At 40.7% G+C, this 72,089-nt stretch overlaps 2 protein-coding genes, 1 long non-coding RNA gene and 1 pseudogene across 4 annotated transcripts; 2 read left to right on the forward strand and 2 right to left on the reverse strand.

Annotated features, from left to right (window-relative positions):
* Positions 1 to 12,389: 12,389 nt before the first annotated feature.
* Positions 12,390 to 13,646, reverse strand: LOC122053933. Its single transcript, XR_006132454.1, has 3 exons — positions 13,170 to 13,646; positions 12,958 to 13,038; positions 12,390 to 12,572 (listed from the first exon to the last, which is right to left on the reverse strand). It is a non-coding gene; the product is annotated as an uncharacterized LOC122053933 (long non-coding RNA).
* An 11,966-nt stretch (positions 13,647 to 25,612) lies between these two features.
* LOC122050557 lies at positions 25,613 to 26,701 on the forward strand (annotated as a pseudogene).
* Positions 26,702 to 28,906: 2,205 nt separating this feature from the next.
* Positions 28,907 to 33,129, forward strand: LOC122052231 (6-phosphogluconate dehydrogenase, decarboxylating 2-like). 2 transcript variants are annotated; one of them, XM_042613666.1, is made up of 2 exons: positions 28,907 to 29,028; positions 31,397 to 33,129. In XM_042613666.1, exon 2 carries the CDS (start codon positions 31,404 to 31,406, stop codon positions 32,856 to 32,858), a length of 1,455 nt encoding a protein of 484 aa, XP_042469600.1. In that variant the 5' UTR covers positions 28,907 to 29,028; positions 31,397 to 31,403; the 3' UTR covers positions 32,859 to 33,129. The 2 variants fall into 2 exon arrangements, with proteins under 2 accessions (XP_042469600.1, XP_042469601.1); XM_042613667.1 differs by lacking the exon at positions 28,907 to 29,028 and adding an exon at positions 29,612 to 29,634.
* Positions 33,130 to 33,955: 826 nt separating this feature from the next.
* Positions 33,956 to 40,142, reverse strand: LOC122052232 (TOM1-like protein 1). The gene is made up of 4 exons (XM_042613668.1): positions 39,978 to 40,142; positions 37,840 to 38,380; positions 34,709 to 34,954; positions 33,956 to 34,605 (listed from the first exon to the last, which is right to left on the reverse strand). The coding sequence occupies exons 2-4, from the start codon at positions 38,356 to 38,358 to the stop codon at positions 34,228 to 34,230; spliced, it is 1,143 nt and encodes a 380-aa protein (XP_042469602.1). The 5' UTR covers positions 38,359 to 38,380; positions 39,978 to 40,142; the 3' UTR covers positions 33,956 to 34,227.
* Positions 40,143 to 72,089: the final 31,947 nt, after the last annotated feature.

The following is a 72,089-nucleotide window of genomic DNA, read 5'->3' on the forward strand; positions in this document are numbered from 1 at the left end:
GATCAATCCATCTGGACGGATCGGTGGAGCACGATCGGTCGAGTCTGCCGATGAGACACAACGGCTAGATTTCTTCTTTCTTCTTCTTCGCAGGTTCATATAAATCAAGGGCCTCTACAGTAGAGTAAAACACTTCTTCTTGCTCCTTCTTGTTCCTTGCGATCAGAGCTTTGCTGAGCTCTCTATTACTGAAGCTTCGTGTGAGCTTCCCTCGGCTGGGTCTCAAACTGAACAGTTGCTGCTGTGGTTGGCATCCGTGAAGTTGTTACTTCATCAACAGTCGACGAGAAGGCAAGCAAACTAGTGTTTTACATTCATATTGTTCTTGACTTCTTGCTGTATTTCTTGTACTCTGATCTTGCTGTTGCAAGAGAGATTGTGGCGAGGTTTCTCCACCCAGAAGGAGTTTTTATTAGCCGATTTTTCGGGATCTCATCCACCGACGGATTGATAGGATTTGTCCACCTTACGGACACGCCGAGGAGTAGGAGTATCATCTCCGAACCTCGTTATATCGTCGCGTTTGAAGTTTGATCTTCTCCATTTTCGTTTCTATCTTTTATTTCCGCTGCGCTAACTCAAATTGTAGGAAGAAACGAGAATTTGGGGTCGGCTATTCACACCCCCCCTCTAGCCGCGTCCGAAGGTCCTAACAAGTGGTATCAGAGCGAGGTCGCTCTTCGTCAGATTAACACCCGGGGGAGCACGAGCTAGAGAATGGATCAACTTGGAGAAGACGTCACGATTCCACCCTTCTACGATCGCGACGACTTCGCGTATTGGAAGGTAAGAATGAAGTATTTTCTTATGACTAACCTAGTAAATTGGAATTGTGTACAAGTAGGTTTTATTCCTCCGGTGGATAAAGAAGGAGAACCTCTCGAGAAGAAGAAGTGGATGAAGGAACAAATCCACCAATCCATAATCAACGACGAGGTAACGAAAATCTTTGAATTTTCATTACCTAATGATATCTTGTGTAAGATAGGTAGATACAACAATGCCAAGGAGTTGTGGAACAACTTGGCTAAGTTCCATGAGGAGAGCTCCAATTCAAGTCATGAAAAGGAGTCAAGTGAGCCAAGTAGCTCACATCATGGAGATATGGAATTAAAAGTTGAGGGCTACTCAACATCTAAGGAAGAAGAGGAGGAGAGTTCTTCTTCAAGATTGGAGCAAGAAGAAGAAGCCTCTACCTCCGGAAGGGATGAAGGAGAGAGCTTATATCCATCCTCAACCCTATGTAACTCAAGCAACTTAATCTTAAGTAAATTACATATAATGTGCTTTGAGTGTAGGGATTATGGGCATTACAAGAGTAAATGTCCAAAGAGGATTAGGAAGACTCCACCGGCGCCAAAGGTCAAGGAAGCCGGAGTACCGATACGCAAGGGCAAGGAGCACGTGGTGTGCTTCCAATGCAAGCAAAGGGGACATTATAGGAGTCAATGTCCAAGGGGGAGGCAACCTCACAAGGACAAGAGACCAAGCACATCTATGGGGGGAGCTAAGGCAAACCCTAAGGTATCCTTTAAGGCACATTCTTGCAATTCTAATAAGACACATGCTAGTAGTTTTATTACAATTGTCAATAATAAGCATGATAACCATAGAAACCGATACACGTGTTTAGGTGCCAAACATGTTAGCCTAGATAAGGACAATGCTAGAAATGTCAACCCTAGAGTTAACTCATCTAAGGTTAAGGAAAACCTAGATAGGAATCCCAAAACAACTAGACATATGCCTAGAAATACCTCAAAGAAAAATGGAAAATTAAAGCTTGAGGTATTAATGAAGGAAAATCAAGTCTTGAGGTCAAGACTTGACACTTTAGAAAAGGCTCTTAAGAATTTGGAGAAGTCGACTCTAGGGTTTAAGGGTCAAAAATCAAAGCCCAAGGACATGAGAGGTTTAGGTCACAAACCTAAGTCTCAAGTGGTCAAGCCCGCTTATCATAATGTTCCATTCGATTATGGAATAAGACCTAGGGCTAAGAAGACCATCACCAAGGTCACAAGGGGAGTCACCCCTAGAGTTGATCTTGATGAGTCCCAAATGACCAAGGCTTTAAAGCCTAGGAGGGTCATTAGGAGGGTTGCTAGGGAAGTCATCCCTAGTGAATATTTAGTGAACCCAATGAGCTCAAATAGGTATTGGGTTCCTAGGAGCGTGATTCCTTCACGCTAGATGGTTTAGGGTGTGCCAACCTTAATTGGATAGGTAGTTAACCTACTCATGGCAAAAGGTGGCATTTTAGGAATTTTCAAGGTGTAATCAAGCCTTGAAAATGAAGTTAAAAATTATTCCTAAGGTGATTAGGATGTGCCAACCACATTTGAGGAGTTTTCTAGGGTCAATCTAATTGGCACATAGAGATCTAAAAATCTTTAGTATATGATTTTAGGTCTATTACACTTAGGAATATAGAATTTATGGCAAAATGATCAAAATTATCAAAAATGGCAACTAAGGCTAGAATTAGGTATTTTTTATACTTTTATATGTTATTTGCCATACATTGTTTTCCATATGCCATGTCATGACATCATATTTATTTTATTATCATTTGAAATGTCATGATAATGCTTAGGTTAGTTATATGTCATGCCTTATTTAAGTTTCATACTTGATGACATGACATCATGACATTGGCATATGTTTCCACTTATGATATTATTTTATGCCATGTCATCATCTCTTGCATTTATGATCAATTAATTTGATTTAAGGATAGAAACACAATTTGATATGGAGATCAAATTGTTGTTTAGAAAATGCATGAGAACTTAGCTTAAGATGACCTAAACCCATATCTCACATCAAAATTGACTTGGATGTGTTTGATACACCTTAGATGTGTGTGAGATATTAGGATTATGAGTTAGAATCAAGGTGCATAGTTCTTGTACCTAGATGAGCCTAATTCGAATTTGAGGATCATAGGGAAAACTTGTGTACACGTCATGTACATTTAGCCCTAAGATTGTGGTCCTAAATTGAATGGTTTAAGATCATTTCAAAATTGATTTGAAAAACCTTGATGAAGCTTTTCTAGTGATAGCATTCATCATTAAGCAAGTTGATACAAAGATGGATTAACCTTGAGCTATTTCAAAGTCTTTCGAACTTTGTATCAAGATTAAAAAATGGGAGTTATTTTCATAGAAAACTATTTTTCCATGATAATATATGTTATGAGGAATGTATCCTCAAAATTTTACAATTGTTGGAATTTTCTGTAATTTTTTAGGGATTTCTGAATTTCGGGAGAAAAAATCAGAAATCTTATCAGAGAGCCGTGGACCGATCAGAGGAGATCCTGATCGGTCCAGGGAAGTCTGGATCGGTCACTGGACCGATCCAGGGCAGTGTGGATCGGTCTGGTAATCGATCCAGTGGAGTCTGATCGGTCTGGTGACCGATCAGAGCGTGCCAAAATGCTGATTTTCGATTGTTGTTTGAAATTTCAGCTGTGGAAGTTGATGTTTTAGATTTCTAAAGGGTTGAAACTCTCCAAGACATTGTTGGTGCAATGGTCAAGGAGGAGTTGACCTTTAGGGGGAGTTTTACCTATTGGTCAAGGGGGAGTTGACTTTTAGGGGGAGTTTTTACTCGTCAAGATTTTTTAGGATGAGTGATATGGGATTATCACTAAGTTGATTGTTGACTTTAGTATCAAGGGGGAAATTAAGGGTTTCAATGAAAGGTATAGGACTTTCATTAGGAAAAAACTCTTGACCTTGATTCACTCTTTTTGATGTGTGTCAAAAAGGGGGAGAATGTCCAGAGAATGTTCAAGGAAGAACATTGGAGTTTGGGGAGAATGTTCAGAGAATGTTCAAGGAAGAACATTGGAGAACTATTGGAAAACCTAAGTTAGGTTATCGGGTTAACCTAACTTGATTATGGTTTTTGTCAAACATCAAAAAGGGGGAGATTGTTGGTGCAACCTTAGGTCAAGGTTGACCTGGGTGACCCGACTCGAGTTGACCTGACTCGAGGTATATTTTGATGTTTGACAAGAATAGAGAAGTTATATTTTGATGTTTGACAAGAATAGGAACTTGGGGGATTGTGGGTGCAACCTTTGGTCAAGGTTGACCTGGTTGACCCGACTTGAGTTGACCTGATTCGGGAAAAGTCCAAGTATGGAGACTTGGCACGGAAAAGTTCAAGTATGGAGACTTGGCATGGAAAAGTCCAAGCAGGGAGCTTGGCACGGGAAAAGTCCAAGTATGGAGACTTGGCACGGAAAAGTCCAAGCAGGGAGCTTGGCACGGGAAAAGTCCAAGTATGGAGACTTGGCACAGAAAAGTCCAAGCAAGGAGCTTGGCACGGGAAAAGTTCAAGCAGGGAGCTTGGCACGGGGGAAAAGTCCAAGTATGGAAGCTTGGCATGGGAAGTCAGAGAGGGCTCGGTAGCTCGTTCTCCGGACTACGTCAGAGAGGGCTCGGTAGCTCGTTCTCTGGACCGGATGAAGTCGGAGAGGGCTCGGTAGCTCGTTCTCTGGACCGGACGTGGAAGTCGGAGAGGGCTCGGTAGCTCGTTCTCCGGACTAGGTCAGAGAGGGCTCGGTAGCTCGTTCTCTGGACCAGACGTGGAAGTCGAAGAGGGCTCGGTAGCTCATTCTCCGGACTAGATCAGAGAGGGCTCGGTAGCTCGTTCTCTAGATCAGGAAGGCTTTAGGGTTTAATGATGGGAAATTGGATCGGTCTGCTGACCGATCCAGTGATACACTGGGTCATTTGATCGATCTGGTGATCGATTAGTAACTAAACAGATTGGGAGACGGAATGGCCTGATCGGTCCACAGACCGATCAAGGCTCTGGCAACCAACTCTCTGTGAGAGTTGGGATCGGTCTGGGGACCGATCAGCCTAGGGCCTGATCGATCCACAGACCGATCAAGGATCGCAACTAACTCTCTGTGAGAGTTGGGATCGGTCTGGGGACCGATCAGCCTAGGGCCTGATCGGTCCCCTGATGGACCGATCAGGGTGGAGCCTGATCGGTCCAGGTCTAGCCGTTGAGACACAACGGCTAGATTTCTTCTTTCTTCTTCTTCGCAGGTTCATATAAATCAAGGGTCTCTACAGTAGAGTAAAACACTTCTTCTTGCTCCTTCTTGTTCCTTGCGATCAGAGCTTTGCTGAGCTCTCTATTACTGAAGCTTCGTGTGAGCTTCCCTCGGCTGGGTCTCAAACTGAACAGTTGCTGCTATGGTTGGCATCCGTGAAGTTGTTACTTCATCAACAGTCGACGAGAAGGTTGTTAGGATCGATGATCGCGGCTAGAGAGGGGGGTGTGAATAGCCGACCCCAAATCATTCGTTTCTTTCTACAAATCAGATTAGCGCAGCGGAAAATAAACAACAGAAACGAGAACGAGAAGATCAAACCTTAGACGCAGCGATGTAACGAGGTTCGGAGATGAAACTCCTACTCCTCGGCGTGTCCGTATGGTGGACGAAGCCTATCAATCCGTCGGTGGATGAGTCCCCGGAGAACCGGCTAATAAGAACACTCCTTCTGGGTGGAGAAACCTCGCCACAATAACTTGCAACAACAAGATAGAAATACAGCAAGAAATACAAACAATATGAATGTAAAACACCTTGCTTGCCTTCGACTGGTTCCCGTTGACGCAGCAACTGATCAGCAAACCAGCCTAGGGAAGCTCACACGAAGCTTCACGAAGTAGAGAGCTCATCAAGCACAGCAAGAAGCAGGGGCAAGAAGGAAGAAGAGTTCCGTAGAAACCCTTGAACTCCTTTTATATTCTATATTCAACATGACCTGCGAAGAAGACACGGAAGAAACTAGCGTTGCTACTGCAGCTGGACTGATTGATCGATCGGTCAAGCCGATCGGTCCTGAAACTCTGGACCGATCGGGCATGCTCACGATCGGTCGGCTCATCTGATCGGTCACGGGACCGATCGAACTCGATCGGTCCGGGACCGATCCCTCTTTTCTCCCGAGCTTCTTGCCTTCGATCGTTGTTTCTGATCGGTGCGACCGATCGATAACCTCGATGAGCTCTTGTTTATTCTTGATCGGTCACCGCCGATCCGGATACCAATGTATCAGGATCGATCCATCGATCGATCCGAGCTTTTTGCCCAAACCAAGTCCCAAGCCTCCCACACCAACATCCGGTCAACCTTGACTGTTGGTACATCATGCTTAGCATCCGGTCCACTCCCTTGACTTGCTAAGACTCCCCACAGTGTCGGTCAATCCTTTGACCCACTTGGACTTTCTCTTCTCGTGTCAGGTCACTCCCTTGACCTTCTTGACCTCCGCAACACCGGATGTTCGATCGGCCTTGATCCATCTGGATTTTTCCCTGCCCGGCTTCACTCACGGGACTTTCACCTAGCTTCACTCACTAGGATTTTCACGGCTTCACCAGGATTTCCAATCTGGCTTCACTCACCAAGACTTTCCATGCTTCACCACGGACTTTCCACTGCTGGCTTCACTCACGGGACTTTCACCTAGCTTCACTCACTAGGATTTTCACAACCGGCTGACTTCACTCACGGGACTTTCATCCGCACTGGCTTCACTCACGGGACTTTCCCACCGCCTCGCTTCACTCACGGGACTTATCCGCTGCCTGCTTCACTCACGGGACTTTCCACATCCGGTCCAGAGCGAGCTACAGCCCTCTCGACCACGGTTTGGAGAACGAGCTCAGAGCCCTCTCCGACTTCCCATGTGCCAAGCTTCCATACTTGGACTTCTCGTGCCAAGTCTCCATACTTGGACTTTTCCCACGCCAAGCCCTGCTTGGACTTTTCACCACGCCAAACTCCCGCTTGGACTTTTCCCATGCCAAGCTTCCTGCTTGGACTTTTCCCGTGCCAAGCTCCTGCTTGGACTTTTCAGTCAGTCGACTCACCTCGGGTCAACCAGTCAACCTTGACCACGGGTTGCACCCACAATCTCCCAAGCTTATATCCTTGAAACATCAAGATACAACTTTTCTGTTCACGTCAAACATTGTCAAACATAACTCGTCAAACATCAAAACACAACTCGAGTCAAGTCGACTCAAGTCGGTCAACCAGTCAACCTTGACCTAAGGTTGCACCAACAATCTCCCCTTGATGTTTGACAAAACTCATAATCAAACTTAGGGTTTTCTAATGTTCTTCCTTGAACATTCTCCCCAAACCTACACTCTCCCCTTTTGACACACATCAAAAGAGTGAATCAAGGTCAAGAGTTTCTTCTAATGAAAGTCCCATACCTTTCATTGAAACCTTTAATTTCCCCTTAACACTAGGGTCGACAATTAACTTAGTGATAATCCCATATCACTTAAGTCTTTTAGAGTAAAACTCCCCTAAAAGTCAACTCCCCTTGACTAATAGGTAAAACTCCCCTAAGGTCAACTCCCTCGACCATTGCACCAACAATGTCTTGAGAGTTTCAAACACCAACTTCATTCTGAAATTTCAGAAATTTCGACAATGATCGGCACGACCTAATCGGTCACGGACCGATCAGGTCTTCCTGGATCGATCACGTGACCGATCCACAGCTACTGGACCGATCGGACTCCCGATCGGTCCACAACCTCGATATCGGTTTAATTTCCTTCGAAATTGAAACCCTAAAATTCGGAAAATTTCAGAAATTATAAAACTTTGAGGATACATTCCTCGTAACATATACTATCAAGGAAAAATAGTTTTCTATGAAAATATCTTCCATTTTTCAATCTTGATACAAAGTTCAAAAGTCTTTGAAATAGCTCAAAGTTAACTTATCTTTGTATCACTTTGCTCAATAATGAGAGCTATTACTAGAAAAGCTTCATCAAGGTTTTTCAAATTAATTTTGAAATGATTTTAAACCCTTTAATTTGGGACCACAATCTTAGGGCTAAATGTACATGACTTGTACACAAGCTTTCCCTATGATCCCCAATTAGAATTAGGCTCATCTAGGTACAAGAACTATGCACCTTGATCCTAACTCATGATCCTAATATCTCACACACATCTAAGGTGTATCAAACACATCCAAGTCAATTTTGATGTGAGATATGGGTTTAGGTCATCTTAGGCTAAGTTCTCATGCATTTTCTAAACAACAATTTGATCTCTATATCAAATTGTGTTCTTGTCCTTAAATCAAATTAATTGATCATACATGCAAGAGATGATGACATAGCTTATAATGATATCATAAGTAAAAACATGTGCCAATGTCATGATGTCATGGCATAAAGTATGAAACTTAAATAGAGCATGACATTTAAACTAACCTAAGCATTATCATGACATTTTAAATGATCATAAAATAAATATGATGTCATGACATGGCATATGGCAAGCAATATATGGCAAATAACATGTAAAGGTATAGAAAATACCTAACTCTAGCCTTAGTTGCCATTTTTGATGATTTTGATCATTTTGCCATAGGTTCTATATTCCTAAGTGTAATAGACCTAAAATCATATATCAAGGATTTTTAGATCACTATGTGCCAACTAGATTGACTCTAGAAAACTCCTCAAATTTGATTGGCACATTCTAATCACCTTAGGAATAATTCTTAATTTCATTTTCAAAGCTTGATTATACCTTGAAAAATCCTAAAGTGCCACCTTTTGCCATGATTAGGTTAACTACCTATTCAAGCAAGGTTAGCACACCCTAACTCATCTAGCGTGATGAAATCACGCTCCTAGGAACCCAATACCTATTGGAGCTCATTGGATTCACTAAGTATTCACTAGGGATGACTTCCCTAGCAACCCTTCTAATGACCCTCCTAGGCTTTAAAGCCTTGGTCATTTGGGACTCATCAAGATCCACTCTAGGGGTGACTCCCCTTGTGACCTTGGTGATGGTCTTCCTTGCCCGAGATTTTGTTCCATAATCGAATGGAACATTATGATAAGTGGGTTTGACCACTTGGGACCTAGGTTTGTGACCCAAACCTTTCTTGTCCTTGGACATTGGTTTTTGACCCCTAGACCCTAGAGTCAAATCCTCAAGAGCCTTTTCTAGAGAGTCAAGTCTTGACCTCAAGACTTGATTTTCTTTCTCTAATACCTCAATTTTTAATTTGTCATTGTTCTTTGAGGTACTCCTAGGCATATGTCTAGTTGATTTGGGATTTCTACCTAGATTTTCCTTAGCCTTAGATGGGTTAATTCTAGGATTGGCTTTCCTAGTGTTATCCTTATCTAGGCTCACATGTTTGGCACCTAAGCATGTGTATCGATTTCTATAATTAACATGCTTATCATTCTTGACAATAGCAATAAGGCTACTAGCATGCATCCTACTAGAATTGCAAGAATGTGCCTTAGAGATTACCTTAGGGTTTGCACTAGCTCCCCCTATACATGTGCTCGATCTCTTGTCCTTGTGAGATTGCCTCCCCTTCGGACATTGGCTCCGATAATGTCCCCTTCGCTTGCATTGGAAGCACACCACGTGCTCCTTGCTCTTGCGTATCGGGACTCCGGCTTCCTTGATCTTTGGCGTCGGTGGAGTCTTCCTAACCCTCTTTGGACACTTACTCTTGTAATGTCCATATTCCCTACACTCAAAGCACATTATGTGTAATTTATTTGAAATTGAAATGCTTGAGTTACCTAGGGTTGAGGATGGATGAAGACTTTCTTCTTCATCCCTTCCGGAGGTAAAAGCTTCTTCCTCTTGCTCCATTCTTGAAGAAGAACTCTCATCCTCTTCTTCCTTAGATGTTGAGTAGCCCTCAACTTCTAATTCCTCTTCTCCATGATGTGAGCTACTTGGCTCACTTGACTCCTCTTCATGACTTGAAGTGGAGCTTCCCTCATTGAACTTGGCCAAGTTGTTCCACAACTCCTTGGCATTGTTATATCCACCTACCTTACACAAAATGTTATTAGGTAATGAAAATTCAAGAATTTTCGTTACCTCATCGTTGATTATGGATTGGTGGATTTGCTCCTTCGTCCACTTTTTCTTTTCTAGGGTTTCTCCGTCTTTATCCACCGGATGAGTAAACCCTACCTGCACACAACTCCAATGAACTAGGTTAGTCATAAGAAAGTACTTCATTCTTACCTTCCAAAACGCGAAGTCGTCGCGATCGTAGAAAGGTGGAATCGTGACATCTTCTCCAAATAGATCCATTCTCTAGCTCGTGCTCCCCCGGGTGTTGATCCAACGAAGAGCGACCTCGCTCTGATACCACTTGTTAGGATCGATGATCGCGGCTAGAGAGGGGGGTGTGAATAGCCGACCCCAAATCGTTTGTTTCTTTCTACAAATCAGGTTAGCGCAGCGGAAAATAAACAACAGAAACGAGAACGAGAAGATCAAACCTTAGACGCAGCGATGTAACGAGGTTCGGAGATGAAACTCCTACTCCTCGGCGTGTCCGTAAGGTGGACGAAGCCTATCAATCCGTCGGTGGATGAGTCCCCGGAGAACCGGCTGATAAGAACACTCCTTCTGGGTGGAGAAACCTCGCCACAATAACTTGCAACAACAAGATAGAAATACAGCAAGAAATACAAACAATATGAATGTAAAACACCTTGCTTGCCTTCGACTGGTTCCCGTTGATGAAGCAGCAACTGACCAGCCGGGGAAGCTCACACGAAGCTTCACGAAGCGGAGAGCTCAGAAAGCTCAAGCACAGCAAGGAGCAGGGCAAGAAGGAAGAAGAGTTCCACCGTAGAAACCCTTGAACTCCTTTTTTAACCTGCGAAGAAGACACAGAAGAAACTAGCCGTTGCTACGGCGGCTGAACTGAACCGATCGGTGAGCATGATCGGTCGAGCTCTGGACCGATCGGCATGCTCCGATCGGTCCTCATCTGATCGGTCACGGGGACCGATCGAACTTTCGATCGGTCCGGGACCGATCCCTTCCTTTCTCCCGAGTTTCTTGCCTTAATTGTTGTTTCTGATCGGTGCGGACCGTCGAGATAACTCGATGAGCTCTTGTTTGATTCTTGATGGTCACGGGCCGATCCGGATACCAATGTATCCCGGATCGATCCAGCGATCGATCCGGGGCTTTTTGCCCAAACCAAGTCCCAAGCCTCCCACACCAACATCCGGTCAACCTTGACTGTTGGTACATCATGCTAGCATCCGGTCACTCCCTTGACTGCTAAGACTCCCCAGTGTCCGGTCAATCCTTTGACCCACTTGGACTTTCTCTTCGTGCCTAGTATCCGGCCACCCTCGACCTTCTTGACCTCAACACCGGATGTCCGATCATCCTTGATCCATCTGGATTTTCCTGCGGCTTCACTCACGGGACTTTCACCTAGCTTCACTCACTAGGATTTTCACCGGCTTCACTCACCGTGATTTCCAGCTTCACTCACCAAGACTTTCCAACCGCCTGGCTTCACTCACGGGACTTTCCCCCGGCTTTACTCACCGGGACTTTCACCTAGCTTCACTCACTAGGGTTTTCACAACCGCCTGGCTTCACTCACGGATTTCCCACCGCCCGGCTTCACTCACGGGACTTTCACCGCCTAGCTTCACTCACGGGACTTATCCACTGCCTGGCTTCACTCACCAGGACTTTCCACATCCGGTCCAGAGAACGAGCTACCGAGCCCTCTCTGACCACAGTTCGGAGAACGAGCTACCGAGCCCTCTCCGACTTCCCATGTGCCAAGCTTCCATACTTGGACTTCTCCGTGCCAAGTCTCCATACTTGGACTTTTCCCATGCCAAGCTCCCTGCTTGGACTTTTCACCATGCCAAACTCCCTGCTTAGACTTTTCCCATGCCAAGCTTCCTGCTTGGACTTTTCCTGTGCCAAGCTCCCTGCTTGGACTTTTTCGAGTCAGGTCAACTCACCTCGGGTCAACCAGGTCAACCTTGACCACGAGTTGCACCCACAATCTCCCAAGCTTGTATCCTTGTAAAACATCAAGATACAACTTTTCTGTTCACGTCAAACATTGTTAAACATAACTCGTCAAACATCAAAACACAACTCGAGTCAAGTCAACTCGAGTCTGGTCAACCAGGTCAACCTTGACCTAAGGTTGCACCAACAAAGGTAAGCAAACTAGTGTTTTACATTCATATTGTTCTTGACTTCTTGCTGTATTTCTTGTACTCTGATCTTGCTGTTGCAAGAGAGATTGTGGCGAGGTTTCTCCACCCAGAAGGAGTTTTTATTAGCCGGTTTTCCGGGGTCTCATCCACCGACGGATTGATAGGATTCGTCCACCTTACGGACACGCCGAGGAGTAGGAGTATCATCTCCGAACCTCGTTATATCATCGCGTTTGAGGTTTGATCTTCTCCATTTTCGTTTCTATCTTTTATTTCCGCTGCGCTAACTCAAATTGTAGGAAGAAACGAGAATTTGGGGTCGGCTATTCACACCCCCCCTCTCTAGTCGCATCCGAAGGTCCTAACAAATAAGAGTGGAGTCAAGGTAAACAGTCCTTATCCAAAATAATTCATGCACTAAGGTCAAAGTACTAAAAGAGACAAAGCAAGAAGTACTCGCCTTTATTTGTCGATCGCGCTAGGTTGTCTCCACTTCGGAACACTTGGCTCATAGCAGTGTCCTGCAACAAATCATATGATTACAACCAAATCCCCTCATATCTCCACTAGCTACCTAAATCCAATCCAAACCGAAAAACCCTAATTGAACCAATTCATTATACCATCTACAACACCCCATGAATCAACCCTACATAATTCATCCAATTGTCCACTCACGACTAATCGTGTAACAGAACTAATCAACTCACATGGATAACGAATTAATCAAGTAAATCTCCATATAAGTCCTCCATAAATCTACAAATCTACCCACTAATCCATGCATTATCACAAACCTCCATTTACATTAACTTGTATAATCAAATTAGTAACCTAAATCAACTTGTACAATCCAACATTACTAATGAAATATAACGTAGAAATGTAATCACCTCTAAAACTCACCTAAATCCGGATGTATCACTGTTGATCCACCACCGAAGAAGTTGTTGCTGAGGATTCATTACCAAAGCTACATTGCAATCGCTGCCCCAAAACAAACCGAAGTAGCAAGAAGAACAAACATCCTTAGCTATACTTGAAATCACCAAAACTTCTATCCCGGAGCTTGATTCATCAAGAGGAATCGATCTAAACCAAAATTGTAATTGTCTTACCCAATCTCAGTGTCCACAGCGCCCTCTCCAGTTGGAACCCGTAGGGATGGTGACGAGGAATCGAAGCTAGGGTTCAGGCTTTCCCCCTCTTGGACGAAGGTCAACCCACGAGTGGAGGCGATGAGGTCGAATACTGTTGCGACTATGGTGGCCGCGTGAGGAGAAGCCGACGGTGTCCAGGGATGCTCGTGCGAGGGAAGGAAGCCGATCGCCGGCTGCTGCGGTGCTCGCGCGTGAGGAAGGGAGGTCGCCGGTTGCAATGATCGCTGGCTATCTGGCTCGAGTGAGGGAGCGATCGCCGGCGCTGGAGGGCTCGCGTGTGGAGAAGAAGATCGCCCGTTGTCGTTCGGGTGAGGGAGAAAGAGGAAGGGGACGGTGGCGCGATCTCACGCTGAGGATAGGCGGCTATCTCGTGCTGAGGTGCTTGCGGAAGAGGGAGTTCGGCGCGAGATTGGTGAGGGGAGAAGGGATCGGGAATTAGGGGTTGAGGGATTTAGGTTTAATATTTATAACTTAGGTTTTGATTAATTCAACTATAGGTTAATCAAATTAATCAACTCCTTCTTTTGGGTATTCCTAACAGGCTTTTATCGTGCTCATTAATGCATCCCCTCTAAATACGTCCTACGAGCTCCAATTAATTCCAGAAAAATTTCTAAAAATTCTAAAAAATTTCATTAAGGCTATTAGCCTATTAAACCTTATTATTTAATTATTATCTGGTTCGGTATTTTACAACTAAAGAAGAAGAGAAGAGGAGAGGGAGAACCTCTAGGGTCGGTCACAACCAAGGAAGAAAAGAGAGGAAGAAATAGAATAGAGTTATTACCCATGAAGGTACCTCTACCCTCTCTTTTATAATCCTTGGCCTTGGCAAATAAGGAAATTTAAATAAAAACTTCCTTAATTCTTTTGCCATGAAAAGGAAAATTTAATTAATTTAAAAATCAATTTCCTTTTCTTAAACAACATGGTCGACCACCTATTAGCTCCAATCAAGGAAAGTTTAATTCACACAAGAATTAAAACTTCCTAATTTATTTTCAAAAATTTATTAAAAAAAATTTCTCTAATAATTTTTCCCTTCATGGTGGGTTATAAAAGGAAATTTTATAAATTAAAATCTTTCTTTTAAACATGTGGATGATTCCCAAAAAGAAAAGTTTTCTCTAAAATTAAAATCTCCTTTCAATCTACAAATAAGGAAAGATATCAAATCTTCTCTTAATCTTTTGTAGAAACTTATAAAAGAAAATATTTAATTTTAAAACTCTCTTTTAAATCATGAACATGGTTACAAAAAAGGAAAGTTTTATCAAAATTAAAATCTTCCTTTCAATCTACAAATAAGGAAAGATATTAAATATTTTCTTAATCTTTTGTAGAAAGCTATAAAAGGAAAGATTTAAATTTTAAACTCTCTTTTAAAACCATGATATCCACATAAGAAATAATTTTAAATAAAAATCCCTTTTTATTTTCTAGTGGTCGGCCACCTAAAATTGGCTCCACCATTAGCTTTGGCCGACCCTAGCTTGGGCTCCAAGCTAGCTTGGCCGGCCACCTTAAGGTGGGTAGAAAGGTGGGTATAGGTGGGTATAATTCTCTATATACAAGAGGCTACGATAGGGACCGAGAGGAGGAATTGGTTTTGGTCTCCCGATGAAATTAAGCTTCCAGTGTTTGCCCCGAACACCCAACTTAATTTCATCAATAATAATTCATACCACTAAAGAATTATTATTGAACTACCGCACCAATCTCAAATTACATTTTAGGCTCCTTCTTATTATGAGTGTGTTAGTCTCCCTGTGTTTAAGATGTTGGATGCCCACTAATTAATTGAGTTACTAACTACTCATTTTAATTAATATCTCAGTTCAAGAGTAGTACCACTCAACCTTATTGTCATGTCGGACTAAGTCCACCTACAGGGTTTAACATGGAAATCCTTATGAGCTCCTCTTTGGGACATTATCAACCTAGATTACTATGACATAATTTCCTTCTATAATCAACAACACACATTATAAGTAATATCATTTCCCAACTTATCGGGCCTATTGATTTATCGAGCTAAATTCCACCCTTTGATAAGTTAAAGAAATGAATACTAAATATATGTGCTTGTTATCATATTAGAATTAAGAGCACACACTTCCATAATAACTAAGGTGTTATTCTTTTATCAAGTCAGTACAAAAAGAACTTATCTTAAATGGTCCTGTTCAGTACACTCAAAGTGTACTAGTGTAATTTATCAGTCAAGATAAACTAACACCTAATTACACTACGACTATTCCAAATTGCTCCTTTCCATCTTAGTCATAAGCAACTGTTTAAATTTATAAAGAACTCATAACATGATCTTCTGTAAGTGACACTATTCACCATGTTATCTATAATATAAATTAATTGAACAACTATACTTAGCAAATAAATGTAGACATTTGACCAATGTGATTCTTTTATTTATAAATAAATTTTTACAAAAGCTAGGCTTTTAGTATACATTCCAACAATAACTTCCCTTATAACCTTCTTTGTGACTTTATTAGGCCTTTTTGGAGCCTTAGTCACCTTTACTAGATCAACTTTAGGGATGACCTTGCTTGCGACCTTCTTTGTGACTTTGTTAGACTTCTTAGAAGTCTTAGTCACATTGGTCTTGTCAAAAGTACTCTTAGGGATTCCTTCCCTAGTATCATTGACTTGACCTCTACACCTAGGGTTGGTCCCATAGCTATATGGAACCCTATGAAAGGAAGTCACATCCTTCTTGGCTTTAGGTTTATGTCCCAACCCCCTATAGCCATTGGATGGCTCTTGTCTAGCTTTTCCTAGGTTATGCTCATTTTGACCCCTAAGCATATTTTCCATTCTTGCTAGGGTCCTTTCTAAATTATCAAGTCTTGACCTTAAGACTTGATTGCCCACTCTTAAATCCATAGATTTGATTTTTTTCTTGATTCCTATGAGCATTTCTATATTTAGGCATATATCTATAATCCTTAGAATTATTGCCTAAGTTGCTATCTACCTTCCTAAACTTAGGTATGGTAGATCTATCATGAGAAGGAATATATCTATCCTTAGTGCCATCACGCTTCCTACTTTCATGATAATTAGCATTAAAATGATAAGAATTATTTCTATCATGCTTTTTATCATGTGTCAAAGAAATAGATTCATTAAATGATACCTTGGTTTTTACCTTGGAAGCTCCCCCTAGATTTATGCTTCCTCCTTTGACTTTAGTTGTTTTCTTTCCTTTTGGACATTGGCTTCGATAATGCCCATTTTGGTTGCACAAGAAACACACAATGTGTTCCTTGCTCTTCTTTGTTGTGGGGATTGTCTCCTTAGGCTTCTCCTTGCCCTTAAGTACTACTTGGCTCTTCTTCTTGGCCAACTTGGGACACTTGCTCTTGTAGTGCCCATACTCCCTACACTCAAAACAAATGATATGGTTTTTATTTTTTACAATTAAAGTTTCTATACTTTTGCTTGTAGGGATGATGCTTGATTCTCCATTTGATGTAGCTTGAATTGTGGAGGTTGCATCATCATCTTCTTCTTCTCCTTTTGAGGATGTGGGTGCTTCCACCTTTTCAATGCTTAAGGATGTGGATGCTTCCACCTCTTCCTCTCTTGAAGGTGTGGATGATCTCTTCTCATTTTCCTTCTCCTCCTCTTTCTTTTCCTCTTCGAATGTTGCCCTCGTGTCAACATCGGATTGTCCCTTCTCTTCTTGGACCAATGAACCCTTCTCCTTAGGCTCATCTACTCCTTGGAATTGTGATGGATCTTCATGATAGACAATGATCTTTTTCCAAAGATCACATGCACTTGTGCATTCACCTACACTCACAATGATATTAGAAGGTAATAAATTTTAACAAGATTTTTGTTACCTCCTTATCCGCCTTCGCTTGCTCCCGTTATTCCTCGGTCTATTGTCGAGGTCGGAGGCACTTCCCCTTTTTGTCCTTTGGAGGCTCAAATGGATCTTCCAAAGCAACCCATTGGTTACAATCCATTTGAAACCATGTCTCCAACCGCGTCCTCCAATAATTAAAGTCTTCTTTGTTGGGGTAATTTCCCTAGGTCAAGGTTGACCAATTTGACTAAGCTTGAGTTGAGTTAAGCTCGAGTCAAGATTTGAGTTTTGATATTTGATAATATAAGGAGATTGCTGGAGCAATCGTCTAGTTATGGAGATAGTCAAAGGATTGACCAGGTTGATGAGAATACAAGTCAAGTAGGTCAAGGTTGACAAGAGACTTGACTGGGAAAGTCCTAACTGGATGTTAGGTATTTGGAAAGTCCTGGTGAGGAGCTAGGCAAGAGAAAGTCCTGGTGAGGAGCCAGGTAACGGGAAAGTCCTAGTGAGGAGCTAGGCAAGGGAAAGTCTTGGTGAGAAGCCAGGCAACGGGAAAGTCCTAGTGAGGAGCTAGGCAGGAGAAAGTCCTGGTGAGGAGCCAGACAATTGGAAAGTCCTGGTGTGGAGCCAGGCAAGTGGAAAGTCCTGGTGAGGAGCCAGGCAATTGGAAAGTCCAAGTGTGATCTTGGCAAAGGAAAAAATCCTGGCGAGGAGCCAGGCAATTGGAAAGTCCAAGTGTGATCTTGACAAAGGGTGTAAGTCCAAGCATGCGGTCTTGGCAAGGTAAGTCCTGGTATGACTTGGCAAGGAAGATCCGACAACTACGATGAGGCCGAAGGAAGCTCCTAAAGGTAAGGTGTGAAGGATGGGGAGATATCCGAGGGGCGCAAGGCTGATGGAGGAAGCTAGAAGGCTAGTTAGAGGTTGGTCGGGTGTGGCCAAATGGTAGGCATGGAGACCCAACCGGTCACGGTTGACTGGAAGTTGAGTTTGGGACTTTGGACTTGAGTTTGAGTCAAGTCCAGGCTGGCCAATCGATCGAGCGATCGATTGAACCAGGGTCCAATCGATCAACTGATCGATTAGAGTGTGCTGTGATTTTGGGAAGGCCCAATAGATCGGTCAATTGATTGGGATGTGGAATCGCGAGCACAGAGGCTTTCCCAATCGATCGGGCGATCGATTGGGAGCTGTCAATCGATCGGTCGATCGATTGGGCAGCAGAAGCTCTCACGCGGATGCGAGAGCACAGAAAGGTTCTGAATTGATCGGGTGATCGATTCAGGAAGTCCCAATCGATCGATTGATCGATTGGGAAGTGACCGTTGTGCAGGATGCAGGTGATGGACGGTTGTGATGGAGCGGTGCTGACATGACAATCGATTGGGGATGAATTTCGATTGGGAGCACTGTTTAAAGCTTGGGCGGAGTGTTTTCTTCGTAGATCTTTGCGATTTCTTTCCTGTGAGCTTACAGCAATCTTCAGCGACTTTCTCCGATCTTCACCGCCAGTTCATGAAGGCTCTTGGAAGTGTTCTCTCAAGGTTCAAGAGGCAACAACAAGTAACAAGTAAGCAAGAAGAAGTAGTGTTTTCATTTGTATCTTGTACTCTCTTCTCGTATTTTTGTTTGTGTTGTTGTTTGAGTTTGTACGAGGCTTCTCCGCTCCGGCTGCGACCGAGAAGGAGTGTTTCATTAGTGGAGATAGCATCGTGTGTGGATCTTTGGATTAGTCACCTCATCTTGAGGTGGATACCAAGTAAACCCTAGGTGTTAGCATTGTGAGTGTTTGTCTTCGAGTATTTCGCTGCACAACAACAAGACGAAGCAAACCGATGCAAGCGCGATGAACCACTATTCACCCCCTCTTCTAGCGGACACATCGGTCCCAACACCACCTAGGTCTTCCGCCTCACTGGTTTTCGGCACGGTCTGCCGCTGCACAACGCCTAAGCGGCTGCCTAAGGCGAATTTTCGAACACTGCAACATATATATATATATATATATATATTAAGTATTAACTAAATAAATATACTTTTCAAAAAAGTGTTGAAATATTCTTCAAATATCAATATCAGGTAACAATCGATTTATTTTTCTATATTTAGTTATCATATTTATTTAGTACCAAACATGATTTAAAAGTCTAACATACTCTCTTGTGGTAATATCACTCTGAGTATTAACTCGACTCTAAGTGAGGACATTAATACGTTAATTGATTAATATATCAGTAATTAATATAAATTATTATTATTATTTTTTCCTTTAACAATCAGTCATGAATTAATATGTTTATTCATTAAAAAAATTAAAAATATTGGTAATGTGTTAAATTTGTTATAAATTATAAGTTTATTGTATATATTTATTTAAAATTAAATGTTTGTTCATTTCTGCATTTCTTTTCTTATTATATTAAATGAATTTCAAACTGTTTGAATTTCTTAATGAACTAACCATTTAAATTTCCTTTTATGATATTCAATGTCAACTTATACATGTACTTTTAAAATAAATAAATAAATAAGATGAGTTTTTTTAGATTATTAAATTGGCAAAAAGGATAGGAACGACATAAAAAATAATACTGGATAAAATAAAAAAGAAAACTTTTGAAATTATTATTAGAAAAACTATTTAAAAAATATATCCAAAGATGTTCCATCATATTTTTTATCCTAAAAATAATTTTATTTTGAGATTTTTTATTTCAAAGTTATGATATAATAACACTTCGAGTGTAATAATTTTGGACAAATTTAAATATTTTTTTAAAATAATATAAGTATTATGATATTATGTTCTTTAAAAATATAATGGGATATCTTTTAATATTTTTTTAAAAATAGAGTTACAAAAGACATCTTTTTAATTTATGCCCAACAATATTGTTCATTCAAATAATATAAGGGAAAATGATTTATCAGTTTATGTTTAAATACTATGTTTTTTTAAAAAAAATTATTTAAAATTTTAGCTGCTTAAAATATAAACTACTAACCAAAAACACTTTGACCATATTATGTTTTTTTAAAAAAAAAAATTAAAACAATAAAAAAAGGAAAAAATAGTCAAGAATTGAACATAATATGCAATAATTCACCTAGAAATTAATTTATAGTAAAAACGATCAATAAATGGATTAAAAACTATGAACTAACTTGACTTATTTAATTAGACGAGTTTAATTGCAATGAGCATTTAAAAATAATAATATATTTTAAAAATATAGCATTTAGATTAAAAAACGCTTATAAAATTAGGGGTCTATGTGAAAAGTTAAAAAATAATGTCACAATAAAAATTTTCAGGGGGTTAATTGAAATTTCATGACTGCTTGCAACAAGGCGATATATAAGAGCGCGAATCCTCTGGTCCGCAAAACGCAAACTAGAGGATGGGACACTCTCCACCATTGGTGGAGAGTGATGACCTCCACTTATTTTACACATACCTCTCAAATTTTTTGTAAATCCATTAGGTAGGAATCTGTACTGGGTTCTAAGATCATATTTAAATTAAAGTGTTATCATTCAATTTTTTTAAAAAAATTATCTCAGAAAGAAAATTAAATATTTATTTTCTTTAAAAGACTTTGTCTAGAAGTGGTTGTTGTTCCAATATCTAAGAAGACCTAGTGTCTCGCCACAGCCTGGAAGTCAATTATTGAAATTAATATTTAATTGTCTAACTGTTATGACGGTTAATGGTTATAAATTTTTTAAGATACCCCTAGATAATGTTTTATATTTTTTTGATGTGATCAAAGGGGGAGATAAGTATAAGTTAAGGGGGAGTAAGAAGTTTTTTACTATTTTTGTTCAAATTTTTATAATTTTTGTTAACTTGGTTAATTCTCTATATCGTAAATTTTTTTTTGCAACTTGTTATTATTTTGTTAGATCCTAATTTTAACTTGGGTTGATGCACATCAAAAAGAAAGGGATTGTTAGTACCCTATGATAGTTTTGATGTGGTCAACCAAGTTAAATTAGGTCATGTGTATTTAATCCTTGTGTCTAAGTGTGTAGGAGCTTAGGAACACAAGAAGTCGAGCGGAAGACGCAGCTAGTGAGAAGGATGGCACACAAAGGGAGCCGTCGGGCTCAGTGCATCCGAGGGACGAGGTGCTGTAGAATAGTACATCGTCGGACGAGAAGGATGCGCGCGGTGGTCCAAGGGACGAGAAGTCGGGGAGGAAGGTTGCTTGAGAAGAAGGTCGAAAAATGGGTTCGGGTGAGCCCTATTTCGGTTGGCCCAAATCACCCAAGAAAACGGAGCAACGGAAGAGCAAAACGAAATTGTTGGAGGCGCCTCCAACGCTGCTAGAGGCGCCCTTGCGCCTTACTGGTGGAAGGCGCCTTTAAGCTATTGAAGACGCCTTTAAGCCTTCATGGAAGGCACCTTCAATCACTTGAAAGCGCCTTAGACTGGTTAAAAGTGGTCGTTGGCGAGGATAAAGTCTTATCCCCGCCTGCCTCGCTGGAGTTGCCTTCCAGTTTATTGGAGGCGTCTTCCAGCCCTGGATAAAATTTTTCAAAGGCTATAAAAAGACCCCTAGAGTTAGAAAATATATATCAAATCTAGTATTCATTTCCTAGCAATTGTCTAAGCATTCAATGAGTGTAAGAGGCTACTCCACCTTCACCGAAGGAGACTTTTAGTATTTTTTATTTGTCTTAGATTAACAACCACCTGAGTTGTAACCAAGTAAATTTCTTTGCTTTTTTCATTTTGTAGTTGTTTAATTTACTTGTTATAATTATACTGTTGCTACTAATCTGAGTTGAAAGTCGAGAAAGGTTCATTTTTTTTAACAGACAATTCACCCCCCTCTTGCCTACCCACTGGGACCAACAGTCTTAAATCTTAATCATGTCAAATACAACAATTTCATCAACTCGAAGGATATTGATTGGAATTATGAAACATATTCGAATCCTAAAAATCCAAATATAGTCGGTTGCATTTTTTATGATAAAGTAACAAATGGTGGAATTTATCGACACAAGTTACATTTAATTTGGCGGCAATAGAAATGTGAAAGCTTGTCCAAAATGCCTCGAGCATGTCAAAAAATAAATTACAGTGTTCATGCAAAAAAAAAGTAATTTGAAGAATCAAATGGATGATATTCCTCATTTTCATAATATTGATGATTTAGAAAATTTGGAAGAGAATGAAGATGATCTTCAAACTAAAGTGAAAGAAAAACGATCAATATCTAATCCAAGCATTCATCCTGTAGTCCAAGGCAAAAAGTGTAAATAAACTAGACCTATTAATCTTTATTTTATGAAAGATGTCGATAAAATTGTCAAACAAAGATGTGCAAAAAAAAAAAACAAAGGATAATTTGATGAAAATAAAAAAAATTAAGGGATATTGCAGTTGAGAAATTTGCTAGATGGATATACGATGTCAGAATTCCTTTTAATGCCATTAAATATGATTCTTTTGAGTCTTGTATTGAAGCTATTGGGCAATTTGATCGAGGATAAAGCCTTCATCATATCATGAAGTTAGGGTTAAGTATTTGAAGGAGTTGGCAAATACAAACTCGCTTCTCAAATCCCACGAAGAAGATCATGCTAAGTTTCGGTGCACAATCATAACAGATGGGTGGACGGATAAAAAGGGTAAGACTCTTATAAATTTTTTGGTAAATGGTCCTAAATGATGTGTATTTGTTGAATCAGTTGATGCTCAAAGCTAACAAGATGTTTGAGTTACTTTCTAAATTTGTGCATCGCATTGGAGAAAAAAATATGGTTAAGGTTTTAACAGATAATACAAGTTGCAATGTTATTGCCGGTAATATTTTAAATTTATGTTACTTTCAATTAAGAATTAGATCATATTTTTAATTTTTTTGACTAAATTTACTTTACTTTTTTAGGTCATCTTTTGGAAAACTGATTTCCACACTTGTATTATACTCCCTGTGCAGCTCATTGTTTAGATTTGTTGCTCAAAGATATATTCAAAATTCATCTGAGAAAATTACATAACGGGCATTAGTAGTGAATGATTATATTTATAACATACCACAAGTATTGAGCAGAGTTTACTGGACAAAGAGACGTGGTAAGAACTACAAAGACATGTTCCACAGCCACTTTTTGACTTTAAAGTGGTTTCACATACAACAAGCAAATATGAGAAAAATATTTACATCTGAAAAGTGGGTAAATAGTCAATTTTCTAAAGAGGTTACAGGAAAGCGTGTAGCAGAAGTGATATTAATGCCTTCATTTTGGAAAAATATGATTTTTGCATTAAAAGTTGATGGACAATTGGTGAAAGTATTGCGACGGGTAAACGGTGAAAAAAGTCTCTTATGAGTTATATTTATGAGCCAATGGACAGAGCCAAAGCAGCTATCGTTGCGAAAAATATCGTAGCATTTTTGAATTCATTGACAAAAGATAGAATGTTCAACTCCATCGACCTTTGCAAGTAGCCGGATATTTCTTGAATCCAGAGTGTTTTTACTCAAATCTTAACATAGAAAATGATACAGAAGTGATGGATGGTTTGTACAAGTGCATATCTAGATTGGTGAGAGGTGAGAGTTTATATCAATTGGAAAAATACAAAAAAGCAGGACTTTTTGGTTTGCCAATGACTATCAGACAAAGAACTTCAAAATCACCAGGTAAATTCATAAATAATATATTATGCATTATCAATATTTCAGTAATAAAGTTACTTTTATATGTTTTTGTGTTTCAAGTTGATTGATGGTCTTCTTATGGTGCATGAATACCTGAATTAAAAACATTTGCAATGAAGATTTTGAACCTCACATGTTCTTTTTCAGGCTGTGAATGTAATTGAAGTATTTTTGAACATGTAAGTTAGAATTTTTTAATATATATTAAAATTTATATTATGGATTTAAATTTTTTACTTTTTAATTTTCTTGTATATACATTCTAAGAAAAGAAATTGATTGTCTCAACAATAATTGAATGATTTGGTATATATCAAATACAATAGAGCTTTGTGGAGAAGATATGACATGCGAGATAAAATCGATCCTATTATTTTGTCAGAGATAGATGATAGTAATGAATTGTTGTTGGAATAGTGATAAAGATAATGATAATAATTTTGTCTATGAAGGTGGAAATTTGCATTGGAGTGATGTAGAATGAGCATCTGAGGTTGGTGAAAGTGCATATGACTTTTGATCTCGAAATGCGTCTTCTTCAAAAGGAGCATCATCATCTGCATCAGCAAAAAAAAAATAATCTTTAGCTTACACTAGTCTTGTAAATGAACAAGAGATAAACCTTGACGACGAAACTGAAGAAAAAGATACTGATGGATGCAAATCAAGAGATGAAGCTGATGACATAGATTTAGACAATGAAAATGAAAAAGATGATTATTTTGATATTTAATCTATCACATTTTCAAAGACTTTTGATTTATTTTTAGTTTTTTGAATAATCTATCATTTCATCAAAGAATATTTTATTTATGGTTATTTGAATTTTCAAAGATATTTTCAAAAGACTTTTAATAGATATATTAGTCCTTTTGTTTATTAGATTTTTTTCCGTAAAACGTGCACTTCGAATTGCGCTTTGGGCTTTAAGCCCTAAGACCCTTGAGCGTTTTTTTACGTTTCATGCTTTTGACAACTATGGATATAAGTAGAGGATGGAGTTGATCCATATAGACGATCCTACTTAATGGGATAAAATTTTATTGTTGTTGTTGTTGTTGTTGCTGTTGTTGTAAAGAGAGCACTAATATAGTAATATGTTTGCACCAAAAAAATAAGCATGCAATAAACTTGTAAATAAAAAAGTAAGGTCGAGAAATTGTTATCTCCAGTTGAAGCGTCAGCGTGCCGACTATCTTTAGAGAATTTATTGCCGCTCATGGTACAGAGGCTCTCCGGCAAAATTCTCCCATGATCTGACAATCACTCGCATCGTCCGTAGGTGCACTCCAAGACGAACGTCGCACTCAACCTTAGATCACGGAACCAAGCCTCAGGACAAAATGCATTCACATATGTATTACCATAACAATTAAAACATAAGAAAAATACTTTGAATTAAAAACACAAAACTCAACAATTGCTGCTGTTGTAATATGGGATTTAACTCATTATAGAAGTTTATGTTTAAATATTACATCTCAAACTATGTCATAAACATGAAATGCCATTCGTGCATGTTTTCTAATACATTGATATTTGCTTCTACAACAATCACTTTAAGTATGTAGCAAATACATTTTTGACCCATGAGCTTTGGTTTTTAGAAGCATGACAAGATATTTACACAAGCTTTTATCTGCAGCCAGTTTATTATCAACATTGACAATAATTAATTTTTTAGGTCAAATCTTGCTCCATTGTATAACCCCAATACTTAATTTTTTTTAGGTCAAATCTAGCTCCATTGTATAACCCTACCCTTAATCCTTCAAAAGTTTTTCATATGAGAATTTCAGTTTTGTACTTTGGACGTTTAATAAGCAACATTGTGCCCACCGATGCTCGCGATCATTCGCTAAATCTAACCTTGTTTGTATTTCCTGAATTTGGATTTTGATCATTCTCTTTCATGTTTGTTGGGAGATAACATATACAACTTTGGGGAATTGCTTGCCCGTCCTATTGTAAGTGGGAGCCCTACCGACTTGCATTTTCTTTTAATTGTTGCTATTTTATCAATATTAGTATCTCTTTATTTGATTAACTATGTGTCTATGAATGGTTATACTCCATAATTTGTATAGATCTCCTTTGGATCATACCGTGTCTACTCATATTATTGAGCTCTTGATTGCTCTACAGATCAATAGTCTTATTGGGACAAAAATGGAGTGGCTCTACCATATTCTTCAGGTTTTCAACTCTGGAAATCTGATTCACTATCAAGAGCTATGTCGGATCCATAATGCTGTGAATGCTCAACCTGCATTAATAGAAAGGAAGCTACTCGAAAAAATCAACATTCTGTGTTTGATGGAAATAATATTTAGGTAAGATCCTGAGAGAAAGGGTCAATTACTTCTAGATATATGTTAGTGTGTTTAAAGATCTTTCTCTCTTTGGATCATCCCTAAATTAGCATTGCCTTTTGCAGTCGGCCTTCCGAAGATCGACTATTCCATTAAGTATTATAGCGCAGAGAACTAAACTTTCAGTTGGAGATAATTCGATAATATCTCAGTTGCATGTATTGTTTGGTAGTTCACTTTGCACTCACTGTCTTCGTCCTGCGAGTGTTGGCTTTGTGAGACAGGAATGCATTCCTGAGTATTATATGCACAAAATCGTTACAAAGCCATTGGTTTATCTATAGACTTTTATGTTGCTTTGTTATCCATTGAATCCTCGATAAAGGTACTAGCATTGCAAGCTGTGCTCATCTATTTCCTGTTTTTTTTTCCTGCTATATCGAATACATTTTCCTGCATTCAAACTCATGGGAAGCTTTTCCACAGGTTCATCTCATTGAAGGCATAATATATCAAGTTGAGGGCACAGTATATGTCTCATGGGTGCAACCAAGAGTTTTGGGGATTCCACAGATTGAATCCTTGTTACATTGATTGGGTTCCTGGGTAGGGAACGTGCGGACAGCTTTGTCAACTGTCGAAGTGGAGACGCCCTGATCTAATCAGCCATCGACTAAACTTGACATCCACCACTTTACTAAGACTGTCAGCTAAGGATTCAATTCTCGTAAGATTTGGTGCTCATGGGCTATGACAAAAAATCCCAGGCCCCAATGTTTCAGGTATCTTGATATGCTTGAGTGGTTTCATCATTCCGAGGCTGTTGAACCTCCTAGCTTGGAAAGAAAAATGATATGTTCAAGGAAAAAAATTTAAGAAAAAATTCAAGAATAAACACATAAAGTGATGGGATCCAAAAAAAAAATGAAATGATGATTATGATTTTATATGTCAATCATTGAGTTTTTCTTTGAATTTTTTCCGCTTGCTTGGAAATATTCAATTAGACACTTGTTAGTTGAGATCAGTTTGCATTCCATACAAAACACACTCTTATATTCGTCATTGTAAATTACTTTTGATAGGTCAAAAAGTGCGCTTAGACTTGTCGATGGGTTCTACCAAAATAGTGAGTTAAAAGGGTTTAAAAAGATTCTATAAAATGTATTTGGTCACAATTAGATCACAATTAAATCGAGTCAAACTTTGTGTTGTTCAAACTTTATTTGATAAGGTATTTAAAATGGACAATCGTTGAAACGATGGATCAAGTTTTTTTTTTTTTTTTTTTTTTTGAGTTTAGTTTATTTAAATATTTGAGATTTTAATTCATATTGATTGTTTAAATTTTTTATATTTTTAAGTTTGTTGGATGGTTTTTTTTTATTTATTTACAAGTTTAGTGATAGATTATTGATAAATATTTTTTATAAATTTTATTTGTGAATATTGTTTCACCATCTCTATGTTTTTTTTTAAAAAAATAATTAGGTGTCTGTTTTGCCGTCTCTATTCGCAACTCATATATGTCTAAGTTTATATATTTAATTTAATAAATTATTTAAATTTATTTATTTAATTAATTTTGTATATATTAAACTGATATAAATATTTTTTATATTTGATTTGTAATTTAAAAATATTTTTTAGTTTAAAATTTTATATCAAAGTAACTGTCTATTTGACAAGTATCAATTAGGGGTGAGCAGTCAATCCGCCAAACCGACCAACCCGCTTATACCGATCCGAATCGAATCGAAAAAAAATGATCCGCCGGATATAGGGCCGGATGTAGGGTCCTAATATTGCATTATCTGATCTAGTAGGGCCGGATAATTTTTTATCCCAATAACCGAACCAACCCGATTCGATCACCCCTACTTGTGGCAACTAATGTTGATAAGCTGTTACACGTTGTAGCAACTACTGCCGATAAACTGCTACACATTGTAATAATTATTTCCGATTAGCTACTATAACGTGTAATGAGTAATGTCTATTATCATTTTAAAAAATTTTAGTTTTTTTGTTATATTTATATTTATATTTTATATTTCATTGGATATAGGATCGGATATCCAAATAACCGACAATCCGTCGGATATCTGAAACATAAGAACCGCCGAATATAGGGCCGGATGTAGGTCCCGATTTTATATTATCTGATCTAGTAGCGCCGGATAATTTTTTACCCCAATAATCGAAATAACCCGATTCATGATTATTCCTACTATCAATGGTCGCATAATTTTCACGTGGTATTTTCGTTGGATTGAATGGTTGGTCAACCACGCATTCTAAATTTGCCTCGCCAACCTCTTCTTTTAGCCGCCACCAACCTCTTCATTTTATTATTATTATTATTATTATTATTATTATTATTATTATTTGATTTTAAAATTTATATTTAATTTCACACCTTTAAATTTCTTTTCTTTTTTTTTAATGGATGGAATTTAGTTATTTAGGATTATTTATATTTTCCAACTGGCAGCGTGCTGTGAGGGATGTTAGATGAAGATTCAACACGGCGTTCAAATGATTCAAGTCAAATTTTCTTTGACTCGTAAAAAATATATTATTTAAAAAAACATATTGACATTTTTTTTCCTAATTTGTTCTCTTGAAATTCTCAATTAATATTTTATAAATTAATTATCTTCTTTAACGACTTAAAATATTAGTGATGTAAAATATTAGTGAGTTAAAAATATCATATTGTATGGGGTAAAATAATAAAACTATTAAAATTTCGAACTTTTTTGGGGGCATTTTGACAATCATAAAACTCTAAAACTGTTTTTTTAATTATCTTTTCAAAAAAAAGTTAAAAAAAAATCATTTTAAAACAATTATTTATCTTGGGGATTTTCACATGTTGCTATTTATAGTCTGCGATAGCCATGGAAGAAATATCTCCCCCCTCTTCTCACCTACCTACCCGTTGGATCTGCTTCCGAGGAGGGCGATCGATCGATCTGAAGGTTTGCGCTCTCTCTATCTTCCTATCATCCTCCGATCCTTCTTCTCGTTCAGCTTTAGATCTGCTAGGTGTTATTTGAATGCTCACAGATCTGTTGCCGGGTCTTCTCTTGCAATTATTGGACTCGATCTAGATACTTTATTTTGGTTTCAATTTCTTGTGGTTCGGAAGATAGAAGTTGGGAAGTCGTATTGTCTTAAACTGAATTTTTTTTGTAGTTTTACCCTTTGCTTTTGTATGACTAAATAGCGTTTGCATGATTGGCTAGTAGAGAAGGGATTAAATTTATGTAGTTTTCGTCGATGGAGAAAGAGTACTAGTTTTTTATCGTGTTAATTTTGCTATTACAATTGAAGATCCACTACTTTAGATGTTAGGCAGCGTCTTCAGATATTGTCGATTTGTTCCTTGATGGTGTTTTTTACCTCACTTTGGTTGATCTTTTGTTGCATGAAAAGTTTATGGCTTCTCTCTAGATCCTTATTGATTTCTATATTAGAAATTAGTTGGATCATAACCTCTAGGTGCTTTCTTACAGTTGTTGTAGCAAAAGGTGATTATGTTCACCCAGACCCCTCACAACCTGTCCCAGGTTATGTGAAAGAAGGTAAATCAGTTTATTGCCGATCGTCAAGTTGGCTAGGGGGTGAGAGGAGTTTTTTTTCCTAGAGGGCATGCGCCCGCCGAGAATTGATCCTTTATTCCATTGTAACAAGTCTGCCACCCCTCTTACTATTGTTGGTTAGTGACAAGATGCCTAAGTTTTAGATCTGATTTCAAATTGTAGCAGAAGACTTTCTTGAAAAGAAACTAGAACAGATGCAACAACAAAAAGAAATTTCTGTAATTGCTTATTTTGACTTCTCTGTTAGATTGTCTTAAAATGCACAAGCCATTTGTTGGATCAAGTATTGTATGTTATATACTTCTTACTGAGTAGGTTGGAGTCAACATATCCACTTAGAACAGAAGTGTTTGGTTGAAAAGAAAACTAGGACAAACGCTGTTAAAAAATGTCTGCATTAGTATGTTTTCACTTCTATATCAGATAGTCTTGAAATGCATAAGCCATTTCAGATCTCTTGTTTTTTCTATTGTTTTTTTTTTCTTCTCGTTTTTCTTATGTGATTCTCTTTTTTCTTCAAATAACAATTAGAAGTTTTTCCTTGGTTAACATAAAATGATTGAAGATTGCACTTAGTTGTATGCTAAATGATTGCCTGTTCTTAATTTTCAATTCTTATTAACATTATGCTTCATCTTGGTGAGCAGAAATACACTGAACATCTCGGTTGGAAATTAGATGATTTTTTTGTTACATTTTGTTAAGAAACTTTGTTTGATGGGTTTTGCTTCTTCAAGAGAAAAAGTTGCTTCCTAAAGTGACTGTGTGTCTAAAGGTTCTCAACTTCTATTGGAAGGAGCTCTATAAATCTAACTATGCTGTATTATTTTATTGTTGACGGAACTGAAATGTCATTTCTCACACTTCAAGTTATGTACATTTCTGCTGTATTATGTTATCCTTGTGTTCATAAACCTAATCTTCAATTAACCTGAGATCAGAAATTATCCTCATTCTTCAAGTTGTCGCTTTTGTATGCCTAAAACATTGTATGGGTTTATTATTATTCAGCAGTCTGTTCTGATATAATCACAGAGGCTGTTGCACTGACTTCCATTCTATATTTCCTGTGTATCACTAGTCTACTATTCCTAAGTTAATCGACTTCAACTATATTTCTCATGATAACAGAAAGTATATTAAGATTTTTTTTGAAAGAATTTATATATTCCACTTCACATTTTCTCTCAATTGATTGTCTCACCCTTCTTGGTTAATGTGCATTTGTACTAATCCATCATTGTTGATAATTATTAATTACTCACCTCTGAACATGGCCATTTTGTCTTTTGCTAGCACCGCAAAGTGGCTTCTTGAAACATTAAAAAAAAAAAGGACAGCCCGGTGCACAAAGCTCCCGCTATGCGGGTCCCGGGAAAGGATCCATTGTACGCAGTCTTGTTTTTTGCAAGAGCCTGTTTTCAGGATTCGAACCGTGATCTTTTGGTCACAAAAGAACAACTTTACCGTTGCACCAAGGTTCTCCTTCATGGCTGTTATCATGGCTGTTCATATGATTTTTGTGAATGTTCTACCTCAGTTTTCTAGTATATGTTCTTATAGCCAATCATACTGCTTGCTTTGAGCTTCTAAGAGATGCAATAAGGCATGAATGTGAATTTATATTATTTTTCACCATGGTTCATTCAATGGAGTACTACTGAGATATGTAGCTTTCTATTTTTTATTTGATTCGGGGTCTTTTGAATTCTTTGAACAGTCTCCTTGCATAATCTTTAAACAGGTTAAACATGGCTCTCTCGAGAATAGGCCTTGCCGGTCTTGCTGTCATGGGCCAAAACTTAGCCTTGAACATTGCTGAAAAAGGATTTCCTATTTCTGTATACAATCGGACCTCCTCCAAAGTTGATGAGACTGTCGAACGTGCTAAACTCGAGGGAAACCTCCCTGTTTATGGTTTCCATGATCCTGCAATCTTTATCAACTCAATCCAGAAGCCCCGCGTTGTCATCATGCTTGTGAAAGCTGGTGCACCAGTGGATCAAACCATAGCCACACTTTCGGCTCACATGGAAGTGGGTGACTGCATAATTGATGGAGGGAACGAGTGGTATGAAAATACTGAGAGACGCGAAAAGGCAATGGCCGAAATTGGTTTCCTCTATCTTGGAATGGGAGTCTCAGGTGGCGAGGAGGGTGCTCGTAATGGTCCTTCATTGATGCCTGGAGGATCGTATGAAGCTTACAAGAACATAGAAGATATTCTTCTTAAGGTAGCTGCTCAGGTGCCTGACAGTGGTCCCTGTGTTACATACATTGGCAAAGGCGGTTCTGGTAATTTTGTAAAGATGATCCACAATGGGATCGAGTATGGGGACATGCAACTGATTGCTGAAGCTTACGATGTATTGAAATCCGTGGGGAAGCTTACAAATGAAGAGTTGCATCAGGTTTTCTCAGAATGGAACAAGGGTGAGCTCCTCAGTTTCTTGATTGAGATCACAGCTGATATTTTTGGGGTGAAGGATGATAAGGGTGATGGTTATCTCGTCGACAAGGTCTTAGACAAGACCGGAATGAAAGGTACTGGCAAGTGGACTGTGCAACAAGCAGCAGAACTATCAGTGGCCGCCCCAACTATTGCGGCATCTCTCGATTCCAGGTTCCTAAGCGGACTGAAAGAAGAAAGAGTTGCAGCTGCTAAAGTTTTCCATTCTGGTGGATTCGATGGTGTCTTCGACAGTGAGCCAGTTGACAAGAAGAAGTTAATCGATGATGTGAGGCAAGCGCTTTATGCCTCAAAAATCTGTAGCTATGCACAAGGCATGAACCTGATAAGAGCAAAGAGCATTGAGAAAGGGTGGGATCTTAAGTTGGGCGAGCTAGCTAGAATATGGAAAGGTGGGTGCATTATCCGTGCAATCTTCTTGGACCGGATCAAGAAGGCATACGATAGGAACCCCGAGCTATACAACCTGCTAGTGGATCCTGAGTTTGCCAAAGAGATACTGGATCGCCAATCTGCTTGGCGCCGAGTCGTTTGTCTTGCTATCAACTCTGGCATCAGCACTCCTGGGATGTCGGCTAGTTTAGCTTACTTCGACACTTACAGGAGGGAAAGTGTTCCTGCCAATTTGGTCCAAGCCCAGAGAGATTACTTTGGAGCTCACACATACGAGAGGACTGACATTCCTGGGGCTTTCCATACTGAGTGGTTCAAGATCGCGAAGCAGTCCAAGATCTGAACACACGCATAATCTGCCTGTGTTTTTCTCAAGAACCGCATGTTAGTAGCATCAGACTTTCGGTTTTAAAAGCTTTTGATCGAGTGAATAATGTCCAATAGATGGACCAGATTATTGATTTAGCTATCTAATTGTCTGAGAATGCTGTTTCAGTGGATTCATTTGAAGCCAATTTGCGTTCGTATTATGGATTAAGGTTTGGGGTATTATGTTATTGCTTGTTAAACCTGATATTTCAGTGCTTATTAGTAATGAATTTTGCTTTCTGTCATCTATTTTGGTTACGAAGAGCCCTTGGGATGAATCACTAAAGAAAGTGTAGGAGTAGAGACACTTTCTTCGTTTCTAAATATAAGTTAGTGTCACGATAAATTCACAATTCATTCCTCTCTTCTTAGACTTCCCCTCTGTTGCTTGTTGCGAGCTGAACAGTAAACTCGCAGCCACTTGGCTGCAAGCTCATGAGGAGCCGGTTAGCTTAGTCTCCTTATGATCTCATGGTCTGCTAACGAACTTACGGACGGGTGAGCATTCGGTTAATTCGGTTAATTTGATATTAATTTTGTATAATTTTTTTTATTGTTATTTTAAACAAATTTAGTTAATTTGATGTTAACTGAAATAACTAATTCGATTAATTCAGTTTTAGTAAAACTTTGATTTGATTCGGTTAGTCAACACTAAATCAGTTTTCGATTAATTCGGTTAATTTATGAACCGAATTAATCGAATGCTCACCCCTACTTAATGACTATCTGGAGCACTATTTTCCGGTGAGACACTTAGGTCCATATACAATGCAAGCATTAAAGCATATCGAGAGCGAAGGACCTTTCATAGCACAGGACACAATTTCGGCCTACCGGAACATAACAAAAGTTTAACATCACTCACCCCTAGCTTTCAATATTCTCTAACCATGCACACATGTTTTTAAATGCTCAAAGAAACCACAATCTAGTCTCTTATATGTGGACTTCTTATTTTCCTCTCACAATCTAGTTAGTCCAATCCGATATAATAATACATCTCAATTGCAACTAATTGGTTGTCACTAGCACAACAAAAACCACAAAACACAAATCAAGTCGAGAAAGTTGATTGGTGACATCATTATTCTAATCACATTATATAAATTTAATAACACATGGAACAGTCTGACATATAAACCCTAATGTAGCACTCGGAAATACTATACAAACGAGTTGAGGAAATAGTTTTACTTGTTCAGTCTCAGAGATGGTGAATTAAATCCATTTATGCATCACATTCTACCCTCTCAAGCATGATAACAATTCTATGAGAATCATGAAACTTTTTATCAGGAGAGGGCTCAGAAGCTGATTAGGTCATCTTTCTATTACTTCTGCTATTTTTTAGGGTCTTGATCCTCGGATGTACTCCTTCCCTTTCTGCTGAATATCATCTCGTCGAGATCATCTAAGTTGTCGTCTGTGCTCGATCTTCCTCTTGCACCAGCTGGTTTTCTGATGAGGGCATTGTCACTGCTCACTCGAGGAGAGTCCTCAGGCTCGACCGCGACTGGAATCACTGCAGGCTGTGGTGCGGAATTCACAGCTGGTGGCTTCTTCAGTTGCTCGTACTTGGAGAGAACCTTTTGGAGTTCGTCATTTACATTCAACGCCTCAAAAAGTAGAGCTTCATTGTCACCTGCTGTCTCGATGATTCTTTGAACTGTGTATTGGCTTTGTTCGCATTGCAGAAAGAGGGTACTTGTCAAGTCATCCTGTCGACATAGCACAAAAGAACAGGCATTCAGATACTAACTTTCCGGCTAGTTAACAATAAAAGAAGAAACACTGGATATTTAATATATGGTTTTTATAAACCTGTAAAGCTTCTTGATGCGGCGAGGATGATAAAACAGTGGACAGAAGTTCAATGCTGTTGCGAGCCACATCAAAAGCTTCCTTTATTTGCTCAGCAGTTAAATTGTGTGCATGGAAATCATTGAATGTCTGCCGATTAGCATTGTTATATGCTTCTGTCTCTGAAACTGAGCGTGGAGGAGTAAATAATGGAGCTAAGCTTTCATTATCTCGACCGGGGAATCGAATGCCTCTAGATTTCAAACTCTATTGAGCAAAAGAAAAAGAAAACTCGGTGAAGTGAATTTAAATGTCACTTAAACAAGAGCATGTAGTCTCAAGTTATAGTCAACAAGGTACATGCTTTTTTGAGGCACATAAAATTCGTCATAATCAAAGTTATAACAATCATTCACTTTATCATGATCACAGAAAATCGAGGTAAAACATTCCATAAATAGAAATAAAAAAATAGATTTGGTTAAAAAATTTGATAAAATTGTGGTTTCAAGAAGAGTTAGCTAGACAAGCACATACATCACCTAAGATGTTTCATACCAAAATCACAGCTATCCATGATCTTTACCTTTCTATATTCATAAATGAAAATATGAAATAATGAAAATCATATTGCGACTCTGTGAGTAGATGACCACATTCCTATTGAGGATGGACACAAAGTTAGCAATCATTCATGCTGTCTAAACTTTTTGCAGACAACATTTAGCTTGGGGTCTCTAATCCATGAATATGTGTTTATTCATAAAAACTTTCAAGTTTAAAGCTCGTTGATAAATTCATTTGGTTCCTTTGCTTCCATGAATATGAGAAAGACACATGTCATGTCACTACTAGAATAAGGATTAAGTAATAATTTATCATAAAAATATGTTGATGCGCCACATTAACTCAAACAGTGAGATAGAGTATACCTATGCATTCATTAGATCTAGAAATCCAATAAATAGTACAACAAAAAGCATTAATATTCATTCTTATTGTGAGAAAAATTTAAAATTAATGCATACGTATTTAATTTACCAACTTATCAGTAGTTCAAATTAGCAGTAGACATTGGTACCTCCATCTCTGTGTGGTGACTGTGTGAGTTAAGTTCTCTTATGGCAGTTTGAAATTGGCGATCAGTTTTGAAAATTCCTTCTTTAATTTCTAAAAGTTGTTAAAAATTTGTTGCAATTTTATAAAGAAATTAAACCTTTTAAAAGTTATAATTTTAGAGATAAAATAAACTTTTTCTTAGACGCCTTAGTCTTAATTCAAGTCATAAAGTAGTTAGGATCTCATGTGGCAGATCATTTGCTTAAGAATATTTCCCGCATGAGTTGAGTTTGTCGGTGCAGGGAGTACCAGATAGTCCAACCTAGGTTTTGATGTTGGCAAAAGGTTCAAAGTTAAGTTTCATTTTAACTAATCAAAAAGTCCTAGAAAGTCAAGTTGACTAGATATTAGGCAAGGCAAAAGTCCTAGTGGATACTAGACAAAGGGAAAGTCCTAGTTATAACTAGGCAAAGAAATCCTAGTGTAGGACTGGGTAAAGAAGTTCTAGTCGAGTGGACTTGGCAGAAGGCTTAGTAGATCGAGGACGTCAGATAGAAGTCCTAGGGGTCGAGGACACTAAGCAGAAAACCTTAGTATCCTCGCAGAAGTCTAGACAGGTCGAGGACTAGACGTCTAGTGAAAGTCTCAAAGGTCAACATTGGATGCTGAGCAAAAGTCCAAACAAGTCTAGAGGTGCAACGAAATCCAAAGTCAAATCGAACAATCCCGAGACTATCAAATCTCTTTATTTTTGATTTTATATTATGCTATTGTACTAATGGTGCAGAAAATCAAAGCTCATCGGAGTTATGAGTACTTCGGACGCCCAAAAGGGATCCAAGCACCTGGACGTTCGAGCGATTGGATAGGATTCGGGCGACTGGATATCTCGAACCTAGCCAAGCGAGTAGCTGAGTTGGCATGCTCTAGTTAGCTGGCACACGTTAGCTTCCAGGCGCCTGAAGGGATCTAGGCACCAAGGAAGGGATAGAGGTGACTCAGATAGAACTTTGACGAGGTGCAACCATGTATGTAATCCAGATGTCCGAAAGGGACCTAGGCGCCCAGAGTTGGATAACTCAGCGATGAAGGTGGAGTGGATAGGCCTTGGTGGAGGCGTCGGGAATAACCTATAAAAGGAGCCTTCGACCAGGAGCTAAGGACCCATATCTTCTACGCTCAAACAACGTTCATGCTGCTCTGAAACTTAGCTATCACGCTAAAATGCTAATCCGACAACAACTTCCTCTGCTATCTCTTTAGTTTTCGAAAAACCGTGAAAAAGTGAAACACACTATTCACCTAAATTAATCCACCAAAATAGAAATATGAATGCATTTTGTGTAGTGCGATTGTTCGTGTAGCATCAATCATACTTTATCATTTAATCCATGTTTGATAAATTAGTGATATACTTAAGTAGGCATTTAAGAAACAACTATGAAAGTAGTTTAAAATTAGTTAACTAAATTTGTGCTGCCATCATACTGAAATTGTGTCACTTTCTCTTTTCGCTTAGCAATTTGTGTTTTAAGTTGGATGATATATATGGTGTTCTCTACAATTACTAGAATTGCCTAATCTCGCATATTGGTTTTTCTACTAAATTAATCCATAAAAATAGAAATATGAATGTATATGTCTGTATGATGACCCCAAGACAAGTAAACTACATGGTAGAGCTAAATATACAAGTTGGTACTACAGTTGTCAAGTATTTCCACATAACTACAGAAGGTGGGTTCAGACTAGAATGACATCATGATATCTAGATATGGAGCTATTAAAATATAATAGTCCTGATTATTTCTCTATCAGGATAGCTTAGAGAGATAAGCCTAAAAATTAAAACGTGTAAAGGAAAACTGAAGCATAATTGTTGGCAAAACTTCATAAAATACTTTATCTCTTTTATCAACAATTGCCCCCTTTTCAATGCAATCCATAAATACTCTTCAGCTTGAACATATATTGCATGTGATTGTTAAGAAAAGAAAGAATTAATAGATGGTTTCAAACTGCTAAACAAAAAGATTCTGCTACAACAGAAAACAGTGTAATAAAACTTTGATACCATAGTTAGATAATCAAACCTTGTAGGTTTCCTCAAAGACTGGCAAGTATTTAAGCTCCTCTCCAGCTTCTCCCCATGCCTCAATCAAGATAAGAGCCTTATTCCTATTATTCACTACAGTCTGTGGATCATCAATCAACCTGACCATCTCATCAAGTATCCTCTCTGAGGCAACCTCTGAAAATGCCTTCTCACAGTTCTTTACACAGGTCTCAAGAAGAACTAATGCAAGATATTGAACACTAGTATTCTTCAGCATGATCCGCTTCTTAATGCCACGGATGAAATCAAAGCTGTTGAATCTTCCACTGTTGATCATGTCACAGATTTCAAGGTTGGCAGGCCAGTTCGGGGCATTCAGGGTCTCCGAGGTTGCTGCCTCAACTATTTTTTCAGCTTCGTTTTGGACTTGAAACAACTCCTTCATCCTAGAACTCATGGAGCTCACACTAGCAGTCATCTTGCGGCCAACCCCAGATCCACTGCTCTTTAGATGCTCACCAAGGGCATTAACTCTATCCTTAAGATTTTCCCCCATCCTTGAATATCAAATGAAAATTCTATACAAGAAAATAAGATCTGTAAGTCAAGACCAAATAAAAAGGAAACCCCCAAAGGTAGCATTTCAAATAACTAATAGCTCAAGTCTAAAAAAAAAACATTATTTGACAACTCAGTTCAAATAATAAGAAGATATCTAGACCACAAAATCATTATCATTGACATGTTGATCATCATCAAGAATGTGTTTGTTCTATCTGTGGCCAAGTATTGCTTTACAACTTTTCTAACTATCTTCCTATTATGGAAACAATATATTTGACTATGATCATTATCACTCTTAAAGTAATCAAATGTCCATCTCTCTTCTCAAAGTAAGTAGTAACAAATATAAGATCATAGATGTAATGAAATCCAAAGTTATATCACCCTCTTTATAACTTGCACTAAATAAAAAATTTCCATATTCATCCTGAAATCTCCAAGTAAAAGTTTTTCAATAACGGGAATACCATGAACAATTTTATCCAAATTTTCCCAAAATTTCCTCCTACTTCAAGGGAATAAGAACATATATCTCATTTCTTAAAATCAACTTTAGCATGATAATGCTATCCCCAAATCTCTTAACCTCAACAGTCTCATTCTTATAATCCTTATCTAACACAATACTTATTCCATTTTTATTTAATATACCAAAATTTTCAAATTGGCATTGTCTATTTCTTTAACCTTTTCTTCATCCCATTTTACATATTTTTTTACACATAATACATTAATTTTGTTTAAAACTTGGTATGCACTAATAATAGCCCTTTTCTTGAAAGTTTTCCTGTATTTCAAATTACTAGCTTAAGCCTATGATCATGGATTAACTTGTTTTGCTTCAGTGGCCAATAATAATAATGTGAGAACTCTTACTTAGTTGTCATCACATTGGGGTACCAAAGTGATGGGTCACTTCAGCATAACCTCATAGCCCATCCATTGCATCATATTGAGGTGCATTGGTGGTGAAGTCCCTTTGCAACATTGGTCTTACAAATTATGAGGTTAAACTTTATGTTTATACATTTAGATAAAATGAAGGCTGATTGTTTTGACCTAACCTTACTCACACATGGGACCAGCATCAGCTATTTAGAATTCTAGACCACAGCATAAAGAAGAAGAATAAGAATGGATCATAAAAACAATGGTGATACTATGACAATAATCAATACAATCATCAACAAAAATTTCAGTGAGGAACACATCTATAAATCAATCATGACTTCTAAGTAAGAAGGCCAAAGTTTTAAATTGATCTCAAAGTATTTGACAATAACAAAAGGACTTGTCGACTTCAAATTCTCACTATTACCAACAACTGAAATCAATGGATATAAAAATAAACGCGAAAACCTCAAAATGCAAAATTGGGGGTACTGAGTGGCGGGAAAAAAAATCAGCTTTTGCTAAAAAAAACAAACAGAAAACTCTCGATTCCGAAGGAAACAAAGCGCAGATGATCCCTAGCGTGAAGAAGCAAAAAACAATCAGATAGAAATAGAATCAGAGCTTCTCTAGGAAGAAATGGATTAACTTCGCGTCGTCTACGATCTAAAAACCTAGAGATTTAGGGTGTAAACGGAAAAATAATACAGAAATTCGTACCTTTGAGTTGGAGAACGAAAGCACAAGGGCGATTTCTCCTACTTCTTCTACGATCCGTCCACAATCCAACTCTTTTGCGATTGCGCCGGCGATTTTGAGATTTTTCAACGTCGCCGCCACTTTAGCCCATCTCGAACCCGCGGTCTGATGTGCCAGTATGGTTCTAATTTGACAAGAACAAGTCAACGCAAGGCGTGGCGAGATTAGAACCGTCGGATCAAAGGATAAGGGATAAACGTATCGGTTGTGGGCGGTGGAGGATAAAGACTTCGGCGTTGGGGAAGGATCTATTATTATAATACTAAATCCTGTTATATAGTCAGTTTTTACCTCTATTAATAATGGGGGGCGGATCTCCTGGACCAACAATCCCTGGTCCCTCCCTGGACCAGAAACTTCGTATAAAACTGGGATCCTCACGTGCAAATCATGTGCACACGCCAGCGCCAAAAGCCTCGAAAGCCCTAGCCTCCTCGCGAACTCTCCTCCCTCCAGCGTTGCCTCCCTCCCTCCAGTGCCGGCCTCCAGCGCCCCTGGCGACCACCCTCGTCGAATCCGGCCTCCCTCCCGCTCCCTCCCTCCAGCGCCGTCCTCCAGCGCCCAAAAACCCCAAAAGTCCTAGCCCTCGCGAGGTGAACTCCTCCCTCCAACCCTCCCACGACCTCGAGCGCAGCGCCGCTTCCTTACCGTTGCCTCCCTCGTCGCCTGCGGCCTCCCTCCAGCGCTGACCTCCAGATCCGTCTCCAGTGCCGGCCGTCTCCAGCGCCGGGGGTGCTGCTCTTCTCTGATGGTGGCATGGTTCCTGTTGATGCTACGTTCATGTTGGCCGACTGAGAAGGACATCTGTCCTTGCATTGGTTAGAGATGGCCATGAGCAACTGTTCAAGGACTGATCTATGCCGTTCTGTGCTAGGCAGCACAAGTTGACACCCTTGTGAAACTGCTGTGATCTGGGACTGAAATTGGTTTTGGAACCTGTATTTTAAACTGTTTATATGTTGTTCTTATACTTTTTGAAGTTCATGCCCCTGCTCAATCGAGCACATGCATCCTTGTATAATGGGTCTTTAGCACCCTATTGGTGTCCAATATCTGTAATAACAGCAAAATCTACAACATACAGAATGCCATCTTATGTAGGAAGGATGTAATGGTCTGAAGAAAAAAGAGAAAATCATTCTGCTGTGAAACAGTATGTTTCTTCTGTAGTAAGTTGGTATGGTTATATAGCGTGTGCTGCTATGATTGATTTGAAAATAGTTTCCTGGTATAATCAGCATGATTCAGTATTTTTAGTCTTTGTTTGCAGTCATATTTCTGAGGATTGTGTTTCTTGCAACCATATGAGCGTGGTTTCTATTATTTCTTCCTGAGTTTCTTTCACTAACCACTAGAAGTATTTATTTGAATGTTCCAAATGTTGAATATCAATCTACTCGTGTTCAGCAAAAAAAAAGACATTCCTCAATGCTTCGATGGGTGCCTTGTTTCATGACCACTTTTTTGCAATTTTACCAGCATCTTTCTGGTAAATTATACGCTGATGAGTTCAGCAGCAGTTGTTTTAAGTAGAACAAATGTTATGTTCAGCTTTCAAGATGTTTCTTTGCTTATGGATTAGATTGTTGGTACTATCACATTGAACTAAGGCATGCACATCAGAAAGTTTAATCAGAAAATTTATTCTCCATTTGTAACTTAAAAATAAACTCATTCATTGCAACAATTATTGATCTTAAGAGTATTAATGACTCATCTGAATCCACTTTGTCCTTGAAAGTTGGCAAATGAGTGTAAGAATAACACGAACAATGCCACAAGCAGCTCAAAACAAGCAAAATTTCGTAACTAAATTTTGTATTAATGATTCATCTAAATTCTGTAACTTGATAAGCAAAATTTTACAAGTTGTTTGTCCAACCAAACAGCTCAAAACAAAAAAAAAAAAAAATGACAAAACCAGCCACAGGGAATTTGCTAGCTAAGTAAATTAAACTGTAGCTTCTCAGAAGTGGACAAATCCAGCCGAATGCCATCCGAACATAAACTGTAGTTTCTCAGAAGTGGACAAATCCAGCCAAATGCCATTGCAATACCTGCCATATATCACCTGCTACTAGCTGAGCAAAACCAGTCGAACTTTAGTTTAACACTAAACAAGTACACTCAAATCAACATGAACTTTAGTTTACCACTAAAGAAGTTTTCACAAAATCCAGCCCATCAAAAATTACACTGCTTCCAAATTTAACAAAAACCTACAAAATACACAATACTTGAAATTATAGCATTACATACACACTTTAATCACCAAACCCAAGCAAAAAAACCACTATACCTTTTATAGCATTATTCCAAGTAATTTGTCAGAAAATTATCAAGATGAGATGGTTGATGCACCTATGACATAATAGTATCAATGTATTATCAAGTGTATACTCAACTATAAACTATTTAAAAAACCAAGCTAATTTCCTAAATGGTATAATCAGCTAACTATAGCATTAGTGAAAGCAATTCAAGTTGTAATCAGTGCAGCAATGACAAATGCAGATAACTAAAAATACTGAATCATGCTGATTATACCAGGAAACTATTTTCAAATCAATCATAGCAGCACACACTATATAGCCATACCAACTTACTACAAAAGAAACATACTGTTTCACAGCAGAATGGTTTTCTCTTTTTTCTTCAGACCATTACATCCTTCCTACATAAGATGGCATTCTGTATGTTGTAGATTTTGCTGTTATTACAGATATTAGACACCAATAGGGTGCTAAAGACCCATTATACAAGGATGCATGTGCTCGATTGAGCAGGGGCATGAACTTCAAAAAGTATAAGAACAACATATAAACAGTTTAAAATACAGGTTCCAAAACCAATTTCAGTCCCAGATCACAGCAGTTTCACAAGGGTGTCAACTTGTGCTGCCTAGCACAGAACGGCATAGATCAGTCCTTGAACAGCTGCTCATGGCCATCTCTAACCAATGCAAGGACAGATGTCCTTCTCAGTCGGCCAACATGAACGTAGCATCAACAGGAACCATGCCACCATCAGAGAAGAGCAGCACCCCCGGCGCTGGAGACGGCCAGCACTGGAGACGGATCTGGAGGTCAGCGCTGGAGGGAGGCCGCAGGCGACGAGGGAGGCAACGGTAAGGAAGCGGCGCTGCGCTCGAGGTCGTGGGAGGGTTGGAGGGAGGAGTTCGCCTCGCGAGGGCTAGGACTTTTGGGGTTTTTGGGCGCTGGAGGGAGGGAGCGGGAGGGAGGCCGGATTCGACGAGGGTGGTCGCCAGGGGCGCTGGAGGCCGGCACTGGAGGGAGGGAGGCGACGCTGGAGGGAGGAGAGTTCGCGAGGAGGCTAGGGCTTTCGAGGCTTTTGGCGCTGGCGTGTGCACATGATTTGCACGTGAGGATCCCAGTTTTATACGAAGTTTCTGGTCCAGGGAGGGACCAGGGATTGTTGGTCCAGGAGATCCGCCCCCTTAATAATGATAAAATTTTATATCATTCTATATAATACAAATAATTTAAGAATGAATCGAATAACTATTTTTCATCCTATATAATATAAAGATGGAAATTTTATTATATAAAAAATTAATTTTTAATAAATATATATATCAACTTTTTAACGAATGTTATATTTAATTATAATTTATGAGTTTTATGGCAGATTTAAAAAAATAAAAATTATACTAAATTTAATATATATATATATATATATATATTCTCTAATAAAAGTCAATAATTATCTTTTTTTTTTTAATTTAATATGATTTTTAATTTTACATCATCTATCATCATTTTCAGATTAAAAAGAATTGATGATTTTATCCTAATTTGATAGAGAATTTGAACTCGAATATCCGATTAAATAATATATATATATATAAAGAAAATACTCATTTAATATTTTAAAATGGAACATAAATTGTCCATTTGCTTGTTGAATAAAAATAATAATAATAATAATAATAATAATAATAATAAAAAAGTAAGATGGAGATGATTAAAAAAGTAAAATTAAACAAATATAAATATTTTTGGATAGTTATAAGATTGTGCAGGCCAAATCATACAAAATTCTATATTACTACACAACAAATAGGAGAACCTTATATTATTATTCTCATTAAAAGCAAGTCACATGATAACAATGTTATCATTGCACCAACGCCAAGACTCCCCCTTCTTATATTACTCTCATTAATGACACCAATTCAGTGGTAGTCAAAATCCGTGAAGAAACATTTCTAGCAAGAAAAGATTTCATTTCATTTTTTGGAACTGATTGAAAGCAAATTGTCAAGGAGAAGATAATATGAGGAAGGTTGCTAATGAACTACTAGTTATAAAGGGGAATAACAGCTAGCCATGACAAGCTGTTCGACTTCTTTCCGACTGGAGAACAAGCTAACCAAGGCATGCTGGCAGAAGACGAGAAGGTTTCAGTAGATCACTAGGGGATCGAAGCAAACGCAAACTTCTCCATACTGCAGATTGTGATAGTAGTTACCTTCACTTTGTTGTTGCTTGCCCAAAAATGTATTTAAGTTGAAAGTTCTGTCAAAAAGCTTTGCTCCTGGACTGCTCGCTGAGGTATCTGCACCAAAGCAATAGAGTTCAGATACTAGTAGCACGAGAACCGATGGCGATAAGGCAAAAGTCGAAAACTAGTTGACAAGCGACAAGCAAACAAACTGCATAATTAGGAGACTAACAAACAATAATAGGAAAACAAAAAAAAAAACTCCAAGTAGCACTCCCAACTAAAAGAAAAGACTGCGCAGGCATATCACTTTCCTGCCGGTGTGGAATCCTGCAGAATACCATGCACTGAGGACAGTCACAAGATCACTTTCATTCTGAGTGCCGCTTGATGTTTTTGGTTCATGTTCACGAGCTGCTTCCTCCTTCCCTTCATTTTCTACAATTTCAAGGAAACCAGATCAAAAAGAGCATGTCAACCAAAGAAAAAAGTTGAAATCACAAATAAGACACATTGCTTTAATGCACTGTCTAGTAAAACAAACGGTGAAATGCCAAAATTTGTTCTGAGTTGATCTCAAATATTTCTTCATTGCAGATGAACTTAGGAATTTTTGTTATGCAAACTGAAAAATCAACAAGTTACTTGTTCTAAAGACCACTAACAATTATCCAATTTTATGTATCGAAGTTGTTTCCCAATTTTCATATGAATTCTCTAAACCTACATAAAACAATTTATAGTAAGCATGACAAGTCAATGTATCAAGTAATCCCGTCCATATGCCAAAAATGTCAATGAATGAATTAGATTTCAAGAGAAACAACAGTATATATGCTGACTGATCCTGTCCGAGCGCTAAGTCGACGGACGCTGGGGACATGGCACTCTCCGCTATCTTCGACTGTGGTGCAGATCTCCGGCAAACTTGCAAAGAAGCCGAGCCGGGAAGGGTTTCCCGACGACGACCCTCTGACGCTCAAGTCAGGCAGCGAAGAAGAAGAAGAACGAGGCGACGCTACTGTGGCTACAGTGATCAAGATTGCATACCTCCGTCGAAGTATGGGGGTCCTTATATAGGACCCCGGGGAGGCGCGGGCACGCTTCTCGATATGTGCACGCTTCCCCAAACATACCTTGATAGGGTTGTGTCAGAAAAGCATGTCTGACGCCATTCCGCAATCGTCCGAGCATATCCCTGACGTGACGGTGGAAACTTCCACCGTACGATACTCTGTCTGCTTCGGCCGCCGACCATGCTGTTTGTCGGCGACAGGTGTCTCGAGGATGAAGTTACCAGCCGCCCTTTTTGTCTCCTAGCGCTCTTGTCTGCTCCCGGGCCGAGCGGACCAGCCACTCGGCGCTCACGGCCTCCGGGAATGCGCATACCTCTGCCCGGGTGGTGAAGCCCTGCTCATGTGCTCGGATGGGATTGCGCCTGATTGTCATGTGGCTCGGCCGAGCGGCCTATCCAATCGGCTCAGAGACTCTTCTACCTTGAGCATCGGAAACCCGACCCCTGATCGGGTTGTCTTTTGTCCGGCCGTGGAGACCCATGGCTGGATGTTCGGCCGGCCGGATGATTGGTCGGCCCTCCAGTCTGCTCGGCCTGACCTCTGCCCGCTCGGCACGACTTTGGAGTTGACCCTCTTGACCATTGACCTCCACGCGTCGTTGACCTCCCGCCAACGAGGATCCCCCGTCCTTATCACCGGATCACATGCCTCCCCCTCAAGTCTAGTCGAAGGAGGCGCTGAGTCCGACTGACTGGACTATGAGTTTGACCGAGCGTATGCCTCCGCTTGGCCCCTATGGGGTCGAATAGAGCCGGTCGGTTGATCGCCGAGGGTTGTCCCATCAGCTTGTGACGATGTCCGCGGGATCTTCTCGGAATGCATGCAAATCTTCGCCATTATAGATGAGCACACGCACCGCGCACCGTAATGGTGCTCATCAAATGCGCCCCTGTGGCCTAGTGCCACGTGGCATCGCCGTCGTCCTCGTACGACAGTGATGATACTTCCGATGGGACGTCAACAATTTGAAATGAACGTCGCGATAGAGGCCTCGGTCCCTGTGACCTACATCCGACGACTCAGGACGATCGGGCATAACCCTATAAAGTCCTCGCCCTTCTCCTTCGTCGCACCTTCGCTTTCTTGTTTTCGAAGCTCTCGCTGCGCTCCTCTTTCCGGCGACCTCGTCCACCGGCCCTCCAGCGAACCCTCGTCTTCTTCCTTCGATCTTTTTGTCTGTAAGGTTCTCCTGCCTTTCTTTCTTTGATTCCTATGTTTTCTTCGCGCTCTTGGCCGCGTTTCGTCTTTTGGTTACTGCTTTGCTCATCTTCTCGCTCACGCCTTTGCTTTCCATTTTGACTTCTACTTCCCCCGTTGTTCTGGCGATGGTAAGTTCCTCTCAACCCGCGGACCTCGCTCTCGGCCCATGGTATACCACCATGGAGTCGCGGTTCGATCGACGTGATGCCGAGAGCCTGATGAACGCTTTTGACATCCCTTCAGATTTTGAACTGATTTTACCTTCACCTTCCGCTCGGCCGCACAAACCACCGCGCGGCGCTATTTGTTTCTTCCGCGACCAATTTACAACCGGTCTGCGGTTTCCCCTCCACCCCTTCATCGTCGAAGTTTGCAACTTCTTTGGCATTCCGCTCGCCCAATTGGTTCCCAACACCTTTCGCCTTCTGTGCGGAGTTGTGGTCTTATTTAAGATACATAACATTCCCCTCCGCCCGGAAGTCTTCTATTATTTTTACTATCCCAAACAGTCCGAGCCGGACACTTATTTGTTTCAAGCTCGGCCCGGCTTGGTCTTTTTTGATAAACTGCCCTCTTCCAACAAACATTGGAAAGAGAACTACTTTTTTATTCGTATCCCCGGTCGGCTTCCTTTCCGGACCAAATGACAGGTCGGACCGCCCACCTCTCCCGAGCTGAAGAAATATAAAACCCGACCGGACTACCTCCAAGCAGCAAATATGCTAGCCGGTTTGAAGCTTGACATCAATAAGCTTCTACCTGAAGGAGTGATGTACATATTCAGTTTGAGTCCAAGCCGGACCCCCCTCCCGAGCAGCTTTGGTAAGAACTTCACTTGTACATTTGCCTTGAGTTCTAACTGATTTCCTTCTCCTTTCCTTGCAGCGAACATCGTAATGGAGTCTGTGCTATTCGGGATTTTGAAGAAGAAAGCGGCCGCGCTCGAGGCGGCAGCGGCCAAGGAAATGGAGCAGTTGGGTATTGCTCCGGTCGGCTCTCACGAGGGTGAGAGCGAGACAAATGCAGGGGAGTCGGCCGCTCAGGCTTCCTGTGGAAGCGGCTAGCGGTGCAACTCCTAGCAAGGAAACGACCGTTCGGGAGGAAGACTCGGAACCGGAGGATGAGCTCCCCCTTGACAGGAAATGACAGCGTGTTGAGAAGCCTCTACGTTCGGCAACTTCCGCAGTGCAAGCGTCCGAGCGGACGAGCACCGCATCTCAACGCGGCAAAGCGCCATCGGCCGAGGCGCTCTCCTTCAACCGGACCCCCTCTCAACTGGATGCGCTTGCGGCCCCCATCGAAGCGGTACCGGTCAGCTCTCTTCCTCCTGTACCCCGCCGAGTTCGCCGCTCGGGCATTTTGTCCACAATGTCCAGCTCGGCCTCCGATCCCTCTGCGTCCGCTCATACGACTCCGGGCCGGTGCCGCACTATTAGGGCCACCCTGCACCTCCCCACTGAGGCGTTTATGGCCGAGTCCGATCGACCGACAGCTCCCAAACATATGATCACCATCAAGGGGCCCCTCGCTGAGATGTGGGCGGACGCCCGGGCCCGTGTGGCCATGATACCGCTCGACAAGCTGGCTGACAGTCATATGCAGCAGTCCACAGGGGTAAGCTTCGTTTCTGCCCTTTTATGTAGCCTTCCCGGTCGGCCTTTTAACGTGCCTTTGTATATCAGAGATGGGTGGAAGAAATTGTTGTTGCCAACCGCTTGGCAATGGTGGAGGAGGAGCTGAAAAGACTGAAGAGTCCGGGCGGCCCGTCTTCTTCTCGAGGTCCCTCTTATGTTGAGCTGCAGAAGGAGCTCGCAAAAACCAAGGACCTGTTAGAGGCCGAGCGGAAGAAGACGACCAACCAGACATACATGCTGGACTAGCTTAACAAGCAGGTCAAGACTTCTGACCACAAGATTAAGCTTGCCACCACTCGGAAGAACACCGCTATCGCTGATCTGGATAAAAAGAATGTGGAAGCCCGAGCTCTGGGGCAGCGTGTGAAAGAGCTGGCCGAGCAGCTGGAAGGAGAGCAGAAAGGCCGCTCGGAGGAGGCGACCAAACTCAAGGACGATTTGAAGGCCTTGCAGGAGGCTCTTGATGCTTCCCGTGCTGCCTTTAAAGAGTACCAGGAAGCGGAGCCAGGCCGCGTCGCCACCTTGAGGCAAAAATACATCCGCTCGGCGGAATTCGTGGAGAAGGTTTGCGACCGACCTTCGAGTTGGCCATCACTGCCACAGCGAACTATCTGAAGTCCAAGGGTCAGCTTCCCGAATCCGTGGTCATCCCTGCCACGGAGCATGCGACGCTTCTCACCACCATCCCGAAGCATGTTTTCAACTACCTTGAATGAAGTATTTTCTGTAATTCTCCTGATCGGCTGAACCTTAATTTCAATGAATTGCATCTGTAACTTTGCCCCCGGTCGGCGAACTTTTGAATGTAACTTTGGAATGTCAACTTTCGCTCTGTTATCCTTTCGTTTGAGTGCCCCTTGTAACTGTGCCGACCGGTCGCTCAACCTTTATTCCGCATGTAATTTCTTAACTTCCCCGCTCGGTCAAACGACCTTCATTCCGTGTGGAACTTCCGTTAATTTTCTGTTAGTGTTTTTCCCAATTACGCCGCTCGGTCAAGCGACCTGCACTCCGCATGGCATTTTCGTTAGTTTTTCATCGATCGGCGCTGGTAAGCGTACGCCATTGTTTTCTTCGTCCTTAGGATCAAGGCTTGCTGATCATCGGCCTAGATGCTGGGCCTCAGTCTGTCTATGCGACGCTGCCCCATCCGGGGGGTTTATAGTCGCTGGTCCGACTCTAGAGTTTAACGTCGCCGCTCGACGGTCTTCAAGCCGGGGGTTTATAGTCGCCGGTCCGACTCTAGAGTTTAACGTCGCCGCTCGACGGTCTTCAGGCCGGGGGGTTTATAGTCGCCGGTCCGACTCTAGAGTTTAACGTCGTCGCTCGACGGTCTTCAGGCCGGGGGATTTATAGTCGCCAGTTCGACTCTAGAGTTTAACGTCGCCGCTTGACGGTCTTCAGGCCGGGGGATTTATAGTCGTCGGTTCGACTCTAGAATTTAACGTCGCCGCTCGACGGTCTTCAGGCCGGGAGATTTATAGTCGCCGATTCGACTCTAGAGTTTAACGTCGCCGCTCGACGGTCTTCCAGCCGAGGGGTTTATAGTCGCCGGTTCGACTCTAAAGTTTAACGTCGCCGCTCGACGGTGTTCAAGCCGGGGGGTTTATAGTCGCCGGTCCGACTCTAGAGTTTAACGTCGCCGCTCAACGGTCTTCCCGTAGTTTGCCGTTCGACGAATAACGCTTAGACTCTTCGCAATTTTTCTTATCTTCAATCCTGTAGCCAAAGGATACAGACGAACGGAACCTACATAAAATGAATTACACTGGTGCACCTTTTATCCAGCACGGTACGGCTGGAGGTGGTTTGCGCTCCATGGTCGATCTAGCCGCCGTCCGTCCTCATCTTCCAGGTAGTATGCACCCGATCAGAGCTTCTCGACGACTTTGAAGGGCCCCGCCCAGGGAGCTGCCATTTTGCTCACATCGCCGACCGGCTTCACCTTCTTCCATACAAGATCATCTACCTGGAATGCTCTGGGAATTACACGCCTGTTGTAATTTTGCTTCATTCTCTGCCTGTACGCCATCAGGCGGACGGCTGCTTTAGCTCTTGCTTCGTCCACCAGGTACAACTCCAGCTGCCTTCGTTCGGCGTTGTCCCCATCGTAGCTTTGGATTCGATCGGACTCCACTCCGACCTCGACTGGGACGACTGCCTCGCCTCCGTACACCAAGTGGAACGGCGTTACCCCCGTTCCCTCCTTTGGGGTTGTGCGGATGACCCATAGTACGCCCGACAGCTCGTCCACCCAGCTTCATCCCATGTGATCGAGCTGAACCCGAAGTATTCGCAAGATCTCCCGATTGACTACTTCAGCTTGTCCGTTGCTCTGAGGGTACGCCACGGAAGTGAAGTGTTGTTCGATGCCGTATCCTTTGCACCATTCTCCGAGCTCCTGGCCAACGAATTGCCGCCCGTTATCCGAGATGAGTCGACGAGGGATGTCGAACCGACATATTATACGCTGTCAGATGAACTTTTTGACCATCTGCTCGGTTATTTTGGCCAATGGTTCAGCTTTGACCCACTTGGAGAAATAGTCAACCGCCACTAACAAAAATTTCTGTTGCCCGGTTGCCATTGGGAAAGGTCCCACTATATCCATACCCCACTGGTCGAACGGGCAGGACACAGCAGACGCCTTCATCTGCTCCGTTGGCCTATGGGAGAAGTTGTGGAACTTCTGACAGGAGAGGCAGGTAGCGACGGTCCGAGCGGCGTCTTCCTGTAGGGTTGGCCAGAAATACCCGGCCAGCAGGATCTTTCTCGCCAAAGACCGGCCGCTCGGATGACCTCCGCAAGATCCTTGGTGTACCTCTTGGAGAATGTACTTTGCGTCCTCCGAGCTAACGCACTTTAGCAGCGGTCGGGAGAATGCTTTCTTGTAAAGTTGATCCCCGATGAGCGTGAACCGGCCGGCTCTCCTCCTTAATAGTTGGGCTTCCTCCCGATCGGACGGCGTAGCTTCCGATCGCAAGAATTCTATTATCGATGTCCTCCAGTCGCTCGGGAATATGAAGCCTTCCATCCGGTCGATGTGCGCCACCAGGGACACTTGCTCGATTGGCTGCTGGATGACGACTGGCGATATCGAACTAGCAAGTTTGGCTAGCTCGTCCGCAGACTGGTTCTCGGCCCGAGGGATCTTCTGTATTACAACTTCGACGAAGTTAGCCCTGAGTTGTTCAAAGGCCTCCGCGTAGAGCCTGAGCCTTGCGTTGTTTATCTCAAAGGACCCTGAGAGTTGCTGAGCAGCCAACTGAGAGTCTGAGAAAAGTGTCACCCGGGTGGCTCCTACGTGCCGCGCGGCCTGCAGGCCGGCTATGAGGGCCTCATACTCCGCTTCATTATTGGTTGCTCGGTAGTCCAGCCGGACGGACAGGTGCATCCACTCTTCTTGAGGGGAAAGTAACAAGATACCAATTCCGCTTTCTAGTCGGGTGGACGATCCTTCCACAAATACTTTCCACACAGCTTTGGGCTCAGGATTCTGCACTTCGGTCACAAAATCTACCAAGGACCGCGCCTTAATCGCCGGGCGGGGTTGATACTGAATGTCGAAATTCACTCAGCTCTGTTGTCCATTTGATAAGCCGCCCGGACGCTTCTGGATTCAGGAGCACCCTTCCCAGCGGGCTATTCGTCATCACGATGATTGTATGCGCCAAAAAATAAGGGCGCAATCTCCGCGCGACGAGGATCAAGGCAAAAGCCAGTTTCTCGAGACCAGTGTAGCGAGATTCAGCATCCTTTAGAATGTGGCTTAAGAAGTACACGGGCTGCTCTTCACTGTTCGACCTTACTAATGCCGAGCCCACAGCATGCTCGGTCGAAGACAAGTAAATACGGAGCGGCTCTCCTACAACCGGCTTGGCCAGCACGGGCAAAGAATTGAGATAAGTCTTCAGCTCCTCGAACGCCCGATCGCATTTCTCGTCCCATTGAAATTTGGTAGCTTTGCGCAGAATCTTGAAGAAAGGGAGGTTTCGGTCAGCCGTTCGGGAGATGAATCGTGACAACGCCGTTATCCGACCGGTGAGGCACTGTACTTCTCGAAGATTTATGGGGGAGGCATATCTTGCAATGCTTTCACCTTGCTGGGGTTCGCCTCTATGCCCCGCTCGGTCACAGTATAGCCCAAGAAACGCCCGTCTTTTGCTCCAAACAGACACTTCTAGGGGTTCAGCTTGACCCCATATCTCCTTAGTGTCTGGAAAGTTTCTTCCAAATCCGCATAAAGGTCCGCCGCTCGGAAGGATTTGATAAGTATATCATCTACATATACTTCCAAGTTGCGCCCGATCTGCTCCCGGAACGCCTTGTTTATCAGACCGACGGCGATAGCTCCTTGGTGTGGGATGAGTGATTGGGGGGAGGCTCCAACAGTCGCGGGTGTTGTGAGTTGCTGATTGATGAAGTGAGCAAAACATGGGAGTCCATACCTTCCCCTAGGCTTAGGACGATCAGCCGCTACTTGTTGAACGACGTGCGACCTTGTTTGCTGATGAGGACGAGCTATCTCTGCGTGGGTTCCTCTCGGTGGTTGATAATTGGAAGGCGGCTTCCGCTCGACGTGGGCTGGTGGCTCGGCTAGTGCTTCCTTTTCCTTGCCATCTGAGCTTCCTCCACGTTGATGTACTCGTTGGCTTTGTTCAGCATGTGGTCGTAGCTGCGAGGCGGCTTTCGGATAAGCGATCGGAAGAATTCACCGTCCACAAGCCCCTGTGTGAACGTGTTCATCATAGTTTCTGAGGTGACCGTTGGGATGTCCATGGCCACCTGGTTGAAGCGTTGGATGTAAGCTTGGAGCGACTCCTTCGCGCCTTGCTTGATGGCGAATAGACTGACGCTGGTTTTCTGATAGCGTCTGCTGCTCGCGAAGTGGTGGAGAAAGGTCGTGTGGAACTCTTTGAAGCTTGTTATCGATCCGTCTGGCAGCCTCCGGAACCACCGTTGTGCCGACCCCGAAAGGGTGGTGAGGAACACTCGGCACTTCACCCCATCTGTATATTGATGTAAAGTGGCGGTGTTGTCGAACTTACCCAGATGGTCGTCTGGGTCAATGGTCCCGTTGTATTCTCCGATCGCCGGGGGCGTGTAATGCCTTGGTAGTGGGTCGCGTAGGATGGCCTCGGAGAATTGCCGGTTGATCCGCTCGGGAGACGAATCCGTCCGGGGCGCCTTACCCTTCCTTGCGTCACGGATGGGCGCCTCGTCGGACGAAGAGCCTCGGTCGAGGTTGGCTTGCGCGACTTCTGACGGCGTTTGGAATAAAGCCCGGTATCGGCGCGGGCGGAACTTCCACCTGAGTGTCGGTCGGACCTTTGTTCTGGCCCCATATTGAGAGCTGCTCCGGTCGGTCGTCTGGTGCCGCCCGACCGCCTGATGCCGACGTTGCCAGTTGCGCTATCCACTTGGCTTGAGCCTTTTGCTGTTGCTCGACTATCTTGGCCGCCCGTGCTTGGATGAGCGCGTCTAGTTCTTCGGGAGAGAGTGTCACCGTGAGTTGGCGTCCAGCTTCTTCCATCGTCTTTGCTCGGATTCAGGTGTGTTCCCACAGACGGCGTCAATTTGATCCTGTCCGAGCGCTAAGTCGACGAACGCTGGGAAAGTGACACTCTCCGCTGTCTTCGACTGTGATGCAGATCTCCGGCGAACCTGCAAAGAAGCCGAGCCGGGAGGGGTTTCCCGGCGACGGCCCTCCGACGCTCAAGTCAGGCAGCGAAGAAGAAGAAGAACGAGGCGACGCTACTGTGGCTACAGTGATCAAGATTGCATACCTCCGTCGAAGTCTGGGGGTCCTTATATAAGACCCAGGGGAGGCGCGAGCACGCTTCTCGATGCGTGCACGTTTCCCCAAACATACCTTGGTAGGGTTGTGTCAAAAAAGCATGTCTGACGCCATTCCGCAATCGTCCGAGCATATCCCTGATGTGACGATGGAAACTTCCACCATGCTGTTTGTCGGCGGCAGATGTCTCGAGGATGAAGTTACCAGCTGTCCTTTTTGTCTCCTGGCGCTCTTGTCTGCTCCCGGGCCGAGCGGACCAGCCGCTCGGCGCTCACGGCCTCCGGGAATGCGCATACCTTTGCGCGGGTGGTGAAGCTCTGCTCATGTGCTCGGATGGGATTGCGCCTAATTGTCATGTGGCTCGGCCGAGCGGCCTATCCGCTCGGCTCAGAGACTCTTCTACCTTGAGCATCGGAAACCCGACCCCTGATCGGGCTATCTTTTGTCCGGCCGTGGAGACCCATGGCTGGATGTTCAGCCGGCCGGATGATTGGTCGGCCCTCCAGTCCGCTCGGTCTGACCTCTGTCCGCTCGGCACGACTTTGGGGTTGACCCTCTTGACCATTGACCTCCACGCGTCGTTGACCTCCCGCCAACGAGAATCCCCCATCCTTATCACCGGATCACTGACCATTTGACGTTAAAGGGAAAGATAATGTACAGAATTTTAGTTTTATAGACACCCGCAAAATTGTTCCAACCATATAGGTTTGAAACTATGTTACAAAGCATATTAAGTGCAGATGAATAGGATGAATATCAAGTAGAGTCAAATTTTCCATTAATTTTATATTCACAACAAGAGCAACTACTACAAAGTAAGATCAAATAACTATAATTTACTTTCTTAAAATTTCACAACTTGAGATATTGTGTAGAAACAGAACAATTTATTTTAGCATAAAGGAAGGACCAAATATCTGTCTACTTACCTTCACACACAGCAGAAACAAGTGAACTTTTGGATTTCACTGAACTTAATACTTTTTCAGCGGCCTTCATTCCTATTTTGGTCAAGTTGTCATCTGTGACATTGATTTTCTTGGATACATCTACAATGCATGATGGGCAACTAGAACACAAACCACTTTGACCATAGCCCTGTCCATCTGGTCATAGGCAGGAAATAATAACACAAGGAAACAGAAATGGATTTGACAAGACAAGAATCTGCAAACAAAGAACAACTTATCACCTGAAAAATGATGTGGTGCCAGAGCAAGGCAGCCTTGGGAACAAGAATCAGAGAGTCCTGGTGAAGGGCAACATGTGACACAAGCTGTGGGAATTACTGGAACAGTGGCACAATGGCAAGAGCGCCAGGAACATGGATGCTGTGAGTAATTTTCAGTTGCATGGTTTGATAGAACTATCTCTGTTTGATATTCACCAGATTGAGCTGGATTTTGTGGATTCCAATAATTTGCATGCTGGAGTTGCTGGAGAACTTGTAGTCTCTTCTCCTCAAGCTCATAATACTGATTAAGGAGATTATTATACTCGATATTTCTCTGATCATTGCCATAAGGCCCATAACTAGTCTGTGTGTCAGCAACAGGAATCTTGGAGCAATGCGGGTTCAGTTATGGGGTGCATATATTAGCACATAAACTTTCTTCTTGAGATTGAAGAACTTCATTGGTAGCTACATCCTGGTGGTAAGGCATACATGTATTTGCTACATCATTGATCAAATTCTCTTGATCATCATTATGCGCTCCTTCCCTTCAAACGGAGAACAAAATGAAAGCACAGTTAGAAAGACCTACAAAGATCTCTTTATAAGAAGAAAAACATATATGTGGCTGTTTGCACACACATAAAAGGTGATGATTCAACTAACATTTTTTCCAACAAGAAAAGTCCTCATCATACAACTTCTATGTAATACAAGCAAATGGTATTACATAAACTTAGCAACAGGAATAAATTTTGTTACATTACTTTATGCAACACATAAAACTGCTAAAAGAAATCATCTACAACGTTTGGTACCAGCTTCAGGGCTCTCACAGCAAGATGAATATGTAATTTGAAAAATATACGCTAGGAGCTATTTACCATAAGGGCGGTCAAAGAGGAAGAGGGCCTTTAGTAGGACAAGTCCCAGTTCTTTAATGGGACACCTCAAGCCCACCAGGTGCATTGAAGTCTGGCATTGTCAATAGCCCACAGCAGGCTCAAGACTATAGTTGCTGTCTCATAATAACAATGACAACTCCAACAGATTCCTGGGCAGAAACCTGAAAGATACTAGCGAGTCGAAGATCACCCTAATGTCTTCATAGATCTTGCAAGTCGAGTGAATGAGGTAGAGTCACTCAGATGGATAACGCAGACCTACATTGGTACTATCAATGCATCTTGGGAACTCACCAGCTGTGAAGCCCTCCAATATCCATACCAATCATCTACCTCCTTTGTACCAATGCTGGATATTGACACTAGAACATTGACACACAATATCTCTATTAATAAACATGTAAACATTTTCAAAAATAATCATATCAAACACTAGAATTACACCTATGTCAGATACTAGTACCTAAGTCCGAGTAACGTAGGAAAAGCCTATCTTGACCAACCCACCAATACCCTAGTCTCACTGTCCCCTCTAAAAAATGGTAGATTCTAAGTGATTTAGAAGGCATGCTTGCTAAGGATGAGAAATCAAAGGACTATCATCCAGAAAACAGATAGAACCCAATATCTACTATCATATAGAGAAACAGATAGAACACCAAGATGTTGAAGACTTTTATCACAGTAAACTACACTGAGAAATGATGTAGGCAATGAGATCATTCAAAGTAAACTTTTGTCTTTTGAGTAATCATAGGACCCAATATAGCACTATTCATGACAAGGAGCAAATTTTGGTGTATAAAACATGTTTACCATAAAGATTGAGGGACAGCCTATCCAAGTAAAGTTTCGTTTACAACCTCCAACTGGCATGATTGACTCCATCAACCTAGAAGACCACTTCGGCAACCATGGGTTCTAAATATTCTTTGCATGGCTTGATGTCCTCAGGAATAATACCTTGTCCACTAGTGGTGCAATAGAAATAGGCTCTTTTAAATAAGACAGTATACCAAAAAAACTGGTTGAGGCATCTTATTTCTATTCCTACTTTAACTATCTGAAACAAACTTTAGCCTACTATTGACAAGTCTTTACTTGAACAGGCTATTGTAAGGCCTACAAAAGAGGTAATCTCTCACTGCTTTCATCATTAAATCAATGAAACAATTTTCTACTCAGAGATTTTCTCTTCTCTCTCACAAGATAGCATATTGAGGCATGAAACTTCATTAGATTGTAGATTGAGGCCTATGATCAATCTTGGGTGCTACAAAAAGAGGCCTTTTAAGGTGAGGAAGTGATGCCACTGAAAAACTTGTTTCCTGAGAGACTTGATTTCTGAGAAACATTAGCGACGAGCAACACAAGCTTAGTAGAGCTGATCAATCCTAGCAACTGGACCGACTAGTCATCCGACTCAAGAATGGACAACATCAGTCAACAACTCCTCCAAGGTTGATATTTCTTCACGAGTAATAGGCATCCAACCCAAGAAATGGGTTGAATCCCTAGTTGTGGAAATAACCATTTGCTACCAACAAACAAAGGAACACATATTCAAAAGGGAACCTATGAATCTAGTTTATCTCCTTCTCATTGGGAAGGAGATGGGGGCAGAATTCCAACTTGGGAAGGCAATGGGAAAAACCCTAAAAATATATGGCATTGGAGATAGCCCCCAAGGAAGATAAATAGATAATAGTCACAAACTTAGCAATTAAATTGTTTCTTTTTTCCATCTCTTAATACTTGATTTAGGTGTCAAAGTAGGATTTCATCAAACTTGTTAACAACATACCATCACTCGATTTTGCAACTACCATCCTAGACCCAAGGCAAATTCCCTGATAGTATAAGGGCAAGGGCCAATCATCCATAGAGGCTCAGCCAAATGAGGCCCTAAATTTTCCCTTCTATATTCAAAATTTAATTAAAAGTCTTTCAAATAGAATCATTAAACTAAGATCTTAATTAAGGTATCATAAGTAATTGGGACAAGTATGATCCTTGATAGTATTACCAGACTTCCTATAACAAGAATTTGTGGTCAATGTGAGGACATGGAATTTCTCAATAAAAAATAGGAAAAAAAAGTCAATAACAAAATCCAACACATAAATCAAATCCACTAATAGGATTGAGTTCTGTTAATAAGTATCAGTGTACAATAGCAGCAGAGATATTAGTTTTCATATGGAAGAATAAATTTTAAGAGCTTTCTTAATGTACGAAAGAAAATTAAAATAAACAACGTTTACCTAGTTGAGCTCACGGAGTGTAAATTCTCACCAAGATTGCTCTCACTCGCATGTTTTTCATCGGCAAAAGAATGGCCAGGACAGCTTTCCTTGTGCATTTCCTAAATGGAATTCAAAAGCAAAGGCACTTGAAATGCGAGAAGAAGGAAAAAAAACAGATTTTATTGTACACGTGTTGTTCAATATCATAAGTTCATAAAAGAAGGAAATACAGAAAAAAAGTGTGACAAATGAAAGTTCCAAAACATAACAAGATTAGGCAACAAAGACGTAATCTTGCCATAGGTAGGAGATATATGAAACAGATGTCTCGGCCAATTTAATTATTAGCATCCAGCAACGCAATAAGGAAATTACAAAACAATAGATGGCGATGTTTATGACAAAAAGCATTAGAACGGGAATCAAAGACCTAACTTCTCCTGATAAGATAGCTTCATGTCGCTAACTTAGTTCATCTGACGAGATCTTCTTCTACGCTAACAAGGAAAACCACATATACTACTAGAAAGAACACCTATCGTTTTCTGATCGTTTTCCCATACTCAAAACTCAAGAGGTGCGCACATCAATGCAGAGGCTTCAGAAAACATAAAAATTTGAGAGCCCAAGTTCAACGTGGAGAACAGCAACGATCAAAGAAAAAGAAGGCACGGAGAGGGAGAGGAAAGTGGACCTTGTAGGTGGCCATGGCGCGATCGAAAGCATTGATGAGAGCAGAGTCGTTCCAAAGCTCGTGCCCCTTTTCCATCCTCGACTAGACGACTACCTTCGCACTTGGTCCGTCTTCTATCTGCCCGATGGAAATCGAGTTGCTCCACGAGTGGAGGGTTTTAGGGTTCAGAAACCGTCGAACCGACGGTTATTATTATTATTATTATTATTATTATTATTATTACTTTTAAAATTATTTATGCATCCACTTAGATATTGGTCGGCGAATAATTTTACAATCCAAGAACTACTAGCCAAGAGTTGACGAAATTTTTTTAACCGGTAACTTATATTATTAGCCAATAATCCCACTTTTTTCCAGTAATGAATGGATCGTCCCAAAATTTTTATTCGATTCCATCTCTCGTCTGTCATCTTTATCATTCCTCTCGGTCGTTCCACATAGACCGAGCTCCTCCTCTAGCTCCTCCCACCATCGTACGGCGAATCCACCATCATCAACTCGATCCATTTCAAAGAGATTGGATGAGCATGACAAAAGGATTTTAATTTAGGGACAAAATTTTAGGATGAAAAATATTCATCCCAAATATGTAACATAGTTAGTGATAAAAATAGAATTTCTCGCTAATTCGTAACGAAATTGATAATGAAATAAAATTATCACAAAATAACAACAAATAATATTTTGTCATGAATTTAGTTGTCAATCAACGTCGAAATTTGAAATTCATTGCAAAATTTATAAACTTTATGATGAAAACAAAGTTCGTCGTAAAAACTTGAGACATGATGTAGCCAATGCTACGACGAAACCTTGGATTCATCATAAATTGGTGATGAATCCACAGATTTGTCGCAGATTAGTGATGTGAAACTGCAAGTGCATGATTTTATCATCAAGTAATAAAAATATCGATCCCATAAAAACTGTTGATTAAACACTAGTTCATTTTGCACGATGAATTTTCTAAAAATTTAAAAGTTGGTTGAGAGCTAGAAAGAGAGAGAGAGAGAGTAGAGAGAGCAAGAGAGAGAGATTAGGAAAGAAAGAATAATTCGGGGAATAATTCTAGGAGTTCAGTTTCATTACGATGCTAATTAATGTCTCTATGTATTGTTCATTTCCTCACCCCCATGCCTACACTTTGTAGGATTTCTGACTAAGGTTACACACAACCCCACGAAGATTGCACCGAGGAGTTTACTCAAGTTCTAATGTCATTAAGTAAACAAGCAACTCTAGAAAGTTCAGTCAAAGGGTTACCCTAATGATTTACTCCCTAATGATAAATTAATACAACTAAATAGAAGAAGTAATCTAGAAAGTTCGGTTAAAGGGTTGCCTCCTGTCACAGAGCTCCCCGGTTATACAGTTCTAGATTACACAAATCACTTCTTAACCTTAATTTGGAAAAACCCCTCTAAACTCTAATTAGATACTCCTTTGTATTGAACCGGTCTTCCTGCAAGAGAATCGTTCTAGAAAGTCCGTTTAAAGGGTTACCCCCTGTCACAGAGCTCTGTTGTCATACATTCTAGTGCTTCTTCTTTATAAGATGGTCAATCCACCACAATCTACATGCATACTCCATACACACATCACACATTTCGTCAAACATGTACAAGGTACAACACAGATGAAGCATAGTATAAACACTTCATTGAACAAGGAAATGACATATACATAGTTCATACATCAACAACATATCATAACTACTTACATCCTAAAAATCGGATTGTTAGAGTGTATACTAAAAGTCTAGCTTTGGTAAACATTTATTATTGAAATAAAAGAATCACATTGGTCAAATGTCTACATTTTATTTGTTAAGTGTAGTGTTCAATTAATTTATATTGTAGATAACATGGTGTGTGGTGTCACTCACAGAAGATCATGTTATCAATTCTTTATAAATTATAAACAGTTGCTCACGGCTAAGATGGAAAGGAACAAACTATTGGTATAGTCGTAGTGTAATTAGGTATTAATTTATCTTGACTAATAAATTACACTAGTACACTCTAAGTGTATTGAGTAAGACTATTTTAGGTAAGTTCTTTTTATACTGACTTAATAAAAGAACTGGAACTTAGTTATTATGGAAGTGTGTTCTCTTAATCCTAATATAATAACAAGCATATATATTTAGTATTTATTTCTTTAACTTATCAAAGGGTGAGATTTAGTTCGATAAATCAATAAGCTCGATAAGTTCGGAAATGATATTACTTATAGTGTGTGTTGTTGATTATAGAAGGAATCCGTGTCCTAGTTATCTAGGTTGAGAATGCCCCCAAGAGGAGCTCATAAGGATTGTCATGTTAAACCCTGCAGGTGGACTTAGTCCGACATGACAATGAGGTTGAGTGGTACTACTCTTGGAGCTAGATATTAATTAAGTGAGTTGTCAGTTACTTACTTAATTAGTGGACATTTGTTATCTTAAACACAGGGAGACTAATACACTCATGATAAGAAGGAGCCCATAAATATAATTTGGGATTGATGCGGTAGTGCAACAATAACTCTCTAGTGGAATAAGTTATTGTTGATGAACTTGAGTTGTGTATTCGGGGCGAACACAGGATACTCAAGCTCACCGGAAGGCCAAAACCAATTTCTCCTCTAGGTCCCTATCGTAGCCTCATTAAAGCCTCAAGTCCATCCAAATATAAGCTCATCTTGGTGTCCAAGAAGGGGGCCGGTTTAATGCTTGGTGACCAAGCAAGGGCCGACCACATCCTCCTTTATGGGGGCCGACCCTTTTGCTTGGTGACCAAGCAAGTAGGGGCCGGTCATGATTAATTCAAATAGGAGGGATGTTTTAAATTTTTAAAAATCTTCTCTTTGTAGAAAACTACAAGTTTTAAAAGAGAGTTTTTAAAATATAAAACTTTTCTTATTTGAATTAGGTCACATGGTTTAATAGAGAGTTTTAAAAATTTTAAAACTTTTCTTTTTTAACCATCCTCATGGTTTTAGAAAAAAGGAAGAGAAGTTTTAAAATTAAATTTTCTATTTTTGTAACCATGTTAATAAAGGAAATTTTTAGAAGAGAAGTTTTAAATTTTAAAACATGGTTTTAATTTTTAAAAACTTTCCTTTTTTAACCTCCACAATAGGAAAGAGAGCTTGTAAAATTTTATAAGAGGATTTCTTCTTTTATAAAATTTTATAAAAAAATTATTTTTCTCTCCTTGATGATGTGGCCGGCCACCCTTGCTTGGTGCCCAAACAAGGGGCCGGCCAATCAAAGATTAAATCAAATCATTGATTTGGTGATTGATTCAATCAAGAGGAAAGAAAAGGAAAAATAAAAAGGAAAAAGGAAAAACAAGAGGAAGATTTTAATTTTTGTAAAAAGTCTTTCCTTATTTACCTTGAGCAAGTAATATAAAAGAAGGGGAGAGGAGGCCTCATGAGATAACACAATTCTTATTCTCTTGTTGGTGATCTCTTTGGTGGCTGGCCCTCTCTCCCTCTCTTCTTCCTTTGCTCTCTTTTGCTCCTTGGTGGTGGTGGCCGAATACTAGAAGGAGGAGAAGCTCTTTTGGGTGGTGTTCATCTTGGAGGATCATTGCCCACACGACGTCCAAGGTGAGACAAGGAATACGGCAGAAGATCTTGAGGTCATTAGCTTGCAAAGAAAAGGTATAACTAGTAATTTTCTTCCGCATCATGCTAATTATTTTTCTTTGTTAGAATTTCAAACACAAGAGACATTAGATTCTAGTTTTTCGGATTTTCTATTCGATTTTTTTTTTTGTTTTTCGAATTTGTGATTCGATTGTTCTTTTTTGTTAAATCTAGAGTTATATAAGGAAATTAAATATTGGCTTTCCTTAAAAAGGCTCTGTCTAGGAAATGGTGGTTGCTCCCATATCCAATAAGGTCTTGTGCCTCATCATGTTTAACCTGGAAGCCAATTTTAGAAATTAATATTTAATTGAATTTATAACATAGGTGGATTTGGATCAATAGTGTTAAGTTCCGCTTGCGATCCAAGTCTAAACCATTAAGAACAGATAAGTTAAATTTGGAATCAATAATGTTAAGTTCCATTTGCGATTCCTAATTTAACTTCTAAAGAACACAATAGGTTATTTTGGAAAGGTTCGACACTTGTACAAAATTTTTGTATAGTGGAACCGGTACGATCTTCCTAAGACTAACCAACAATTGGTATTAGAGCTAGGGTTTGCCTCTGTGTATTTAGAATTCAAATTAATTATGCACATGTCATACATAATTTAGGCAGGATAATGGTAGGATATGCTAACTCTTTGGTTGCAGGCTCCAACTATTATGACTTATAGATGTTGTCTGTGATTGGACCCTTGGATATGTCAAGGGTATTATTTTGTGTGCGCATGATTGTATGTAACTAATATAGCAGAAGCTATATTAGCCCTAGATTTTTAGAATTTTATTTTTCGATCTAGATTACATGTATATTCCTTTGTGGAATATAGGATCGATATATGTAAAATTCTATATTTGTCGTGGATCGTAATCTTGCAAGGCGTGGTGCTATTGGAGGACCAGAGGCGCAGCGGAATAAGAAGCAAAATAGATGCGATGACTGGACCCGGTGGCGGTGGCTAAAGATGGCAGTAGCTAGGGTTGGAGCATATGGAGAACAGTGACAGAAAATGCCATAATAGTTGGAAAATTAATTTCCATATTTATTGCTTTTATTTACTGTGATGTATGTGTGCATGTGATGTATGCTAGCATAGGTTAAAATTCCTTACCTTAAATAACTAAGTGGGAGAGGGATTTTTAAACATAAATTCCACGATCTTCATTACTGGTTTGTAAGTGATGCAAACAAATTTGCACGTTGGCTCTGAGTGCCTTACTCCATATCGGATGAGTTTGTTTGCGGATCACTAGATCAAACTTCCATTTTGGATAACTATAGGAAATTAATTAAAAGCGTGTAATCTTCCCCGTCGAAAGGGCACAATCTTATTAATGGACTAAGTGTCAAGTAATGGTATACACTTAGGCACGTCTAATGGTATCCTCTCCATCGGAGTCACTGCTATTATTTGTGTGACCGAAGGAAAACCAACTATTAATTTTATTTGTCATAAAGTTAGGTTGACAAGAATAAAATTAATGGGTAAAACCTCCTCTTACAAATGTTTGATTTTGTATACGTCCACACTATCATGACATGCAAAATTCACGGTGATTTGAGGTGTTGGTTAATTTAAAATAATATTGTTTGAGGAATCAATATTATTCTAAATTTAGAGTCTTGACCAAAGTTTATTTTTGTGATTCTTAGGATGACTTTCAACTCACTGGCCATTATTCTGAAAGAGAATAGACTTACTGGTCCAAACTATATAGATTGGAAAAGAAACCTGGATATTGTCTTAATTGCTGAAAGCTATAAGTTTGTACTGTCAGAGGTATGCCCAGATACACCTAATGGTGATTCTACCCCAGAGGAGATTGAGTATCATAAGAAATGGGTAAAAGCAGATGAGATGGCGCGGTGTTAAATTTTGGCTTCAATGTCAAATGTATTGTAACATCAGCATCAAGATTTACCAGCTGCTTATGATATAGTGAACAATCTCAAAGAACTCTTTTGGCACCAGAGTAGGACTACTAGGCAAGAGGTAATGAGAAAGTTAATGACAGCCACCATGTCTGAGAGGACACCTGTAAGGGATCATATCCTCAAAATGATAGCTTATCCGAACGAAATATAAGTTCTTGGAGGAGAAATCGATGGGGAAACTCAGGTCGATATAATTCTCCAAATGCTACCCAGAAGTTTTGAGAAATTCCGCCTGAACTATAACTTGAATAAAAGAGAGTATACGTTGGCGGAACTTCTGACAGAACTACAGACAGTAGAAGGTATATTTCGTCACAGTTCTCAGATTCACTATGCTGAAAATGATTCTACTTCTAAGTCGAAAGGCAAGAAGAAGAAAAACAGGTATTTTCAGCAAAGAAAGTGAATAAACCTCAGGGTACAGGACAAAAAGTTGGAATGAAGAAGCCGAAGGGCAAGTGCTTCATCTGCAAGCAGTCAGGACATTGGAAGGCGGACTGTCCTAGTAGGAATCAGAACAATAAAGGTATGTCTCATTCTTTAGTAGTTGAAACATGTTTAGCGGTGTTATCTACCAGCACCTGGTGTGTAGATACGGGAGCCACTGATCATGTCTGCAACTCTTTGCAGGGGTTCCAGGAAACCCAATGACTATTTGAAGGAGAGATAATTGTCTACATGGGCAATGCTACTAAGGTGGCGGTTGTTGCAGTGGGAGACGTCTACTTATCTTTTGATAGGAATAGAAGTTTGGTTTTAAGAAATTATCTTTATGTACCCAGTTTTAGAAAGAATTTAATTTCAGTTTCTAAACTGTATTTGGATGGATATTCTGTTTCTTTCAGTAACAATGTAGTTATAAAGAGAAACAGAGTTATTATCTGTTCTGGTGCATTGGTTGATAATTTATATACATTAAATCCAATTTCTCCCATAAAGCAACAAATGAAAATTAATAACACATCTTCTAACTCTAATAAGAGAAAAGAACCTTTGGAGATAAACCAAACATATCTTTAGCATCTAAGACTTGGTCATATTAACTTAAGTAGGATTCAAAGGCTTATAGCCGATGGACTCGGGTACATTAGAGTTGGAAAATTTTTCAATCTGTGAATCTTGCTTGGAAGGTAAAATGACCAAGAGACCTTTTAAGGCCAAGGGGTATAGAGCCAAAGATGTGTTAGAATTAGTTCATTCTGATTTGTGTGGTCCTATGTTTATCTAGGCAAGAGGTGGTTTCGAATACTTTGTCTCTTTTATAGATGATTATTCGAGATACGGATACATTTACTTGATGCGCTGCAAGTCTGAGTGCTTTGATAAGTTCAAAGAGTACAAGGCTGATGTGGAGAAACGTCTTGGTAAAAGTATTAAAACACTACGGTCTGATCGTGGTGGCGAATACCTCTTGGGAGAGTTTATGAATTACTTATCAGAGGCCGGGATTCAATCCCAGTTGTTTGCACCTGGTACACCCCAACAGAATGGTGTGGCAGAACGAAGGAATAGGACTCTTATGGAGATGGTTAGATTGATGATGAGTTATTCAGAATTACCAAATTCATTTTGGAGATACGCTCTGGAAACAACAGCGCACATTCTGAACTTAGTACCTTCTAAATCAGTACCTTCTACTCCCACAGAATTGTGGAATGGGCGAAAGTCCAGTCTAAAACATATTCGGATTTGGGGTAGTCCAACACATGTGCTGAAAGCAGATGCTGATAAGTTAGAATCTCGTACAGAAGTTCGCGTGTTTGTGCGTTATCCTAGAGGAACGAAAGGTGGTTTATTTTATAGTCCTAAAGATCATAAGGTCATTGTTAGCACCAATGTCCATTTTTTAGAAGAAGACTATATAATTGACCATAAACCCAAAAGTAAAATTGTTCTAGAAGAAATAAGAGAGGACACAGTACCAATAGTACAAGATGAAGTACCACAAGAGACTACAACATGTGTCACACATGATACACAATCACAGATAGTGCCTCGTCGTAGTGGGAGGGTTGTGAGGCAACCTGAGAGATTCATGTTTTTGGGAAGTCTTCGGACTTGATCCCGGATAAACATGAACTTGATCCCCGACATATGACGAAGCACTCCAAGATATAGATGCAGTATCTTGGCAAAAGACAATGAATTCTGAAATAGAGTCTATATATTCTAATAAGGTCTGGGAGCTTATAGAACCACCTGATGGTGTAAAAGCCGTTGGATGCAAGTGGATCTATAAAAGGAAAAGAGGGGCAGACGGGAAGGTAGAAACCTTCAAAGCAAGGCTTGTTGTGAAAGGGTATACTCATAAAGAGGAAATTGATTATGAGGAGACTTTTTCGCCGGTAGCTATGCTAAAGTCTATCCGGATACTCTTATCCATTGCTGCTCATATGGATTATGAGATTTGACAAATGGATGTCAAGACAGCTTTCCTTAACGGAAGTCTTGAAGAAAACATCCATATGAAGCAACCAGAGAGATTCATTGAAAAAGGCAAAGAGCATCTAGTGTGCAAGCTGAATCGATCCATTTATGGACTAAAAAAAGCTTCAAGATCTTGGAACATCCGGTAATCCAGTCATATGGATTTATGCAGTGTCTAGATGAGTCTTGTGTATACAAGAAGTGTAACAGAAACGTGGTGGTATTTTTTGTACTATACGTAGATGATATTTTGTTATTTGGCAACAATGTCAAAGTGTTATCGGACATAAGGGTATGGTTGTCCAAACAATTTGATATGAAGGACTTAGGAGAATGTGCACACATCCTTGGGATCAAAGTCATAAGGGATCGCAAGAAAAGGATGTTGTGTCTATCTCAAGCTTCATATATAGATACAATCCTTGCTCGTTTTAGCATGCAAAACTCCAAAAAGGGTTTCTTACCTTTTATCCATGGAGTAGCCTTATCTAAAGAAATGTCTCCGAAGACATTAAAGGAGATAGATGACATGAAGGCAGTTCCTTATGCTTCGGCTGTGGGAAGCCTAATGTATGCAATGCTGTGTACGAGACTTGATATCTGTTTTGTCGTGAGCATGGTTAGCAGATATCAGAGTAACCCTGGACAAGGACATTGGACTGCTGTAAAGCATATATTGAAGTACCTGAATGGACTAGAGATTATATGCTAGTTTACCAAGCAGACGATTTGCTCCCTGTGGGTTACACAGATTCAGATTTCCAATCAGATAGGGACAATAGTAAGTCTACATTAGGCTATGTGTTTACTTTAGGAGGTGGAGCCATTGCATGGAGGAGTGTCAAGCAGAAATACGTTTCAGACTCAACCATGGAAGTTGAGTATGTGGCAGCCTCTAAGGCAGCCAAAGAAGTTGTATGACTCAGGAACTTTCTAATGGACTTAGATGTGATTCCTGGTTTGCCCAAAATCATCACAATTTATTGTGATAATAGCGGTGCAGTTGCAAACTCGAAGGAATCACGAGCCCATAAGGCGAGTAAACATATAGAGCGCAAGTACCACCAGATACGAGATATCGTCAAGCGAGGAGAAGTTGTCGTCGCTAAGATTACATCAGCAGATAACCTGGCAGATCCTTTCACTAAGGCCCTTCCGGCGAAAGCTTTTGATCGACATGTGGAGGGGATGAGAATCAGATGTATAGCAGCAGATATGACAGCTTAGTCTTTTAGTATAAGTGGGAGATTGTTAGAGTGTATACTAAAAGCCTATCTTTTGTAAACATTTATTATTGAAATAAAAGAATCACATTGGTCAAATGTCTACATTTTATTTGTTAAGTGTAGTGTTCAATTAATTTATATTGTAGATAACATGGTGTGTGGTGTCACTTACAGAAGATCATGTTATCAATTCTTTATAAATTATAAACAGTTGCTCACGACTAAGATGGAAAGGAACAAACTATTGGTATAGTCGTAGTGTAATTAGGTATTAGTTTATCTTGACTAATAAATTACACTAGTACACTCTAAGTGTATTGAGTAGGACCATTTTAGGTAAGTTCTTTTTATACTGACTTAATAAAAGAACTAGACATTAGTTATTATGGAAGTGTGTTATCTTAATCCTAATATAATAACAAGCATATATATTTAGTATTTATTTCTTTAACTTATCAAAGGGTGAGATTTAGTTCGATAAATCAATAGGCTCGATAAGTTCGGAAATAATATTACTTATAGTGTGTGTTGTTGATTATAGAAGGAATCCGTGTCCTAGTTGTTAGGATCCTTCGTACGGAGGCTAGAGAGGGGGGTGTGAATAGCCGACCCCAAATCGTCGCGTTTCTACAAACTAGGGTTAGCGCAGCGGAAAATAACACGTAGAAACGAAAGAAAAGAAGACAAACCTCAAACAAACCGATGTAACGAGGTTCGGAGATTAGGGCTCCTACTCCTCGGCGTGTCCGTAAGGTGGACGAGTCCAGTCAATCCGTCGGTGGATGAGTCCCCGGAAAATCGGCTAATATGAACTCCTTATGGGTGGAGAAACCTCGCCACAACTACTTCTTGCAACAGCAAGATAAGGAGTACAAATACAAGAGAAGCAAGAAGTAAATACACAGCAAATGTAAACAACCCTTGCCTTCTTTGTCGACTGTTGAAGAAGCAACAGCTTCTCAGACGCCAACCACAGCAGCAGCTCAGTCGGAGTCCCAGCCGAAGGAAGAAGCTCACGCGAAGCTTACTGGGGAGAGCTCAACAAAGCTCAGATCGCAAGCAGCAGCAAGCTAGAAGAAGGAGAAGAAGCAGAAGAAGAGTTGAGGCTCGCAGCAGCAGCCCTCCTTTTATAACCTGCGAAGAAAGCGAAGAAACACAGAAGAAATCTAGCCATTGCGTCGCAACGGCTAGTGCCTGGATCGGTCTGTGGACCGATCAGGCTCCATGTGGATCGGTCCACAGACCGATCCTATTCCCTAGCCTTCGCTTCTGTTCCGTCCCTGATCGGTCCATGGACCGATCAGGGAACCTCCTGATCGGTCCACAGACCGATCAGGGAACTTCCTGATCGGTCTGGGGACCGATCAGGCTTCTCTTCTCCCGAACTTCTTTGCGCCTCCTGTTCGGCTTCTGATCGACTCCTGATCGGTCACCAGACCGATCAGTTATCACACAGTAGGCTACTGATGTGTTACTGATCGGTCACCAGACCGATCAGAATATTCGAGGTATCACTGGATCGATCACCAGATCGATCCAGTTCATGGTTTTCGCCCAAACCAAGTCCAAACCAACATCCGGTCAATCTTGACCTGTTAGTACATTGCGCCTAGCATCCAGTCACTCCCTTGACCTGCTAGGACTCCCCGTTAAGTGTCCGGTCAATCCCTTTCACCCACTTAGACTTTTCTTTTCGTACCAAGTATCCGGTCACTCCTATGACCTACTTGGACTTCCCATCACCAGATGTCCGATCACCCTTGATTCATCTGGATTTTCCCTTGCCCGGCTTCACTCACCAGGACTTTCACCTAGTTTCACTCACTAGGGTTTTCACCTGGCTTCACTCACCAGGATTTCCACAACTGCCTGGCTTCACTCACCAGGACTTCAAGCGCCTAGCTTCACTCACTAGGACTTTCCTTTGCCTCGCCTCACTCACTATGTACTTGCTGGCTTCACTCACCAAGACTTTCACGAATCCAGCTTCACTCACGGGACTTCCACTTTCACCTAGCTTCACTCACTAGGATTTTCACCTGCTTCACTCACCAGTCCTGGATTCACTCACCGGGACTTTTCCCCGTGCCAAACTCCCTGTTTGGACTTTTCCGTGCCAAGTCTCCATACTTGGACTTTCCGCGTGCCAAGCTACCGCTTGGACTTTTCCGTGTGCCAAGTCTCCGTACTTGGACTTTTCCAGTGCCAAGTCTCCATACTTGGACTTTTCGCGTGCCAAGCTCCCTGCTTGGACTTTTCCCGAATCAGGTCAACCAGGTCAACCTTGACCTAAGGTTGCACCTACAATCTCCCAAACACCTATTCTTGTCAAACATCAAGAATACAACTCTCTTCTCGTCAAACATCGTCAAACATCAAAACACAACTCGAGTCAGGTCAACTCGAGTCAGGTCAACCAGGTCAACCTTAACCTAAGGTTGCACCAACAATCTCCCCCTTTTTGATGTTTGACAAAATCCAAAATCAAGTTAGGTTAACCCGATAACCTAACTTAGGTTTTCCAATGTTCTTCCTTGAACATTCTTCCAAAACCTACACTCTCCCCCTTGGGACATCTCTCCCCCTTTTTGACACACATCAAAAAGAGGGAATCAAGGTCAAGAGTTTCTTCCTAATGAAAGTCTCATACCTTTCATTGAAACCCTTAATTTCTCCTTTGATACTAAACTCAACACTCAACTTAGTGACAATTCCATATCACTAATCCTCAAAAGTCTTAAGGAGTAAAAACTCCCCCTAAAAGTCAACTCCCCCTTGACAATTAGTTAAGACTCCCCCTAAAGGTCAACTCCCCCTTGACCATTGCACCAACAATGTCTTGGAGAGTTTCAAACCTTTAGAAACCCGAAACTCAACTCCCACAGCTGAAATTTCAGACTACAGCCGAAATTCAGCAAATTCAGCACGCCTGATCGGTCACCGGACCGATCAGAACCCCTCTGGATCGGTCCCCAGACCGATCCAGCCTTCCCTGGATCGGTCCAGTGACCGATCCAGCCTTGGACAGACTCGAGTTCTGATTTCCTTCTCCCGAAATTCAGAAACTCACAACAAATTCCAGAAAATTCCAAAAATTATAAAATTTTGAGGATACATTCCTCATAACATATACTATCATGGAAAAATAGTTTTCTATGAGAATAACTTCCATTTTTCAATCTTGATACAAAGTTCAAAAACTTTGAAATAGTTTAAGTTTAACTCAACTTTGTATCACAATGTTCAATGATGAATGCAATCACTAAGATGGCTTCATCAAGGTTTTCCAAATCAATTTCAAAATGGTTTTAAACCTTTTAATTTAGGACCATAATCTTAGGGCTAAATGTACATGACTTGTACACAAGCTTTCCCTATGATCCTCCATTTCTTGAATTAGGCTCATCTAGGTACAAGAACTATGCACCTTGATCCTAATTCATGATCCTAATATCTCACACACATCTAAAGTGTATCAAACACATCCATGGCAATTTTGATGTGAGATATGGGTTTAGGTATCTTAGACTAAGGTCTCATGCATTTTCTAAACACAAATTTGATCTCAATATCAAAATATGTTTTTCATCCTTAAATCAATTCAATTGATTATTAATGCAAGAGATGATGACATGGCATAAAATGG

Source organism: Zingiber officinale, chromosome 3A (assembly GCF_018446385.1).
Source record: "Zingiber officinale cultivar Zhangliang chromosome 3A, Zo_v1.1, whole genome shotgun sequence".
NCBI lineage: Eukaryota > Viridiplantae > Streptophyta > Magnoliopsida > Zingiberales > Zingiberaceae > Zingiber > Zingiber officinale.

What these genes read in the sequence shown, in the direction of transcription:
- LOC122052231 (XM_042613666.1), top strand. Translation starts at nt 31,404, where the DNA reads ATGGCTCTCTCGAGAATAGGCCTTGCCGGTCTTGCTGTCATGGGCCAA.
- LOC122052232 (XM_042613668.1), bottom strand. Translation starts at nt 38,358, where the DNA reads ATGGGGGAAAATCTTAAGGATAGAGTTAATGCCCTTGGTGAGCATCTA. An exon ending in TCTTTGAGGAAACCTACAAG is followed by an intron (nt 34,955 to 37,839) that starts GTTTGATTATCT and finishes TTTGCTCAATAG; the next exon opens with AGTTTGAAATCTAGAGGCAT. An exon ending in CGCATCAAGAAGCTTTACAG is followed by an intron (nt 34,606 to 34,708) that starts GTTTATAAAAAC and finishes CTATGTCGACAG; the next exon opens with GATGACTTGACAAGTACCCT.